General features: G+C 41.2%; 10 protein-coding genes across 10 annotated transcripts in view; 5 read left to right on the top strand and 5 right to left on the bottom strand.

Moving 5' to 3' along the window:
• The window catches only part of LOC135472186 (tubulin beta chain-like), a 2,636-nt gene extending 344 nt beyond the window's left edge, over positions 1–2,292 (bottom strand). Inside the window, exons 1-4 of the mRNA XM_064751564.1 lie at positions 2,236–2,292; positions 1,587–1,695; positions 1,036–1,391; positions 1–475 (exon numbers count right to left, since the gene is read on the bottom strand). The exon at positions 1–475 is cut by the window's left edge and continues 344 nt beyond it. Coding sequence (XP_064607634.1) covers positions 1–475; positions 1,036–1,391; positions 1,587–1,695; positions 2,236–2,292 — 997 coding nt within the window. The remainder of the gene's footprint in view (positions 476–1,035; positions 1,392–1,586; positions 1,696–2,235) is intronic.
• Positions 2,293–5,788: 3,496 nt separating this feature from the next.
• LOC135472296 (tubulin beta chain-like) lies at positions 5,789–8,782 on the bottom strand. Its single transcript, XM_064751740.1, has 4 exons — positions 8,726–8,782; positions 7,891–7,999; positions 7,336–7,691; positions 5,789–6,607 (listed from the first exon to the last, which is right to left on the bottom strand). The coding sequence occupies exons 1-4, from the start codon at positions 8,780–8,782 to the stop codon at positions 5,789–5,791; spliced, it is 1,341 nt and encodes a 446-aa protein (XP_064607810.1).
• A 3,779-nt stretch (positions 8,783–12,561) lies between these two features.
• On the bottom strand, positions 12,562–15,416 carry LOC135472153 (tubulin beta chain-like). Its single transcript, XM_064751515.1, has 4 exons — positions 15,360–15,416; positions 14,908–15,016; positions 13,972–14,327; positions 12,562–13,380 (listed from the first exon to the last, which is right to left on the bottom strand). Exons 1-4 carry the CDS (start codon positions 15,414–15,416, stop codon positions 12,562–12,564), a joined length of 1,341 nt encoding a protein of 446 aa, XP_064607585.1.
• A 4,506-nt stretch (positions 15,417–19,922) lies between these two features.
• On the bottom strand, positions 19,923–22,642 carry LOC135472904 (tubulin beta chain-like). Its single transcript, XM_064752632.1, has 4 exons — positions 22,586–22,642; positions 22,068–22,176; positions 21,249–21,604; positions 19,923–20,741 (listed from the first exon to the last, which is right to left on the bottom strand). The coding sequence occupies exons 1-4, from the start codon at positions 22,640–22,642 to the stop codon at positions 19,923–19,925; spliced, it is 1,341 nt and encodes a 446-aa protein (XP_064608702.1).
• Positions 22,094–26,699, top strand: LOC135472905 (tubulin beta chain-like). Its single transcript, XM_064752633.1, has 5 exons — positions 22,094–22,111; positions 24,490–24,552; positions 24,829–24,937; positions 25,183–25,538; positions 25,881–26,699. Exons 2-5 carry the CDS (start codon positions 24,496–24,498, stop codon positions 26,697–26,699), a joined length of 1,341 nt encoding a protein of 446 aa, XP_064608703.1. The 5' UTR covers positions 22,094–22,111; positions 24,490–24,495.
• A 4,102-nt stretch (positions 26,700–30,801) lies between these two features.
• LOC135472148 (tubulin beta chain-like) lies at positions 30,802–33,400 on the top strand. The gene is made up of 4 exons (XM_064751511.1): positions 30,802–30,858; positions 31,705–31,813; positions 31,993–32,348; positions 32,582–33,400. Exons 1-4 carry the CDS (start codon positions 30,802–30,804, stop codon positions 33,398–33,400), a joined length of 1,341 nt encoding a protein of 446 aa, XP_064607581.1.
• Positions 33,401–38,612: 5,212 nt separating this feature from the next.
• On the top strand, positions 38,613–42,265 carry LOC135472337 (tubulin beta-4B chain-like). Its single transcript, XM_064751800.1, has 5 exons — positions 38,613–38,669; positions 39,236–39,344; positions 40,096–40,098; positions 40,372–40,727; positions 41,447–42,265. The coding sequence occupies exons 1-5, from the start codon at positions 38,613–38,615 to the stop codon at positions 42,263–42,265; spliced, it is 1,344 nt and encodes a 447-aa protein (XP_064607870.1).
• Positions 42,266–45,918: 3,653 nt separating this feature from the next.
• Positions 45,919–48,818, top strand: LOC135472749 (tubulin beta chain-like). The gene is made up of 4 exons (XM_064752411.1): positions 45,919–45,975; positions 46,272–46,380; positions 47,029–47,384; positions 48,000–48,818. Exons 1-4 carry the CDS (start codon positions 45,919–45,921, stop codon positions 48,816–48,818), a joined length of 1,341 nt encoding a protein of 446 aa, XP_064608481.1.
• A 1,730-nt stretch (positions 48,819–50,548) lies between these two features.
• LOC135472748 (tubulin beta-4B chain-like) lies at positions 50,549–55,023 on the bottom strand. The gene is made up of 4 exons (XM_064752410.1): positions 54,939–55,023; positions 53,086–53,194; positions 52,541–52,896; positions 50,549–51,824 (listed from the first exon to the last, which is right to left on the bottom strand). Exons 1-4 carry the CDS (start codon positions 54,993–54,995, stop codon positions 50,994–50,996), a joined length of 1,353 nt encoding a protein of 450 aa, XP_064608480.1. The 5' UTR covers positions 54,996–55,023; the 3' UTR covers positions 50,549–50,993.
• Positions 55,024–66,642: 11,619 nt separating this feature from the next.
• LOC135472110 (tubulin beta-4B chain-like) lies at positions 66,643–69,880 on the top strand. Its single transcript, XM_064751464.1, has 4 exons — positions 66,643–66,788; positions 67,109–67,217; positions 67,828–68,183; positions 69,050–69,880. Exons 1-4 carry the CDS (start codon positions 66,732–66,734, stop codon positions 69,863–69,865), a joined length of 1,338 nt encoding a protein of 445 aa, XP_064607534.1. The 5' UTR covers positions 66,643–66,731; the 3' UTR covers positions 69,866–69,880.
• The last annotated feature ends 12 nt before the right edge of the window (positions 69,881–69,892 follow it).

The following is a 69,892-nucleotide window of genomic DNA, read 5'->3' as shown; positions in this document are numbered from 1 at the left end:
CATTCAACATCTGTTCATCGACTTCCTTCATGGACATACGGCCACGGAACATGGCGGCCACGGTAAGGTAACGACCGTGACGGGGATCGCAGGCGGCCATCATGTTTTTGGCGTCAAACATCTGTTGGGTGAGTTCTGGCACTGTCAGGGCTCTGTACTGCTGGCTACCCCTGGAGGTGAGAGGGGCAAATCCTGGCATGAAGAAGTGGAGACGAGGGAAGGGTACCATGTTGACAGCCAGTTTACGGAGGTCAGCGTTGAGTTGACCGGGGAATCGCAGACATGTGGTCACACCGGACATTGTGGCGGAGACCAGATGGTTCAAGTCTCCGTATGTTGGGGTGGTCAGCTTCAGTGTTCGGAAGCAAATGTCGTAGAGAGCCTCGTTATCGATACAGAAGGATTCGTCTGTGTTCTCGACCAGCTGATGGACAGACAGTGTGGCGTTGTAGGGTTCTACAACTGTGTCGGACACCTATGCAACAAAATGTTAAGATATATAGAGCAAACAAAGTATAAATTGTTACATAGTGTGCAATGTGTTTTTTTACCCACAGTCAATGGGAGCATCAAATTAGCCCATACTGAACCAACAACATACATACACCAATATCACATAAGATATATTTTTTGTCCTAGTGAGCAAACTGATCGAAAATTTTGACTCACTATATGCAAAGGTTGTACATGGTCCTTTCGGGTCGTTGTTGCATTATTTACACATACAACATATAGTTTAAGCGGTCAAAGGACTATTCCAACAGTAATTGCTCTTGAGAGAGAAAAAAAAATGTATTAGTGCCAATCTTATGGCCTCACAGGCCAAACTAGAAATTCAACGAAAGTTCAAATCCTGGACAAAAATGAAAATGGAAAAACTGCTTTTGATCTTGCTCACCGTGAACTTTATCTTTATCTCTTTTGTCGGTTTTCCGATATATATGTAAATGTGCATGACTGTTTGATGTTTGATACCATCAGTGACACAAACCAGGTCTTCGATTTACTGATGGTGTTTGCAAAGTTATCTCATACCTTTGGTGAAGGGACGACGGAGAAGGTGTTCATCACCCTATCGGGGTACTCCTCTCGGATCTTGCTGATGAGAAGGGTACCCATTCCAGATCCGGTACCCCCACCCAGAGAGTGGGTCAGCTGAAAGCCCTGCAAACAGTCACAGCTCTCAGCCTCTTTGCGGACTACATCGAGAACGGAGTCGACCAACTCGGCACCTTCCGTGTAGTGGCCCTTGGCCCAGTTGTTACCTGCACCGCTCTGACCGAAAACAAAGTTATCTGGTCTGAAGATCTGACCGAACGGACCGGATCGGACGGAATCCATGGTACCGGGCTCCAGATCGACCAGGACGGCACGGGGCACATACTTGCCACCTGATGAGCGGGGAATAAAAGATACCAGTTGTAAGTCATAAATATTTCATTAGTGTATATATTACCTTCTAAAATTGTACGCCTCTTAGCAAATTATGATTTACTTACTACATATTCGATTACAATTCGAGCAAGGTGAATTATGAAAATCTTAAGCTGTTTGATCAGTCAATACGAATAATGATGAGAATTTACCTGTAGCCTCATTGTAGTAGACGTTGATTCTCTCTAGCTGGAGATCGGAGTCGCCATGGTAGGTTCCTGTCGGGTCGATGCCGTGCTCGTCAGAGATCACCTCCCAGAACTGAAATATAAAGAAATCCGTTACATTTAGTGACTCTGAAGAAGGAAATGTCATAATGCTGTGTGTACTTTCTGTGTGTGCGAATAACACATTAACAGAAATGGTTTGAAATCTGAAGCCTACATGTATATGTGAAATATTTTTTTATATGGTACTGTCGCAAAGAGTCACCATCAACATTATTGTCTTCATTTTACAAGAGCGTATTTTTTTGTGGCACAGGTCAGTCTCAGTGCCGACATATTCCGAGTGCTGCCCCACTAGAATGCCATGCCGAAGATAATTGAACTGACACTGGGTCAGCTGTTATTTTGTATATATTTTCACTTGCACCGATCCTAAAACCTGGAAGTATGGACTTGGCCGATTTAAATTTTAGGCATGAACAAGCCCGAGTTCTTCAGTCTGCACACTTCGTCATGCTCCAACCCTAACCCTGGCCAACGAGATTTTATATGTATATGTTTCATATCATGCCATTCACTTCGAGACAGCTGGGGTCTTTATAGAAGCTTGAGAAGGGATAAATCTTATCCTCACCTTAGCACCGATCTGGTTTCCGCACTGGCCGGCCTGAAGGTGGACGATTTCTCTCATGGTGTAAAGTGGCCTTGTGAACCGTCTAGTCGAGGGTAAGACGAGGAAAATGTGCCGATGACTGTGAGAGGATTTCCCACTGTATTTATAGGCCTTGGCAGTAGAATTAATCATGGTAACACACCATAAGCCTGCGTTGTAAAATATAGTCCATGATCATGTAACAGTATGCGTGTGTGGTTAATCCATACACAACACAGTATGCTGGCGGAAGGATATCCCTATAGTCAGGGGATTAGGGAGCGTGTTTGCATGTGTGCATATTGGATTAGCGCGACACGACATATCGATTATGGGATATAGGTACAGTGTATTTGTTATAGTCGGAATTGTAGTTGCTAGCAATAACTAATGATCGGAAATAGGTCTGTGTGCGATCTAAGCGAAACGTAAAGTAACAGAAAATTTATTTTGCGCACTAGACATGGTGTGGTGCATTTCCATAAAATTTCACATAAAATATGCTTTAATTTGAAAAGATTAAGCTGAAGGAATATATATGACAGTACTTTAGTTTAGTGTACATTTCCTTCAAAGAAAACCATGTAGTGCCACTTCATTTATTTATTTTTATCTTTTTTTGTTTATTTCATTGATTTCCATTTATTTAACGCAGGACTCAAAAAGGTTAAAAGTATACTGCGACCATCAGCTTAACAAGAGGAAACTGGAATGTCCGAAGTAAAGCTTTGTTTCTTCACAAGAAGCCTGGCAAACATCAAAAGAAAAGACTCTTTTAAGCAGAAAATCTGCTGTCTGAGTAACGTTCGATATTATTGTGTTAGTGCAGATCATTATTCTGTTATGATTAACAAAATATTATGTTGAGCATGACAAAGTCTTGCGTTATAATAGCAAAAATACTTCTAGCATCACTTAACTTTCTGTTAACATTAACAAATTATTTTAGTGTACCTGAAGCCACAATCAGACAAACATGGGCTGGCTTCGAGTCTGTGAAATTATCGGTCAAATGACCAAGAATGCATCGAGAGCACTATTTTAGCTTTATTCTAACTTATCACGTCGAAAACACCAGACTTGACACCCACCCACTCACATTATACTGACACGGGGCCAAGCAATCATGTTTCCTTGATCTAACCCCTCAACGCTGAGCGCCAACCGAGGCAGCAATAAGTACCATTTTTAAAGTCTTTTTTACTACTCGATTTGATCCCAAGGCTCCCGATTGCCGGCACAGAAATGAATAAGTGAATAATATTTTGAAAAATAACATTTTTTTTCACATTTCGTTGATTCATTTATTTAATAAATTATTTATCTGATTGTAGTTTTATATAAGAATATCGCACTTATACGATACGATCTGGTCTAACAGAATGTATGTTGTTTGAGTGATACTACAATACATTCTACTGTTGCATCAGCATGTTCTGTTAAATATACCACAAATATTCTATTAAATCAACATATTGATTTCATTACACTAGCAGGATATTATGTTATAATAGCAGAATACATTCTAGTACCTCTCAGATAACAGATTTTTTTTAAAAATTGACCGGTTATGTTGTGGAGTGTAGATAAATAATTAGTTTCATGAACTGAGTAGATTACAAAAATGAAGTGGTTGTTTGAGTTATAGCAGATTGAATGACAAACACACAGTTTAGGCGACCTGCTGAATAAAGCTATTATACCGTTGCTAACTTAAATCTGTATAGGGCTTCTCTCTGTGCGCTAATTTAACCCGTCTTGTCAATTTTTGCGATTAATTTCATTGATTACTGTTTAATAATACAATAACAATACATCGATTGGTTTATAAGTGGAGGAAACATGAGTGTCCCGAATAAACCTCTGACCCCTGGTAAGTTAGAGATGAACTTTTTTTACATATACGAAACACAGGCATTTCCACTCGCTGGGCGAGTTGATTATGTATATCATACTGTTAGATACATGTATACCGCCTACAACAAACTATATCGATCGCCTGAACAGCTGTGTACGAGTGGATGGTGGCGGGTCGTCACTGGTGTCAAACCGCGCAAACATTAGATGCAGAGAAATCTAGCGGATTCCACATTCCAAAGGTATGATTGAACAAAGACCTTGGTTGATTCTCTTGGTTGATCCAAGCTATACATGTATATTGAAAGTCTTTTGCGATAATGGATCGATGCCTGAACAGTTACGTTTAAAGGCATGGCAGTATGGTCTTTTGTGTTTACTAAATGTCGATGTAGGACAAACAATGTCAGCTTTTAATCAGTAAAATATGGGTCAAGAATGTACGCGGATGCAACCTAACATATACATTTGCTAATTACATCGATTTGTTGGGTTTCGTATTAACAATTTAGGGGATAAGTGTTGCGCTTGATTACAGGTCTTTTGCCAGTCATACAGGTTGCTTGGCGTCAGGGGGTTATAATATAGCTGAAAGGTACAGTGGTTTCCCCGCGACTCTCGTTTTCTGTTATAATGTAAGTACAACACAACTGACTACACTTAAGCTGAGCTTTGGAAACCAAATTAATCATAAAGTCATTGCTCGCCTCCACACCAATATTAGTATATTTTATATGCAGATATATGCCGATATGCGGAACATCTACGGTTACGCCAACCTGTTGAAAGGCCCAGCCATCCCATGTTTCTCCACTATATTTAGCCTTTCAACGAGCGAATCGGGGGCCGGATTCACGAATCACAGAATCTACGAGCACGTTACTACCAGGCAAACCACCACTGCAGGTGTTGGTCGCCATGTTTACGCCGCCATGGCAGTTAAGTGCGGGTATCTAGCAAACACAGTGAGAGTTTACAGATATCATCCGTCATCTCAAATACTGTCGATGATCATGCTCAGCAGAAAAATGACTTTGAAAGGAACAAGAAGAAAGTGACACGATATAAAAAAACTGCTGATGGAAAAATTATTTTTTTATTCTGCCCTTCACATCAATGCTGGTAGTAAACAAATGAAGTGTAATAAAAAGCTTAGAACGCCTTTTATTTCAGCTACAACGCGTGTATGCAATGAAATATCTTTCATGTAAAAGTTGGAAAAGGGCAAAAAGTTGAAAGTGAAAATGATTGTTCCATGCAGATGTTATCGAAAAGTAATCTTTTACAAATTATTACCAAAAACATCATCTGTTAGAACCTCTGTTTAAAATACAATTTCAAGAGGTAAAATTTGTTCACAACTGAAATTGTTTAAATAATGGCGAATGATTCAACTGCATGGCTTTTTGCATCAACGAAATGTTCTAACTTTAAAATTTTAAAAATTATTACAAAAAAATCATTTGTTAGAACCTCTGTTTAAAATACAATTTCAAGAGGTGAAATTTGTTCACAACTGAAATTGTTTAAATAATGATGAATGATTCAACTACATGGCTATTTGCATCAACGAAATGTTCCAACTCAACACGTTTTCAGTTTTAGAACGTTTTGTTCACAGCATGTCCTTTAGCCGTTTTATGTCATTTCCAGGTCATTTCCGATTGGTCAATTCTGTTTAAGCGTCCTCTTCGCCTTCACCTTCCTCGTCAAACTCTCCCTCCTCCTCGGCCGTGGCGTCTTGGTATTGCTGGTACTCGGACACCAAGTCGTTCATGTTGGACTCGGCCTCAGTAAACTCCATCTCGTCCATACCCTCACCGGTGTACCAATGGAGGAAAGCCTTTCGACGGAACATGGCGGTGAACTGCTCGGAGATTCGCTTGAACAACTCTTGGATGGCTGTGCTGTTACCGATAAATGTGGCCGACATTTTGAGGCCTCGTGGAGGAATGTCGCAGACAGCGGTCTTGACGTTGTTGGGGATCCATTCGACAAAGTAACTGCTGTTCTTGTTCTGTACATTCAACATTTGTTCGTCGACTTCCTTCATGGACATACGACCACGGAACATGGCGGCCACGGTCAGGTAACGGCCGTGTCGGGGATCGCAGGCGGCCATCATGTTTTTGGCGTCAAACATCTGCTGGGTGAGTTCTGGCACGGTCAGTGCTCTGTACTGTTGGCTACCCCTGGAGGTGAGAGGGGCAAATCCTGGCATGAAGAAGTGGAGACGAGGGAAGGGTACCATGTTGACAGCCAGTTTACGGAGGTCAGCGTTGAGTTGACCGGGGAATCGCAGACAGGTGGTCACACCGGACATTGTGGCGGAGACCAGATGGTTCAAGTCTCCGTATGTTGGGGTGGTCAGCTTCAGAGTCCGGAAGCAAATGTCGTAGAGAGCCTCGTTATCGATACAGAAGGATTCGTCTGTGTTCTCAACCAGCTGATGGACAGACAGGGTGGCGTTGTACGGTTCCACGACAGTGTCAGATACCTAGAACATTAATGGAACATGTTAGCTGATACTGAACCAACAAACTGCATACATGTATGAGATTACATTTACTAATAATCACATCCAATATCTTTTTTTTTGTTACAGTGAGCAAATCGATCGATTGTTGTTGTTTTTATTTTTTGCACACTTTCCCCTTACAGCATTCTTTCATACTGTTCGAAAAGATATTCCGACAGAAATTATTCTACTTGGGTTCACAGAAAAATTGTGTTGGAGCCAATGCTATCGCCTCACAGGCCAACCTATAAATTTATCGAAAGTGATAATCCGGAACAAATATAAAATGGAGTGAATCGCTTTTTACAGTGCTTACGATTTACGTCATCTTTAACTGTTTTGTTTGTAAATCTTACATATTATCGTATGTTGAATGTCATGACAACACAACATTTTGAGTAATTCTAGACCAGTGACCAGTTAATAAGTTCCAATTAACATCCCAGCACTTTTTTTACGCAATTCTGCTAAAAGAAAGGTAATATGTGGGCATGTACCTTGCTTCTATTAAGCATTTGCATGAACAGTATATATTATATAACATTACATTACATTCTGTTCTATTCTATTCTATTCTATTATACTATACTATATTATATGATATTATATTTTATGTAAATGCGTTTAACTGTTTCATAATATGATCCCGTCAGACACACAAGACAGGTCTTTGACTTATTGATGGTGCTTACAAAGTTATCTCATACCTTTGGTGAAGGGACGACGGAGAAGGTGTTCATCACCCTATCGGGGTACTCCTCTCGGATCTTGCTGATAAGAAGGGTACCCATTCCAGATCCGGTACCCCCACCCAGAGAGTGGGTCAGTTGGAAGCCCTGCAGACAGTCACAGCTCTCCGCTTCTTTGCGAACCACATCGAGAACGGAGTCGACCAGCTCGGCCCCTTCTGTGTAGTGTCCCTTGGCCCAGTTGTTACCTGCACCGCTCTGACCGAAAACAAAGTTATCGGGTCTGAAGATCTGACCAAATGGACCGGATCGGACGGAATCCATGGTACCGGGCTCCAGATCGACCAGGACGGCACGAGGCACATATTTGCCACCTGGTGAGCGGGGAATGAAAGATACCAGTTGTAAGTGATATGTATTTTAGTACATACATTCTCTAGGAAAAGGTTAGGTCTCTTAGCAAGGTATCATTTCCGTAGTACATATTTGATTATAATTTCATCAAGGTAAAGCGTGAAAATCTAAAGTTATTTAGTCAGTCAATACCAATAATGATCGGAACGCCATACTTACCGGTGGCTTCATTATAGTAGACGTTGATTCTCTCTAGCTGGAGATCGGAGTCGCCATGGTAGGTTCCTGTCGGATCGATGCCGTGCTCATCCGAGATCACCTCCCAGAACTGAAGTATAATGAAATCATTCGCATATAATTGCAGTGGGGCAGAAATATGATAATGCTGTCTGAACTTAAGCGCATTACACATTGTGTGAAATATGAAGCCTATCTGATGTGCTTGTGTGTAGTGCGCCGTAGCTTCATTTCACGGCAACGTGCTCTTTGGTTTAGGTCAGTTTCAGTGCCGACATATTTAAAGTGCTGCCTCACTAGAACGCCATGCCGAAGGTAGCTGAAATAACACCTGGCCAGCTAGCACTTATATATCTTGATAACACTGAGTATCAAGAGGGAAATACAGACTTTGCCTATTTTTATCTTTGTCATGACTTGTCCAGTGGTAAACTCTGCGCACTTCTGTTCTGTAAGCACTGTTCGGACCGATGGAGTAAAAGCACCGAAGCCCGTCCTGATTTCAACGCAGTGTATTTCCCAGCCTTCTCAAATATGTCCCACTAGATCACTCTCCAAGCCCGGCCTTCCTTTCACGCGAGCCCCGTTCAGGGGAAACAACTCTATTCGGAATTCGACTTAAACACATGCACGCAGCTTAACACATACACAGGATAGAACACTTTGGATATCCTGTGTAAACCAATGAGTACGATGAGAACGAACATTGATAAACAGTATGTTTCTTATCACTTGCTCTGAAATCATACACTGTGCAGCTGAGGGAAATGGAGCTCGATTAGAGATTGTTTATAAGAGGTAAAGCCTATATCCTCACCTTAGCACCAATCTGGTTACCGCACTGGCCGGCCTGAAGGTGGACGATTTCTCTCATGTTGTAAGCTGGATGGGTGAACCTTCTAGTCGAGGGTGAGAGTGGAGTAAACTGTACTGATGACTGTTGGTGGATTCCGCGATGTATATATAGTCGAAGACAGCTGAATTACTCATGGTTACATACAATAAGCTTACGCTGAAAAATGTAGTCCGTGAAAATAAACATATGACCATGTAACAGCACGTGTACGTCGTTAATCCGTACACAACCCAGTATTCTGGCGGAAGCATATGCCTATGTACTTATGGGATTAGGGAGCGTGTTTGCACGTGTACATATTGGATCAGCGCGACGGGACTCACTGAACAGGGGATATGGGTATCTATTATAGTCCAAACCTTACACAGTTGTAATAACTAGCTGACAGGTCTTCGTGCGATTTAAGAAAAATGTAAAGTACCAAAAACTTTTGCGCACAAGATATGACGTGGTGCATTCCATAAAATTGACAGACCTTTGGATATTCATGGGTTTGAAAAGAATAATGTGAAGAAATGTAAATGACACCAATGTCCGTTAAGGGGTTAGTGGAACAACTGGTTGACCCGTATCAGTATAATGGCTTTGGCGGGATGACTTACTTACCTTCGGTAAGTCGTCTCAGTGAAGCAGCACTACATAAAAGAGCGGTGGAAATCCGTCCTGCCACAAGGAGGCACATTACATACACTCTAAGAACTCCTTCGTCGTCAAATGACGGAAAAAAATTACTTAAGTACGACGGTAAACCCCAAGCACTCACTTACTCACTCACCCACCAATGTGCTTCACTGTATATACGTATATAAAAAATGTATGCAAGCGACTTTGTTTTCTTTATTACTTTGGTAGTCGTGCCAAGTTAATGTTGACAGCTACACAAATGGTAGCTTGAGTCAAATTTTTATTTATTCATTTTGTTTATTTTATTTATTTATTTATTTCCATTGGTTTTACTCATTTGACATGGGGCGCAAACATATTTGACCAAAACTGCGGTAACCAGGTTTAAAGGAAGAAACTGGAAGGTCCGAAGAAAACGTTTCTTTGCTCACAAGAAAGCTGACGAATGAGTGCTTGGGGTTTAACGTCGTACTAAACAATTTTTCAGTCATAAGACGACGAAGGAATCCTTAAAGTGCATGTAATGTGCCTCCTTATTGCAGGACAGATTTCCACCGCTCTTTTATCTAGTGCTGCTTCACTGAGACGCCTTACAGAAGGCTAGTAAGCTGCCCCGCCAGAGCCATTATACTGATACGGGTCAACCAGTCGCTGCACTATCCCCTCTATGCTGAAGGCCAAACGAGGAAGTTACAACTTCCTCTTTTAAAGTCTTAGGTGTGACTCGATCCAGGATTGACCCAGGATCTACCGCTCCCGAATCGAACGCTCTACCAACTGTGCTATCGGAGCCGGTTGGGAAGCTGACCAATCTTCTTAATTGAGGCCTTGCACAATCAAGAGCTGGATTCGAACCTGCGACATTACGGGTCAAAAGGCCAAGAATGCGACGAGAAATGTGGTTTACATCTTACTCTGGTTGTTCATGACAATACACAGAACAAGTATTGATCACGGATCTGGTATAGTCTATTTAAAATTAATATGTGTTGTGGTGCAATCGTAGAAGAGGAGAAGATATTATGGGATGGTACAGGAAAATCATCAACTTATATCAGTGAAAAAATATGATTATTTCAAACCGAACATATGAGTACACTGGAAAACAGGATTAAGTTAACACGCAAAAAGCGTAAGCCTAAAGGTCAGCTCAGCGAGGGGGTTCTGATGTACATGCCCCTGGGTTAGAAATCGCGTATCATTCAGTCATGTGGCATATTTGTGAGTCTCTGATTGGTTGAAACAACGTACATCATAAATGCTCATCATGAAAAGCATAAATAAGTGCTTATATTTGGGGATTTTCAAACAAGGTGCAAAGTATCTATCACGGTGAGACAAAACTCAGTCTACTTCGAATAAAATATTGTTTCTCTGTTTTCATGAAAGGGTATATGGTGGATAGCGCAAGGGATAGCGTAATATGGCTTGTGCTATGGTGTCAACAAACAAATGATGGCCCACACACAAACTGCGGATTCATTACCGGCCATGTGCAGACAATTTCGAGATTCTACTTCACTTGTTCCATGGACCTTGGTTACAATAAGGGCTTAAGTTTCACAGTTTTACGTTTCACGAATATGACATGCTAATCTTTTTGTTACTCGTCAGAAACTTGTCATTTATCGAAGGTTTTACCCATGGCACGTCATTTTCCTCTACTTGTGAAACTGACAACTTGAGTGTGGCGTTAAACAATTATACAAAAAAATGAAATACACACTGTAATTAAAACGCACAGATTACAAGTTAGCTTAATCATAAAACCTATTTATTTATTTAATTAAATTATTTAATTGTTTTCTCTTGACTAAATTTCGAAGTATAACAAAATATGTCGACGTTTATATAATTAGCATAATGTGGAGCAAGGAGAGACATTCGTACATGGGTGCGGCCTAACATATATTGTTTCTTACACCGGTTGTTGTGTTGACAGTTTTAAGGAAGCCACGTTGCACGTGACTGCTTGCCTGTCATGTAGAATGCCTGCAGATTTACGTAAGGAGGTTTTCATACAGCTGAACGGTATGGTGGTTTCCTTTCGACTCTCGCTTTCTGTTCTTATAACTACAACAAAACTGACCACACTTAAGCTGAACTAGAGAAGAAATCAAGCCGTAGAAGCCTTCTTGATAACTTAATCATATCGATTTTGAAAACAATTTCTCGCCTCCACGCAGAAAGGTAGTATGCTGTCCATGTACTTGCAAATATACGGAACATCTTCCAGTTACGTCAAAAAGTTGAAAGGCTGAGAGATCTTATGTACACCCTCCATATTTAGACCTTCAACAAGCAAATTGAAGGCTGGACTCATGAAGCACTAGATTTGCGAGCACGTGACCACCATGGCAGCCACCACTGCGGGTGTTGAGCGTAATGCTTACGCCGCCATGACAGTTACGTGCGGGTATCCAGCAAACACAGCGCGTTTTCAGTTGTCTTTCCGTTGTCTCAAATATGTCTTGGATGATCACACTTGGCACAAACATGGCGTTGTAAAGAACAACTAAAACCTGATATAATCAAATAAATTATTTTTTATTGATGCTCCTAGCAAGCAAATAAAGCTACAAGGTTTATATACTATGAAATATCTTTAATGTATAATTTAGAAAATGGCGAAAGTTGAAAGTGAAATTGAATGTTCCAGGTGCTTTCGTCAGGCGAAAATGATCTAACAAAAGTAACAGGGGCCGGTTTAATAAAGCCATTCCTGACTTAAGTCAAAATTTGAAATATGATCTGAAAGCTTATTTTTGGGTTTTAGAAATAAAAATTTTATACCCCACATCAGAGTTATCTTAAGACAAATGTGTTCAAATTTCCTCTTCCAGCACCAAAAGCTGAGCATCGTACAGAGGTTTCAAATTTTGACTAAGTCAGATTATTACCGGTACAAAAAATAACATTTTTTTCTCAGAAATGTAGTTAAAATGCCATTCCTGGAGGTAAGTGAGCTATTACTTCAAAAAACATTTGTTCACAACTGAACCAACTGTATAAAAATGATAAATAATGACAAATGATTCAACTGCCAATTATGTTAAACGAAATGTTCTAACATAATACAAACAGTTTCAATGTTAAAACGTTTTGTTCAAATCATGTTCATTAGTCGTTTCCTGTAGGTCATTTCCACGTCATTTCCGATTGGTCAGTTTTGTTTAAGCGTCCTCTTCGGCTTCACCTTCCTCGTCAAACTCTCCCTCCTCCTCAGCCGTGGCGTCTTGGTACTGCTGGTACTCGGACACCAAGTCGTTCATGTTGGACTCGGCCTCAGTAAACTCCATCTCGTCCATACCCTCGCCTGTGTACCAATGGAGGAAAGCCTTTCGACGGAACATGGCCGTGAACTGTTCGGAGATTCGCTTGAACAACTCTTGGATGGCCGTGCTGTTACCGATAAATGTGGCGGACATCTTGAGACCTCTGGGAGGAATGTCACAGACAGCAGTCTTGACGTTGTTGGGGATCCATTCGACAAAGTAGCTGCTGTTCTTGTTCTGTACATTCAACATCTGTTCGTCGACTTCCTTCATGGACATACGACCACGGAACATGGCGGCCACGGTCAGGTAACGACCGTGACGGGGATCGCAGGCGGCCATCATGTTTTTGGCATCAAACATCTGCTGGGTGAGTTCTGGCACGGTCAGTGCTCTGTACTGTTGACTACCCCGGGAAGTGAGAGGGGCAAATCCTGGCATGAAGAAGTGGAGACGCGGGAAGGGTACCATGTTGACAGCCAGTTTACGAAGGTCAGCGTTGAGTTGACCGGGGAATCGCAGACAGGTGGTCACACCGGACATTGTGGCGGAGACCAGATGGTTCAAGTCCCCGTATGTTGGGGTGGTCAGCTTCAGTGTTCGGAAGCAGATGTCGTAGAGAGCCTCGTTATCGATACAGAAGGATTCGTCTGTGTTCTCCACCAGCTGATGGACAGACAAGGTGGCGTTGTAGGGTTCTACAACTGTGTCTGATACCTACGAAAGAATTAGGACGCATTAAGAGGAAGAGCATCGTAACCAATTAAACAACCAGGAAAGCGATATACATGTTATACAAAATGCAAAAACAAACTTGCAGAGCGTAATGTTTAATTGTGCAGATGTGTTGATCTACTTTGATATATCTATCTTTTCTCTTTTTACAGTGCACTTTATATGAACCATGGATAGCCATTCCTGTTCATAAATACGAATGAAAAATGTCTTGTGGTGAATGTGTTTTAACACAAAAACCTGTCAAAATTATGTAAATTCGCTGTAGGCCTATATATACTTGGTGTTTTCAGTGATCGTTCGGAAGATGCATACTTTAATACCTGTTTTTGTTTTACTTTACTTTTGCATGTGATACCTGCAATCCATATCAGTGCTTACTGTGGGATAATGATCAAACTAAGGTTGTACTTGCTGGAAATGTATTACCGTTGATCTAATGCTATGTTGTTTTCATCCAATCTACTTAACGATGCGACATTATGTCATTATCCAATGTCCGTGGCATGAACATCTTAATATTGATTTAGCTGCAAGCAGTGGCAAAATATTATTTTGTGACATTATACAAACCTTTGGCGAAGGAACGACGGAGAAGGTGTTCATCACCCTATCGGGGTATTCCTCTCGGATCTTGCTGATAAGAAGGGTACCCATTCCAGATCCGGTACCCCCACCCAGAGAGTGGGTCAGTTGGAAGCCCTGCAGACAGTCACAGCTCTCAGCCTCTTTTCGGACCACATCGAGAACGGAGTCGACCAGCTCGGCCCCTTCCGTGTAGTGGCCCTTGGCCCAGTTGTTACCTGCACCGCTCTGACCGAAAACAAAGTTATCGGGTCTGAAGATCTGACCGAATGGACCGGATCGAACAGAATCCATGGTACCGGGCTCCAGATCGACCAGGACGGCACGAGGCACATATTTACCTCCTGTGAGAAATAATAAAGCATTGTTTAAATGCATTTAGGTTTAGGTTGTATTTTATGTAAACGAATCTTATTTATTTTCTACAACGCGTTAAATGAATTGTATTTAGCGAAGGAGTTAAAGATAGTTATTTCTTGTTGTAAAACAAGATTTTTTAAAATGCTTCATGACACTAACCTTTGTTTGAAGTCTACCAGAATGGACAATAACTTATTCTAACGCGTGTTGTGGCATTTAAATTCTACACGTAATACTTCAGGCATGAGAAATTATTAAACCAGTTGAATAAATTTCAGTAAAAATCGTGGGACACTATTGTCTGATTTGTTATCGCCCCCATTTATTGATTTACACAACATGTCCCACCTACTTCACTAATAAGCTAGTTTTACTTTCCGAATCACTGATTCATTGATCTCAGTTAACAGAAAATATAAGTTTTGAATAATTTTTAATCTATAGCGTTTTGGGATCTGTTTTTCCATGGAAAGTTACATATTGGTTGCATTACTCAACACGAGAAAAGCTAGCAGTGTAGTGATTTTTGTGAAGGGCGTAACAAATGGAGGAGAATACACAAACCTGTGGCCTCATTGTAATAGACGTTGATTCTCTCTAGCTGGAGATCGGAGTCGCCATGGTAGGTTCCTGTCGGGTCAATGCCGTGCTCGTCAGAGATAACCTCCCAGAACTGAAAAGGAAATCATAAAATAAAATAAATATTCTTACACCTCCAGCAGACTTGGCATTATAAAGGCAACGTCTCATCTGTTGTGTGAAAGACACAATCTTACTCGAGCTTCTTCAGGTGTCGACGGTCAGTTTTCTCAATCCATCAACATCACTCCCGTTAAAAGACAGTATATATCATATACTTATATCAAAAGTAAGGATGACAAACGACATACATATACCGTAGTTCTGGCATTAAACCACGTTCGATGTACGGGACAGAATTACACACAAACTCTTCATCTTGTAAGAATTGGGCATGAAAGCAAGATGTTTTTAAATTTCTGGTTAGCAATTCTCACCTTAGCACCGATCTGGTTTCCGCACTGGCCGGCCTGTAAGTGGACAATTTCTCTCATGGTGATTGGCAGGAATGAACTCAAACGGTGCGGTTGATTGCTTTGGAGAGACTGGCCCGAAGTAATGTTTTGACATGGGTTTGCTGTATTTATACGTATGCACCCCTATGAGAAATACACAGAAACCTGTGGGCGTAGCAACGCCCTGTTAGGGAAAAGTCCTTACTTGCCATTGCCAACCCGGTGTAGCTAATCTTCTGTATAGCTCGATGGGGTGGTGTTAGGCGGGGCTGTAGGTGAGGAGAGGGTGGGGTTAAGACGGAAGAGTAATGTATAACAAGTAATTATATCAAACTATAATCCGCTAAGTCACAGCTTGGAGCTGCTAGAGTGTTGACATGTTATTAATATTGCATAAGCACGTAAGCTTAAACATGTCATGCCGTTTGTTGGTAGCGCATTGTCATGAGCCACAATAACGATATGACGTAAATACTCGGAATCACTTTTATAAAATGCAGTATGAGTACACTGGAGGACAGGGTTACGTTATCAACAACAACACACGAGCTGTAAGGGTCAAGGTCTGCTCAGCGAAGTGGTTCTGATGTACATACATCTCGGTTAGAATTCCCCTATCATGTAGTCGTCAGGTGTATTTTGGAGGGTCTGGGTTGATTGAAACAGCGTACATTGTAAATACTTGTCGTGAAAAGCGTACATAAGTGTTTTCATTTTGAGATTTTCAAACAAGATGCAAAGTATCAAACACGGTGAGACAAAACTCGAATCTACTTCGAATAAAATGTTGTTTCTTTGTGTTGATTAAAGGATATCTCCAGATGTACTAAAAGGTTATTGCATTACATGGATTCTGAGTGCAAATGTCAAAAAGCCCAATATAATGGTATTTAGAAAAGGAAGAAGATTACCTAAAAATTTGAGCTTCTGTTATGATAATGGGATGTTAGAAATAGTGGACAAATTTAGTTTTCTTGGAATTGCATTTTCGCTCGGGGAATCCTTTACAAATGTCCAAGACTCGTTAGCGGATCAATAGAGAAAGGCTATTTTTAGCCTTAACTAATATCTATACAAATGTAATGCTTTACGGGGACTGTGGCTCAGTTGGTTAGCGCGCTAATGACACAGGAGCCTCTCACCAATGCGGTCGCTGTGAGTTCAGTCCAGCTCATGCTGGCTTTCCAGCCGTAAGTTGGAAGGCTTGGCAGGAACCTGCGGATGATCGTGGGTTTCCCCTTGGCTCCGCCCGGTTTCCTTCCACCATAATGCTGGCCGCCGTCGTATATGCGAAATATTCTTGAGTACGGCGTAAAACACCAGTCAAATAAATAAGTTACTGCTAACTATGCTACATCACATGTTTATAGACAGTTGTCTGTACATGTTTTCCTCTCCGTGATATTTTACATGTTTTTATGCTCATGAGCCTTGGCTCGATGCAATAATAAACTATATAAATGCTGGATAGGACACAGACAGGTAGGCTAAAATGAAAGGGATTGCGTGACATTGCTTATGCTGTGTTGCTCAACTAACAAATGCTTGCACACACACGAGCTGCCCCATCATTCCTAGCCATGTGTACTGAATTTCGAGATTTCGTCTCTTGTTCTACGGTCCGTTGTGACAATAAGGTCTCGAATTGCAAATTGTCTTATGTCCTCTGAAGGCCACTTGTCTTTCACGTATATGACATGCTAACCTTTACTTCATACATTAGAAACTTGCGTGAACAACTTGGCATACGTTAGAGGTTTTACCCATGACACGTCATTTTCCACCACTGACCACATAAGTATGGCGTTAAACAGTAATAGAAAAAAAAATGAAATAATTAAAACGCGCAAACTGAAAGTAACTTTAACCAAATTACTTATATATTTATTTGATCTGTGTTTTACACCAAACTCAAGAATAACGATGGGTGAAAAAAGAGTCTGAGGGAAAACCACGAGACCTTTACACGTATAGCCGTAGAGAAAGCCAGCAAAGACAAGATTGTATTTATTTATTTATTCTATCAGATTGGAGTTTTACGCCTACTCAAAAATATCGCACTCATACGACGGCGGTCAGCATTATGATATGAGCAAACTGGACAGAGTTCATGGGGGGAGCGCGACTATCTGCAAGTTGCTGGCAAACCTTACCACGAACGACCGGGGAGGAAGCCAGCAACACGAAGACATTTATTTATTTATTTATTTTGTCTGATTAGAGTTTTACGCCGTACTTAAGAATATTTCACTCATATGACGGCGGCCAGCATTATGGTGGGAGAAAACCGGGCAGAGCCCAGAGGGAAATGACTATCCGCAGGTTTCTGACAGACCTTAACAAGTACGACCGGAGAGAATTAGCCACGATATAGATAAATCAATTGTTTAAATGTGTTGGTGTGTGAGGTAAGTAGATTACAGCAATTAAACAGTCAAAAGTTTTCAATGATGTTGGAAAGCCGCAAGGTACCGTGCTAGAATATCAGTTTATCATGATTACATATATACATGTATAGGGTACATGTATATTGTCCACAAATAACTCCAATGATTGCCCGGGCAACTAAGTACGCTTACTGACATCAAACTCCGAAAACATTGGGTGCATGAAGAAGAATGTCATTGATTTCTCTGTTCGAAGTTGAGATCATAGCAAGACCTTGTATCTGTGCGTTGAAACAGACATTTGTATACCGGCCTCCGCAGGCGTCAACCAATCCGGACGTTCAAGGTCTATAATCGCAAGGCCTATTCCCAACACGACGTAAAACACAAACCACCAAAGAACTAAGAAAGTATATAAAGTACGAAAAAAAAGCAATCACGCAAAGAGAGGCAGTCATCAGTTTGCAACGATGTTGGAAAGACCGAGGTATGTTCTAGGCAACTCAGTATTCAAATCGTGTACCTCATACTAGAACATCGGTTGTTGGTGACAAAATATGTATTTCACTTGCGCTTTGATTACAACTGTTCATATATCCAACGCAGCGAGCTAATTCAAATCGATGAATATACATCGCCTAGTCCGGGTTCAGCGGAATTAGACACAGTTATGAAGCAGAACGCCAGAGATTCTGGACGCTCTGTCCATATTTACTTATAAGAGAATTATACTCATTGTAAAACTTAGGAAACTTGGAGTGACGGCGTTTGATGGAATAAGCTTGACACACTAGTTTTTGCAGTAACAGCTTATGACGTGGATTGAAATCGTCACACATCACGCGGGAACTAAGCCAGATGTTGAAAGACTTTGCCATTACCGGTCGATATTTGATCGCACTTCCCGAATAGCAGCGTTATATTTTCTGTTGACTAAATTTCGATGTAGAACAAACTATGTCGGCATTTATATAGTCAGTAAAATATAAAGATATTTGTACATGGGTGCGAAAAAACATATATATTTGCTCCTTACACCGATTTTTCGGTTTTGTGCTTACAGTTTCAGGGAAACCATGTTGCACGTGAGTACAGGCGTTTTGCCAGCCATATAGTTTGTCTGGCTGCAGCTTTACGTCAGTAGGTTTATCATATAGTTAAAAGTGCGATGGGTTTTTTTCTCGATTCTCGTTTTCTGTTTTAATGTAAGTACAACACAACTCACCACATTCAAGCTAAGATGGGGAAGAAATCAAACCATACAAGTTCTCTTGATAATTTAATCATATCGATCTTGAAAGCCATTTGCCGCCGAAACGTCCAGTTACAGGCAAATATACCGAATATCTCCCAGTTACGTCAAAAAGTTGAAAGGCTGATCGGTCCTACGCACTGCCCCCCCTCCCCCCCCCCCCACACACACCAAATTTAACATTCAAGAGGAAAATCGGAGGCAAGATTCACGAAGCACGAGATTTACGTTACTACCATTGGCAACCAGCACGACAGGTGTTGGACGCAATGTTTACGCCACCTTGACGTACGGGCATCAAGCAAACGCAGCGCGTGTTGTCATTTGCTATCTGGTCGTCTCAAATATGTCCTGAATGGTCATGCTCAGTATGAAAATGGCGTTGTAAAGAAAAAAATAAAATGTGAAACGATAAAACACCAGATATAATCGAATAAAATATTTTTTATTCTGCCGTTCAAATTAATGCTTTTAGAAACAAATGAAGTTACAATGTTTATATGCTTTGAGATATCTTTGATGTAAAAGTTAGAAAATGGCGAAAATTGAAAGCAAAAATAATTGTTCCAGATGCTTTTTTTTAAACGAAAATGATCTAAAAATGCAACAGATTCTTACCGGTACCAAAAATAACATTTTTTCTCAGAAATGCAGTTTAACTTATAATACTATTTCTGGAGGTAGCGAACTATTATAAACATTTGTTCACTAGCTGAACCCACTGTATAAAATTGATAAATAATGACAAATGATTCAACTGCCAATTATGCTCATGTATTCTTGCATTAACGAAATATTCTAACATATAACAAATCAGTTTCTTTGTTAAAACGTTTCGTTCAAGTCATGTCCTTTAGTCGTTGCCAGTAGATCGTTTCCAGGTAATTTCCCATTGGTTAGTTTTGTTTAAGGCATCCTCTTCGGCTTCACCTTCCTCGTCAAACTCTCCATCCTCCTCGGCCGTGGCGTCTTGGTATTGCTGGTACTCGACACCAAGTCGTTCATGTTGGACTCGGCCTCAGTAAACTCCATCTCGTCCATACCCTCACCGGTATACCAATGGAGGAAAGCCTTACGACGGAACATGGCCGTGAACTGTTCGGAGATTCGCTTGAACAGCTCTTGGATAGCCGTGCTGTTACCGATAAATGTGGCGGACATCTTGAGACCTCTGGGAGGAATGTCACAGACAGCGGTCTTGACGTTGTTGGGGATCCATTCGACAAAGTAGCTGCTGTTCTTGTTCTGTACATTCAACATCTGTTCGTCCACTTCCTTCATGGACATACGACCGCGGAACATGGCGGCCACGGTCAGGTAACGACCGTGACGGGGATCGCAGGCGGCCATCATGTTCTTGGCATCAAACATCTGCTGGGTGAGTTCTGGCACTGTCAGAGCTCTGTATTGTTGGCTACCCCGGGAAGTGAGAGGGGCAAATCCTGGCATGAAGAAGTGGAGACGCGGGAAGGGTACCATGTTGACAGCCAGTTTACGGAGGTCAGCGTTGAGTTGACCGGGGAATCGCAGACAGGTGGTCACACCGGACATCGTGGCGGAGACCAGATGGTTCAAGTCTCCGTATGTTGGGGTGGTCAGCTTCAGGGTCCGGAAACAAATGTCGTAGAGAGCCTCGTTATCGATACAGAAGGATTCGTCTGTGTTCTCGACCAGCTGATGGACAGACAAGGTAGCGTTGTATGGTTCCACGACTGTATCTGATACCTACAAAAGAATTAACAAACACTGAGAGCAAGAACATCTCCAACCATTAAACAAGCATAAAAGCGATGTACATGTTATCCAAATTTAAAAACCAACTTGCAGAGCGTAATATTTAACTGCAGTTGTTTTTGATCTACTTTGATCTAAAATGAATAAAAAATGTCTTGTGGTGAATGTGCTTTAACACGAAAACATTTCAAAATTAAATCCATCTGCTTTACATACGCTCGGGGATTTCAGTGATCATTTCGATGGCGCACGCTTTATTATCTATTATTGTTTTACTTTACTCTGCTTTACTCCTGTGTGTGACACCTCCAGTCGATGCAATTATCGTCAAACTTAGGTTCTACTTTCTTGAACTTTCTTCTCCCAATGCTGTTGTTTTCATACACTTTCATACACTCTGCGACATTAGGTCATTATCCAATATCTGTGGCCTGAACATCTCAATATTGATTTATCTACAAGTAGTGGCAAGATATTATTTTGTGATATTGTACAAACCTTTGGTGAAGGAACGACGGAGAAGGTGTTCATCACCCTATCGGGATATTCTTCTCGGATCTTGCTGATAAGAAGGGTACCCATTCCAGATCCGGTACCCCCACCCAGAGAGTGAGTCAGTTGGAAGCCCTGCAAACAGTCACAGCTCTCTGCCTCTTTTCGGACCACATCGAGAACGGAGTCGACCAGCTCGGCCCCTTCCGTGTAGTGGCCCTTGGCCCAGTTGTTACCGGCACCGCTCTGACCGAAAACGAAGTTATCCGGTCTGAAGATCTGACCGAATGGACCGGATCGGACAGAATCCATGGTACCGGGCTCCAGATCGACCAGGACGGCACGAGGCACATATTTACCTCCTGTGAAAAATAACAAAGTATTATTTAAAATGGATTTGAATTTAGGTTGTACTTTCATGTAAATTATTCTTTATTTAAATCCTACATCGCCTTAGATGAAATGTACTCAGCAAAGGATTAAAAGATTATTATTTCTGCTGTGTAAAACAGGATTCTTTAAAAAGCGTCATAATATGACACTAAACTTAATTAAAGACTACGAGAATGAGCTATGACTCATTCTTAAACTCTACACGTAATGGTTCGGGCATGGAAAATTATTAAATACTTGTATTACCCAATTCACTGATAAGCCGTTTTTACGTATGAGTCGCTGATTCATTGATCTCAGTTAACAGAAAATATACGTTTTGAATAATTTTTAATCTATAGCATTTGGGGATCTGAATATACTCAAAATGAGAAAAAGGGTGTAAGGATTTTTGTGAAGCGCCGCGTACCGAATGTAGGAGAATACACAAACCTGTGGCCTCATTGTAGTAGACGTTGATTCTTTCTAGCTGGAGATCGGAATCGCCATGGTAGGTTCCTGTCGGGTCGATGCCGTGCTCGTCAGAGATAACCTCCCAGAACTGAAAAGTAGATCATTACTGAGATTAATATCCCTATATACTTTCAGCAAGTATGTTAATAATAATAAGGAAAAAATAACATAGCGTCTCTTCGATTATTTCTGTATAACACCCAAGGTTACTTGCTAGGCTTGTTTAGGTGTCCTCACCCAGTTTTCTCAACTCATAAACCCGATCCCCTTTACTATTATCTATTCCATTTTTACAACTACATATCATTATAGACTGATATCATTAGGCGAAAAAATTAGACAACGGAAGGTAACGGAAGACAAACATGAACGAAGCGATGTGAAACTTAATTGGTGTTTGACTCCTTTTTCATTGCACAGGAAAACACTTAAACACAAACTCTTCACTTGGTCCAGGAAAGCAGGAAATTTTGAAATGTCTGGGTAACATATCTCACCTTAGCACCGATCTGGTTCCCGCACTGGCCGGCCTGGAGGTGAACAATTTCTCTCATGGTGATTGGAAGAAATGAACTCAAACGGTGCGGTTGATTGCTTTGGAGACACTGGCTCGAAGTGATACTTTCACATGGGTTTGTTGGCTGTATTTATACGTATGCACCCACGTGAGAAATACATAGAAACTTGTGGCCGTAGCAACACTGTGTTAGGGAGAAGCCCCAACTTACCATCGCCAACCCAGTGTAACTAATCTACTGTATAACTCCATGGGGGTAGCGGGGTGTTAGGCTGGGTGGTATAGGAGAGGTAATGTATAACAAGTAATTACATTAAACCCTAATCCGTTAAGTCACAGCATGGAGCTGCTGGAGTGCTGGCATATTATTCATATTACATAAGCATATTGGGCAATACACGGCATACCGTTTGTTGGTGGCGCATTTTGAATGGTCCGCAGTAACGATGTAGCTGTAATATTTCCGATATGGTGTAACGCCATGAGTAGCTTTTATTCCATGTACATATCTAAATACACAAAACATATTTACTGGGAATGTAACTGACGCACCTTCCTGAAAGTAAAATTACTTTTTTTTCCTTTACGGTACTTTAAAGTTTTGTGGAACAGACACGAAATAACGTTTTTAAATGATTTTAATAAATGTGGGAGTTTCAAATGACATTTTGTACAGATCATTTCGGTGAAAAGTATGGCTTTGGTGATAGCATAAGTAAAAAAATAAAATAAATAAAAGCTATAATTTTACCCACAGAGTTTTTGCTATTAACTTACATCAAATAGGATTCAGTTTATGGAGACGATCCCTCTATTCTCTCGATGTTGGGTTGGGGAGAGAGGTCTTTAACTTATAAGGTGTGGGGTTAAAGGAAATGAGTGGATGGTGACCATGTGAACTCTCCAGGATTTATTCTCTTTTGGGTTAAAGTTCGACCCTCATACATATTTCATTTCTGTTTAAATTATCCCAACAAATCCCGAATATGTTTCCACCTCATTTGGGGTTGAATTTAGAAATACATGTAGCCATGGGAGTATTTGTTGAACTTGTTATGAATATAGCACCATGTTCAAATTATAATTTATTCGTGAACCCAAACCGAGCAAAACAGTATGTAAATATATTTGGCTAATTTAAGACAAATAAATACTCTAACACACATGGTGGGTTATCTTGATAACAATAAAGTTTGTTCTATATTCTTTGTACAGAAATTTTATCATTTATAAATCGAATATAAAATATATTCAGTGGAAAATAAAGCGGTTAAAATTACACTTTTCACATACATCTATAGCTTATACCCACTCGAGTGCGGATTTACCAGTGTTAATAGAGTATTGGTCGATAATCGGGTTATATTCCTGATTTGAATGGAAAAATTCATGCTGGGAAGAGAGATCAATACGTTATTCAAACGCCGCAGGCTATTTGCTTTTAATGCCGACTGATTGCAGAAAACTATGGGGCAAATTCAGTTTGTTTGTTTGTTTATTATAAATTCCATGTTTTACTCGCTGGTGCTTCAAAGATGGAGCCTGATGGTAATACAAACAGCGCTAGTCTATGATGTTATTCAGCTTTTCTCGAACGCCCGTTGACGTCATTTGATAATACATTGATTACAGCAGGTTTTGACAAGCTCTGTTAAGGGCGAACGTTGTTTTATGGGGGTATTACTCCGCAAAGAAGTATTCCGGCACCAATAACTGTGTCATTGGTTTATGCAGACCCTGTGGACTACTTTTCGTCGCGGCATTCGTTCGTTGCTAAGAGTAGTTCAACAGTAATGTGGTATAAAAGGGTAGCCAGTATAGCTGAAGTTATCAAACAATTTCCTTTCCTTTTCACCCTTAACCAGCCGGTTCAACAAACCACCTATCACCATGAGAGAAATCGTCCACCTTCAGGCCGGCCAGTGCGGAAACCAGATCGGTGCCAAGGTAAGTATTTTATATAAACCATCTAAAATTGAAAAACATTTTATTCAGCAACAGTTGTTTCGAAAGAAAACAAAACAGTCCACAGAATGCAAAACAAGTAATCGATATACAAAAACATTGGACAGAAGTTCTGTTTTTAATGCACGTTTTCACGTATAAAAGTATGATTTTATAGTTTATTCATTTTCAAAGGTATAATTACTGTAAGCAATAAAAATTGTTCATCAGGAGATAACGGAATAACTATGAGCTATAAGCTGCTTGCACTCTTTTTAGTTCTGGGAAGTTATTTCGGACGAGCACGGCATCGACCCGACGGGAACCTACCATGGCGATTCCGATCTGCAGCTAGAGAGAATCAACGTCTACTACAATGAGGCCACAGGTATGAAAACACTTTTAGTCTGTCTTGAGTCAGGTTTCAAAACCCACAGTGGACCCAGCGCCCTAACCTGTGCTTTGCTAAAAAAGATACATCCCAAATAACAATAACAGTTACTCGTTACTTGAACCACTTTGTATATAATATAATTTCTCAAATCTCCTCTGTAATGTTTTATAAATTCTTCATTTAACTGACTAATTCGTCTCTTCCCTAAGAAAATTTGTTTCGACATCTTTTACTTGCAGGAGGCAAATATGTGCCTCGTGCCGTCCTGGTTGATCTGGAGCCCGGTACCATGGATTCCGTTCGCTCTGGTCCATTCGGTCAGATCTTCAGACCGGATAACTTTGTTTTCGGTCAGAGCGGTGCCGGTAACAACTGGGCCAAGGGCCACTACACGGAAGGGGCCGAGCTGGTCGACTCCGTTCTCGACGTGGTCCGAAAAGAGGCGGAGAGCTGTGACTGTCTGCAGGGCTTCCAACTGACCCACTCTCTGGGTGGGGGTACCGGATCTGGAATGGGTACCCTTCTTATCAGTAAGATCCGAGAGGAGTACCCCGATAGGGTGATGAACACCTTCTCCGTCGTCCCTTCGCCAAAGGTAAGATAATATTTTACGCGCTACCGAAAAATCAAAGAGAACATTAATATTTCCCATAAGGTATAATGTTCTTATGTAATTCAGCCGCTACGCCTCTTCCTACATGTAAAGGTATATAACGTGGCGAACAAAACAAATAATGATTGTAATATTTGCCACTGGAAAAAATATCTACCTTTGGACTGTGACAATATACAGTGGATTTGGTCTACATGCAAAAAAAAACAAAAAATATAAATATTTTCTTTCCAGCCTGTAAACTTTGGGGAAACGTGTAACCTGTAATTTGTAATTATATATTTCGTTTTCTCTGTGTATTCAAGTGTCCTATTCTTGTTTTAGGTATCAGATACAGTTGTAGAACCATACAACGCCACCTTGTCTGTCCATCAGCTGGTCGAGAACACCGACGAATCATTCTGCATCGACAACGAGGCTCTCTACGACATCTGTTTCCGAACACTGAAGCTGACCACCCCAACATACGGAGACTTGAACCATCTGGTCTCCGCCACAATGTCCGGTGTGACCACCTGTCTACGATTCCCAGGTCAACTCAACGCTGACCTCCGTAAACTGGCTGTCAACATGGTACCCTTTCCCCGTCTCCACTTCTTCATGCCAGGATTTGCCCCTCTTACCTCCCGTGGTAGCCAACAGTACAGAGCACTGACTGTCCCAGAACTCACCCAGCAGATGTTTGACGCCAAAAACATGATGGCCGCCTGCGATCCCCGTCACGGTCGTTACCTGACCGTCGCCGCCATGTTCCGTGGTCGTATGTCCATGAAGGAAGTGGACGAACAAATGTTGAATGTACAGAACAAGAACAGCAGTTACTTTGTCGAATGGATCCCCAACAACGTCAAGACCGCTGTCTGCGACATTCCTCCCAGAGGTCTCAAGATGTCCGCCACATTTATTGGCAACAGCACGGCCATCCAAGAGCTGTTCAAGCGAATCTCCGAACAGTTCACCGCCATGTTTCGTCGTAAGGCTTTCCTCCATTGGTACACAGGTGAGGGTATGGACGAGATGGAGTTTACTGAGGCCGAGTCCAACATGAACGACTTGGTGTCCGAGTACCAGCAGTACCAAGACGCCACGGCCGAGGAGGAGGGAGAGTTTGACGAGGAAGGTGAAGCCGAAGAGGACGCTTAAACAGAATTGACCAATCGGAAAAGACTACCTGGAAGCGACTAATGGACATGAATTTAACAAAGCGTTTTAAAATGGGGACTTTTTAAGTTAAAAAGATTTGCTAATGAATCCTTCGTTATTTAATTTAATTTTTCATATAGATGGTGTTCATCCTTAAACTTACTTTCGGCCATTTGCCAGTAGGTCATTACTGAGTTATAAAAAATTATGATACCCCCAGAAATTGCCCTTCATACAACGGTTTTAAAAGTAACGTTACTTCTTGGTATTATTTATTAAAAGAAACCCCAGCATTTTTGGCCTATGAAAACAACTGGAAACATTATTTCCCTTTTTCGGTTTTGAAATATCCTTCTCTGTAACTTTGACACAAACATAATTTGACGTCATTACTGAGTTATAGACTTGATGCCTCTAGAAATTGCCATTTACACTAAGGTTCTAATAATGACATTACTTTTAGGTATTATTTATTTAAAAAACCCTCAGCATATTAGGGCTTTGAAAAAACTGGAGCCATTGGTTCCTTTTTGAGTTTTGCAATATCCTCTTCTACAATCTGAACCAAAAATTTGACTGTGCATACTTTGTATCTGAAACAATAAACATGTTACATTTTTCATGATACTTATTTTTTCGAATTAAACATCAGAATAACGAATTATTTTAGCCAATCATCATGTGTTTTTTTCCTCCTGCCAAATTGCATTTAGCCCATCAAGTCATGTCCTACTGACTCAGTTTATTTATTTATTTGATTGGTATTTTATGCCGTACTCAAGAATATTTCACTTATACGTAGGCGGCCAGCATTATGGTGGGTGGAAACCGGGCAGAGCCCGGGGCAAATCCAAGACCATCCGCAGGTTGCTGGAAGACATTCCCACGTACGGCCGGAGAGGAAGCCAGCATGAGCTGGACTTGAACTCACTGCGGCCGCATTGGTGGGAGACTACTGAGTCATTACGCTGCGCTAGCGCGCTGACCAACTGAGCCACGGAGGCCCCTTACTGACTTAGTACTTATAATCGTTCTCGTGCCCGTATGCTCCCCAGCAGGAACATCTCATATACCTTTATGACTCGAGTCCGTCGAAAGATTTTGCATACTTGGAGTTTGGAATCCACAAGCTATTCGAGTTTAAAAGATGGTAAAACTTCCACCGGTGAGCTAACTATCATCCAGGCGTTGAAAACAAAAAACAAATAAATTCTCAACGAAATGTCCCGTTGGAAGAAAAGACCTGGTATGGTAAAGCGAGGATACGGTCCCAGTACAAGACACTGTTCATCTCAAGAAGCGAAGCTGACTATGGTTGAGAATGACAGCTGTTGACACGCTCGTGAGGCTACTTCTACTTTCATTCCTGTTTTGCTCTTCCTTTCCTGTTGTATGACAAGCATGCGACTTATACGGCTCCAAACATACACTGAGACAACGTATAGGTCATAAAATCAAAGAATGGTTGCCTGCTCCAGTTGCACAGAAATATCTGTTTTGCATTAGACACTGTAGCTTCCTGAAAATTTTTTTCAGCACGCAGTTATGCATCAATCAATAAAATACATATCTAACAAATGTTCACCCTTATACTTCCACCACGCAGATCACGTTAATGTTAAGGATAGCTAGAGGACAACACGCGCTCTCAACCAGGATTCACGTATGATTTCGCTATAGTTTCCACACTTTACGTTATAACATAGCTTAACAACTATCCATTCTAATTCACGGTAACACCTATTTAATGCAAGACAGCCAATATCTAACATACAAAAAGTTTGTTGCCAAAGCATTTGTCGGCTTTTGGACAAGTCATGGCTTGCATATCCTCTGGTTTTGAACACAGCTGAGGTAGTTTCACACACAGTACATAGATAGCCCTTTTTACACAGCGATTTTCAGTTTTACAGCTGTAACAGTTTTCTGCCATGAGGGTAATTGCGCTTTTTTTGCTATTTGATGGCAATTTGCGACAAAAGTATACATCGCAGGGAAAAAAAGAAAGGATTCGTGCTCAGGGGCCGATTCCACGAGGCCATTTCTACGAGGCCATTTCTGACATGTCAAAATTTGAAATAAAATTTTAAAACTTATTTTTGGGCTTTGAGAATTGAAATTATCCCCCTAATCAATGTTATCTTAGGACCAAGGGGTCTGTTATGTGTTTGTTTACTTGTATGTTAATCGGATGGTCAATTATGACAGCTCGATACGAGGGATTACACAGCACCATAACATCAGGTTTAACATGCATATGTTCTGTCTTGAGCATGCCAGACACCACTGATGCGCATGTGTATCACTACCACATTGGTATGACTTAACTCGTACATTGTACACATGCGTATGACAGTGTCTAAATTTCAACTTCCAGTATCAAAAGCTATGCATCGTAAACAGTTTCTAAATTTTGACTTCATGTGGAGAAATGTAGAAATTATTAGCAAAAAAAGGGAATATTTTTGTCACGAGACATTTTCACCCAATAGTAAGCTTATACAATTTTCTACCGAGAAACATCCTCATGAACAAATTGAACATGCCTAGGCTTTGTGCAACGGCAGTTTCAACTTCGGCTCATTCGCATCACTCGTTCTGAAGACTAGATTTTGGGGGTTTCTAACAAAATCCGATATGCCCCCCCCTACCAAGCCACGCGACCAAATATTTCCAAAACTTAAAAAGCACAGCTTTAGATCCTTTCCTAAAACATACTAAAGTTTCTAGAATGTACCATTTGTCATTTTCTCAGAAAATGTAGCACAAAATTGCTGATAATAATAATAGTCCTATCGATGTTAATAGGGAGTTAAGCCTGATAGGTTTGAACCCCTAATTAGAACTAAAAATACACGGTTTTAAGTATTTATGGGAGCAACAATATGTCGAAAATGTCGATCACTCTCACTACAACTGTTTAGTCAATCGGCTAAAGATCACAATATACAAGAGGTTCACAGTGATTTATAAGGTATGTCCAAAAGTCTACTGTATAGGCATTTACTTGACAGTTACGCACTTTAATTCTACCTGTGTAAAAATATTCCATTTAAATTTAGACATCTTATGGCAAAAATTAAAAAATTCCTTCCATATATTACAAATAGAAAGAGGAACATTTGAAAATGTACCACTCAGAGAAGCAAGGCGTGTTAAAGTAGAAGAGTGTGGGATCAATTTTGTTTTGATTCGTCCTGCTTATAAGGAACTAAGGACTCTATATGTTAAGAAATTGCATCATCGTAGACCAAGTGTATTTAAATTGATTCTATTATACTTGTAACACAAAATGTGAGAAAGCCTCATCAATTACGATTATATTTATGTCTCTAGTTAAAAAGGGGACAGTGTCTCCTCCTCCGCTAATATAAAAAAATACGTATTTTAGCAAATATTTGTGTATTATATTACGTTCACATGCTAAATTTCGGCATTGTACGTGGTATGGTTTAGCCTGGTCCACCACCCCATCCATATTTAGATTTTATTGTTTTGTCTTTCTCAGTAAGTGTGTACTTACAAGAATAAATTGTTACTTGGATTGTATTCACTTAGACAGAGTGCAGACTGACCGTTCTTAATAGAGTATTGGAGTATATCAGATTTTTTATCCTGATTTGAATAGAAAATATTCATGCTGGGAAGATTGAGGTCAACTTCATTCAAACCCTTGAAGGTATATGTTTTTTAATACCCATAAAAAGAACAAAACTTCGAATTATGGTGTGACTTGAGATTGTGTGTTTTTTGTACTTACTGGTGCTACAAACAGCACTAATCTAATCTGTTATTCAACTGTTCTAGACCGCCCATTGACAGCATTTGTTAATACATTGATTATAGCACGTTATGACAAGCTCTGGCAAGAGCGGACGTTCTCTATGTACCTATTACTCCGCAAAGTAGTCCCCTAGCTGTAATAATCGTATCATTGGTTAAAACAGACCTGTGGACTACGTTTCGCCGCGCTATTAGATCGTTACCAAGAGTTGTTCGACAGTAATGGGGTATAAAAGAGAGGCAAGCATGGCTAAAGGCATCAAACGATTTCCTTTCCCTTTCATCCTTAACCAACCGGTTCAACCAACCACCTGTCACCATGAGAGAAATCGTCCACCTTCAGGCCGGCCAGTGCGGAAACCAGATCGGCGCCAAGGTAAGCATTTTATATGGATTTATCTGATTGGTGTTTTACACCGTACTCAAGAATATTTCACTTATACGACGGCGGCCAGCATTATGGTGGGTGGAAACCGGGCAGAACCCGTGGAAATCCACGACGATCCGCAGGCTGCTGCCAGACTTTCCCACGTACGGCCGGAGAGGAAGCCAGCATGAGCTGGACTTGAACTCACAGCAAGCGCATTGGTGAGAGGCTCCTGAGTCATTACGCTTACAACCATTTTATATAAACTGTATAAAATTGGCAAACATTTCATTCACCAATAGCGGTTTCTGAAGAAAATAAAACAGTTCAAAGGATGCAAAATATGTACTATGAACAAATGACAGAATGTGGTATACATTTTCACACATAATTACATGATGAATTATTTTTCCTATTTATCATGGAAAAATGTGCTGAATGCCTAAATCTATTCAGAATTCCATGAACATAGGCAGTCATAAAACACACGAGTTCGAATCCTCAAATGTCGTTTTGTGTCCTTCTAATTACAAGAATTTCACGACCTTTAAATGCACGTGTACACCCATGTACAGACACAGAGCACAGTAATTCATTTCCTAATGGGTATTCCTTTGTATACTCTTAATTCTACCAGTACAATTGATCGTTGTCCCCAAACTACGAATGTATACAGCTTCTTGTCAGACACCATTTACAATAATACTTACCAAAGAGAAGTAACAAAAATGGACATTATATGGTGAACAAGTTATAAGTGTTCTTCATCATAATCCAAAAAAACAAACAAACAAAAAAAAAAAAACAGTTTTTACTCCACACAGCAATTGAATAAGCTATTTACCCTCATTTCAGTTCTGGGAGGTTATCTCTGACGAGCACGGCATCGACCCGACAGGAACCTACCATGGCGATTCCGATCTCCAGCTGGAGAGAATCAACGTGTACTACAATGAGGCCACAGGTATGAAAACACTTTCTTTCTGACCTGAGAAAAAGGGTTCGAAGCGCATCGTGGCCCTAGCCCTAAAATCTGTCCTATACTAAAAACAGATATCCCAAATAACGATAACGATTCCTCAACTGATTAGTTGTTCTCTTATCTACAGTCTTTTAATTTATTTCGATATCTTTTACTTGCAGGAGGCAAATATGTGCCTCGTGCCGTCCTGGTCGATCTGGAGCCCGGTACCATGGATTCCGTCCGATCCGGCCCATTCGGTCAGATCTTCAGACCGGATAACTTTGTTTTCGGTCAGAGCGGTGCCGGTAACAACTGGGCCAAGGGCCACTACACGGAAGGGGCCGAACTGGTCGACTCCGTTCTCGATGTGGTTCGCAAAGAAGCTGAGAGCTGTGACTGTCTGCAGGGCTTCCAACTGACCCACTCTCTGGGTGGGGGAACCGGATCTGGAATGGGTACCCTTCTTATCAGCAAGATCCGAGAGGAGTACCCTGATAGGGTGATGAATACCTTCTCCGTCGTCCCTTCACCAAAGGTTTGTACATTGTATAATACTAGCATTTAAATTGTTTTTTTTGATTTAACCAATTAAAACATCATGCGATATAAGTTGGTGAAGACTATGAGACCACTAGTTCGCATTATTGTTTGAAATTTTATTTATAAGGCAACGATAAAGCCTATCGGAAAAATATCAAGCCATGTATTAGAACAGGCTAAATCTCTGGACTCTCCCAGCACATATTGAAGTGTTCATATTTGTTCCAGGTATCGGACACAGTCGTGGAACCATACAACGCCACCTTGTCTGTCCATCAGCTGGTCGAGAACACAGACGAATCCTTCTGTATCGACAACGAGGCTCTCTACGACATTTGCTTCCGGACCCTGAAGCTGACCACCCCAACATACGGGGACTTGAACCATCTGGTCTCCGCCACAATGTCCGGTGTGACCACCTGTCTGCGATTCCCCGGTCAACTCAACGCTGACCTCCGCAAACTGGCTGTCAACATGGTACCCTTCCCGCGTCTCCACTTCTTCATGCCAGGATTTGCCCCTCTCACTTCCCGGGGTAGTCAACAGTACAGAGCCCTGACCGTGCCAGAACTCACCCAGCAGATGTTTGACGCCAAAAACATGATGGCCGCCTGCGATCCCCGTCACGGCCGTTACCTTACTGTGGCCGCCATGTTCCGTGGTCGTATGTCCATGAAGGAAGTCGATGAACAGATGCTGAATGTACAGAACAAGAACAGCAGTTACTTTGTCGAATGGATCCCCAACAACGTCAAGACCGCTGTTTGTGACATTCCTCCACGAGGCCTCAAAATGTCGGCCACATTTATTGGCAACAGCACGGCCATCCAAGAGTTGTTCAAGCGAATCTCCGAGCAGTTCACGGCCATGTTCCGTCGTAAGGCTTTCCTCCACTGGTACACCGGTGAGGGTATGGACGAGATGGAGTTTACTGAGGCCGAGTCCAACATGAACGACTTGGTGTCCGAGTACCAGCAGTACCAAGACGCCACGGCCGAGGAGGAGGGAGAGTTTGACGAGGAAGGTGAAGCCGAAGAGGACGCTTAAACAGAATTGACCAATCGGAAACGACCACCTGCAAACGACTGATGGACATGAATTTAACTAAAAGTTTTTAAAATGGGAATTTTTTTAGGTTAGAAGGGTTTGCTAATGAATCCTTCGTTATTGAATTAAAAAATGATATAAATAGTGTTCATCCTTCACCTTATTTTCGGTCATTTACCAATACGTCTTTACTGAGTTATAAGACTTGATGTCTCCAGAAATTGCCATTTACACTAAGGTTCTAATAATGACATTAGTTTTAGGTATTATTTATTTAAAAAACCCTCAGCATTTTCGGGCTATGAAAAAAAACTTGAGCCAGTGTTTCCCTTTTTCAGTTTTGCAATATCCTCTTTTACAATCTGAAAAAAAAAAATAATTTGACTGTATGCATACTTTGTATCTAAAACAATAAGTATGCTACGTTCTTTATGATACTTATGTTTTCGATTTATACAGGAGAATAAAGAATTATTTTAGACAATCATCATGTGTTTTTCTTCCTGCCACATTGCATTTAGCCCATCAGGCCATGTCATACTTAGAACAGTCCTTCTCGTGCCCCTATGTTGCCCAGCAGGAACATTTCACATACCTTTATAACTCGAGTCCATCCTGAGGTTTGATATACTTTGACCCCACAATAGATTAAAATATGATAAAATTTCCACCGGCAAACCCTCTTCTATCGTCCAGGCGTTGGAATTATTGACTTGAGATGGCAATCTGACGTCCGCCATTAAAGAAGAGAAATCAGCACGAGAATAGTCTCGATGGAAGAAATTTTTTAGCCAGTACGTCCATAGTCTAGATTTATTTGGGAGTAAGAATTTCAAGAAAGTGTTTTTTCGGCGACCAATATTTACCACAATATTCAGTATTCGTTTTTCTATAAGAAACGATATTTCCCTCCATAATGCTTGCCGCCGTCGTATAAGTGAAATATTCTTGAGTACGATGTAAATCACCAATCAAATAAATAAATAAATATAAGAACTAAATATCGTGCTAGAAGCACATCTCGCTCTTGGGGTCTCTAATAACGTGCTGGCAAAAAGGAAGATAAAATTACATTTGATATTCGAATACTGAATATCGTGCTAGCATCACACTCGGTATTCAGATCTCAAATAACTTTTCATATTGGGCGTAAGCTTCTCAGATAACAAGCTTACTCAGATGTCATTCTAACATGTTTATTTCTTTATTCGGACTTCAGATGAGTGGTCTATTCGAATACGCATGGTGTCAGTACGTTTTTGTTCTTTTACGTCAAATGAGTTGTATACTCGAATATCCATGGCGCTCTATGGCGTTATTCTTTATTCATATTGAAATAAAAAGTTCACTTGAATATGATATTAGCGCTTTATTCGGATCTCAAAAGAGAATCTTACTCGAATATGGGCTGGCACATTTTGTGATATAGATCTTTTCAATATAATGGTGCTACCACGTTATTCATTATACGAACCTAATACGAAGTGACATTTTGATAAATATTAGCTATTTAAAAGAGCATATTCTTGCTGAGAAAATGGTTTTGGGTGCGAGTACACAAAGCCATTTTTTTTTTACTTAAGTCAGTCCTATAGCATATTTCTTTTATCCAGTCGCCCATGTTCAGCTCTCTGTGAAATCAGTCATATTCGCTACCAAAATTGCCTTTAGTCAGTGACACGTAACAACACAAGCTCTACACATGGATATGCTGAAAGTTTATGTTCTTTCAAGGAAAATAAAGTTAGAACATTTTTCTAGTTCATAAAGTTAAACTGCAAAGGTCGATTTCGACGGCAAGAACCCATTGCCTCGGGTGACCTCATAATTATTACAGAAACAGTGGTTTGCTGGATACTGAGCGGAGTTCAACATGTTTTGACAGAGGACGACACCACTTACCTAAACTGCTATCGGTTTAACTGTAAGCCCTGTTACTGACACTATCATGTTTGAAATTTTTTTACACGTTTAAGTATAATATAATCGTAATAAATGAATTTTATTCTGTCTCTTGTAGTACAGGATCTCACGGCAGTATGGATATAGATGGGTGTAAGGAAATTAAAGCGATATCGTCTATTCGCAGAGACAGGGGTGTAGGCTGTGTTGCTCTCAAACAAATTACTCTCCAAGCCCATTGTTCACCCTGCAGCCTGCTTTTGAATAATTATGTTATCACCCGAGGCAATGAGTTCTTTGTGTCGAAACTAAGCTTTTAGGATTAAACATATTACTTCAGAAAAAGTATTCTAACTGCATTTTCATTGTAATGATATGGACGCTCAGCATGTGAGCTTAAGTTGTTACGTGTCACTGGCTAAAGGCAATTTTGGTAGCGAGCAGGACTAATTTTACAGACAGCTGAATATGGGCGAATGGCTAAAAGAAATAGACTAGACCTTAAAATGCACAGTGGTCTGCAGCAATCTGCGGATGGTCGTGGGTCCCCCGGTTCTGTTCGGTTTCCTCCCACAATAGTGCTGGCCACCGTCGTATAAGTGAAATATTCTTGAGTACGGCGCAAAAACACCAATCAAATAAATAAATAAATAAATACATAAATAAATAAAATGCACAGTTCACGGCCCGAGTGATTCCAATTTTGATATGTTTGTTTTAACATAACACTTTTTAATTATAACTCATACAGTAGAATATAAGCACTTAAATCACATTTCAAACTTTGATTGAAGTAAAAAGTGGCCCAGTGGAATCTGCTCTCGGAACCAGTATTTTCACCAGTCAGTTGGATCATTTTACTTCCTTAAAATTTAATTAATTAATTTATTTATTTGATTGGTGTTTATTTGATCGCCGTACTTAAAAATATTTCACTTTTACGGCGGTGACCAGCATTATGATGCGTAGAAACCGGGCACAGCTCTGGGGAAATCCACGACCATCCACAGGTTGCTGGAAGACCTTCCCACGTACGGCGGAGAGGAAGCGACCGCATTGGTGAGAGACTCCTGGGTCATTACGCTGTGCTAGCGCGCTAACCCAGCCATGGAGGCCCCACTTCCTTAAAGTGGCTGAGATATTTAAAGACATTGAATAAATGCAGAAACAATACGCATATGCATTTTTGTGGTTCTTCATTATTTTGTTAAATATATTTTGTAACTTAAAATAAGAGTTAAAACATTAAAAATAGCTGATTGTCAAGTGCTGTTCATTTTGTCACTTGGCAGAGCCCTATAAGAAACGGTAATGGTTATATTGAGTGTGTTCATCAAAAATAATTATTCATTTATACGATTGGCGTTTTACGCCTCACTCAAGAATATTTTACTTATAAAACAGCGTCAGATATTATGGGTGGCGATCCAAAACAATTGAGATGATGGATGATAGTAACTGTGCCATATATAAATATAGTTTGCCAGATATCCGATTCTCTTGTCAGTTTGGTGAGGTTGGATGGCTAAACCCATAATTCAGATAAAGTTGTTGATAGATATAATACACCCAATATACTGACTTTTGTGTACAGACGACCAATTGTGGTTCTTTGAAAACCGATTACCTTCTAAAAAGAAGACATATGTATATCTAGCTCACTCTGTGAATGAAAATTGGTACGTGACAGGAGTGAAAATTTCTCAGTTCCTTGCCAAAGGCAGGAGGTTCACTCCTGCATGCCACTCACTTTCCACTACCTGTAAACCAATTATATATGTTATATATATATTATATATGAGTGAAATACTCTTGAGTATGTTAAACAATGGTGATAGTCACAAAATGTACACGGCATACAGGCTTAATTATCGTTTACAAAGAGAATCCCTACACAGTTGTCCAGTGACTGAGTGTAATTAAGTAATTATAAGCTAAATGAACCAGGTCAACCAAGCTGTGATAATCATTAAAACTGATAAACACTCTATCAGTCATGCACCAACTTAGTAAGACAAAATCTATCCCAGTGCTGTGGCTAACATTGCTGTTTATCTGTCAGTTTTAATTGTTAATTTGTTTGATTAAAGCTTATTATAATGCCATGCTAAAAAATCATTTCAACGACCACGGTCAGATTAATGGACGGAAAAAATGTCAATGACAACGGTAAACCACCAGCCCTTGATTTACGTTGTTTGATGTTTTCTGCTGGTTTCTCGGCTAATCGGAATCCATGTGTATACACGTTCTTACTGTGTGGGTGGATTTTAACTTAGACGTACCTGCATCAGAACCAGCCCTTGCGGATCTTCATGATTTATGTGTGTTGTGCTTTCAGTCCTTCCTTTGTTACAGGTATCAGGCAAAGGTAAGCTAACTTTTTGTGTTCTTTTGGAACAGCTTACTAAATTGGTTAAGGCAAACATTAACTATAATACGAAGTAAACATATCAACCATGTAGTTTGTCACGTCACCAGTTATTCCCCTTATGCAGAGGACCGTAGCCGTAAGTCTACCGGTAGGGTAGGACGGTCTGGTTTAGAGAGAAGAGGATAACATATTAAGAGCTTCGTGTACGACCACATGAATACAGCGGCTAGAAATAGTTCATCTCTATAGCTTCAAAGAAATACACACCAATGCATTCACTTTATACGGTATCAATGTTTTATCACATTGCTTTCCGTACCTTCTCCGGCTTTTCAAAACTAGTGAAATATGTTGTTTTACGATCCATACGCATAAAATGTCACATATGCATTGATTAATGTGTTTTTTAATATTTAGAAAACTTCTTCCAACTTAGATTCTTGCCAAATAGCGAAACCATGGTGTAAGTCAATTACCGCGTTTGGTTTCGGTGTCCAAGTTACATGATCAACAAGTCTTGGCCGTCTTTTGTCACACCGGTCGCTTCGCGAACTCTGTGACAAAAGACGATCCCGACTGGGTAATCATGTAGCTTGAACACCTCAGCCGCAGGTGGTAACTTTTATATATCCGCTAAATGCGCTCACCATGTGAGGGCAATCTGATATGTACAGGTGCCAACTTGCTCTCTAATCCAATCTCTATAGCAATATCCTTCCGCCAGCATACAGAGTTATGTATGAATTAAAGGCTTCAACACATGCCGCAGAAGCCACGCTATCACGGACTATATTTTATGGCGCAGGCATATTGGATGTTACCATGAGTAAATGGACTGACGGCACGTAAATACAGTGGAGAAACCAGTCTCAGACAACAGCACACTTTCCTCCATTCTCACCCTCGACTAGACGGTTCACCTGACCAGCTTACGCCATGAGAGAAATCGTCCACCTTCAGGCCGGCCAGTGCGGAAACCAGATCGGTGCTAAGGTGGGGATAGGAAGACATTCCTAACTTCAATGGTTTTTAGTTTCGCTAATACCACAGACAGCAGATTTGTAAGAAATAATAGACCACCGACCTTCGCCTGTAGCCTCACAAAGCCACTTACTGAAGATCGCATTTTTTTATGTTACTCAATATAACTTCACAGCTAAATTCATGTGTACAATATCCTCTCAAGCTACTTTAAATATTTATCTCAAAAGTGTGATAGGAAAGTGAGAGGCCGGAATTCAGTCCCGAGTCTGATTATGGGTAAGACTGAAAAAAACCCAGAAATCCTTAAGACTTTTTATAACATTTTATGCTTAATGTAACGAGTTCTGATTGGCCCCATATCTGCATAAATTTCGGAAAGGTATTCCAGCGAAGTAGGACGTGGTCGGCACTGGGTGTGGCTTGCTGCAAAAATAGGCCGTAGTGACATGAACGCAGCAATGTAAAGGAGACGTTAGATCCTGAACAAGCAAACAATCAATTCATCCAAATTTATATCCTGCATTATAATATTCCTGCTTTGTGACTAAAAAGTGCACGATTTCCTTACACTTCAGTTCTGGGAGGTGATCTCGGATGAGCACGGCATCGACCCGACAGGAACCTACCATGGCGACTCCGATCTCCAGCTAGAGAGAATCAACGTTTACTACAATGAGGCAACAGGTTAGTATTGCATTCCTATCAGTATTCGTAGTGGGCCCAGCTGTCTCAGATATTTGAAACGCAATGATGTCACGTGTTCGAATCCAATCATCGCTTTGTCGGCTGCATCTTTAACGTATGATTACATATTAAATGCAATGACAACACAGCATTTTGAGTAATTCTAGACCAGTGACGTGTAATAAATTGCAATTAACATCGCTGCAATTTTTAATGTAAATTGCTACTTTTCATGCATTTACAGGGACAGTTAGAATAAAACACTGAATGAAGTAAACTGACAAGAGACCCTATTTCATCGGTTATGTGTGACCATTTGCAAGCCATCACGCTGATCTCGTTATGCTGTACGTCTTAAATTCTATTCAAGTCGACTGCCTGGCGAGGGTTGGTCGTTTACTCCTGGCACTTCGGTTTCCTCCATCGATGTACTTAACGTCATAGGTGTAAACTTCAGTACGGCGCCAAACCCTCTTGAATAAGTCAATATTCATATTAAGTGACTGACCGGCTCCGATAGCTCAGCTGGCAGAGCGTCCGCTTCGGTAGATCCAGGTTCAATCCTGGCTCTAGTCACACCTAAGGCCTTACAACTTCCACGCTTGGTGCTCAGGATTAAGTGGGTAGTGCAACGACTAGTAGACCCATATCCGTATAATGGCTCGGGCGGGGAGGCTTACTTGCCTTCGGTAAGGCGTCTCGGTGAGGCAGCACTAAATAAAAGAGTGGTGAAAATCCGTCCTGCAACAAGGAGGTACATTACATGCACTCTAAGGATTCCTTCGTCGTCATATGACTGAAAAGTTAAGTACGACGTTAAACCCCAAGCACTCACTCACTCACTCTCTCACTCACATTATTGATTAAACAGGATACGTTTTTCACGGTCTACCTTTTTAAAAATATAAATGAAAATGTTGCTTACTTTGTTTACTTTGTTATATGGCCATAAATTATCACGTTGAATATACATGTTGGCTATAGAACTCACACCTCACGGATGATATCCTCTATTCCTTCTGTGTAGGAGGCAAATATGTGCCCCGCGCCGTCCTGGTCGATCTGGAGCCCGGTACCATGGATTCCGTCCGATCCGGCCCATTCGGTCAGATCTTCAGACCGGATAACTTTGTTTTCGGTCAGAGCGGTGCCGGTAACAACTGGGCCAAGGGCCACTACACGGAAGGGGCCGAGCTGGTCGACTCCGTTCTCGATGTGGTTCGCAAAGAAGCTGAGAGTTGTGACTGTTTGCAGGGCTTCCAGCTAACCCACTCTCTGGGTGGGGGTACCGGATCTGGAATGGGTACCCTTCTTATCAGTAAGATCCGAGAGGAGTACCCCGACAGGGTGATGAACACCTTCTCCGTCGTCCCTTCACCAAAGGTTAGATAATTTTTTGAGCACCGTCAGTAAATCGAAAGCTTAATTTCAATTTCAGATCGGGCTATATTATCAAGCAGTTTAACTTCTTAAATGTCAAAAATAAACGGGTTACTAGTAGAATCCTGATCATTTAAAATGCAATATCCAAAGTAAATATAATCCTTTTAATGCTTTCAGTGTTACCACATTACATACATTTCTAGCGTGTCCTGTAAGAGCATGACCAAATTTCTCTGAAACAAATTATTTGTGATTCTAAGTAGAATAATTTGGTACATACATTGCTTGACTACAAGTTGTATAGAGACAATTTACGGGAAATGAAAACATCAGGTCAGCTGAAACATACGGTCCTTAGAAATGAATAACATTTTTTAATTGTTGAATGAGATGAAAACGTATCATTTTGAGTAATTCTACAACATTGACATATAAGAAACTGCAATTAAAACCACTGCATTTCTTTATTTCACTAACTGAGGTAAACTGAAAAAGGCTTTATTTTACTGGTTATGTGTGACGATTTGCCAGCTATCTCACTGTCATCGATGCTCTGGTTTCTCTCTCTATGCTGTACCTATTTAATTGTATTATAGGACGGAGCGTCAGTATTTTCTGTCGATGGAAAAACAAATCAAAATATTAATCACGAGCATGTAATGTTAAAAAATTCCGTGTGATTATATACTCGCTAACTCGGTGTCCTATTAATACTGCAGGTATCGGACACCGTTGTAGAACCCTACAACGCCACACTGTCTGTCCATCAGCTGGTCGAGAACACAGACGAATCCTTTTGCATCGACAACGAGGCTCTCTACGACATCTGTTTCCGAACACTGAAGCTGACCACCCCAACATACGGGGACTTGAACCATCTGGTCTCCGCCACGATGTCCGGTGTGACCACCTGTCTGCGATTCCCCGGTCAACTCAACGCTGACCTCCGTAAACTGGCTGTCAACATGGTACCCTTTCCCCGTCTCCACTTCTTCATGCCAGGATTTGCCCCTCTCACTTCCCGGGGTAGTCAACAGTACAGAGCTCTGACGGTGCCAGAACTCACCCAGCAGATGTTTGACGCCAAGAACATGATGGCCGCCTGCGATCCCCGACATGGTCGTTACCTGACCGTGGCTGCTATGTTCCGTGGTCGTATGTCCATGAAGGAAGTCGACGAACAAATGCTGAATGTACAGAACAAGAACAGCAGCTACTTTGTCGAATGGATCCCCAACAACGTCAAGACTGCTGTCTGCGACATTCCTCCACGCGGTCTCAAGATGTCCGCCACATTTATCGGCAACAGCACGGCTATCCAAGAGCTGTTCAAGCGAATCTCCGAGCAGTTCACGGCCATGTTCCGTCGTAAGGCTTTCCTCCATTGGTACACTGGTGAGGGTATGGACGAGATGGAGTTTACTGAGGCCGAGTCCAACATGAACGACTTGGTGTCCGAGTACCAGCAGTACCAAGACGCCACGGCCGAGGAGGAGGGAGAGTTTGACGAGGAAGGTGAAGCCGAAGAGGACGCTTAAACAAAACTGACCAATCGAAAATGACCTGGAAATGACCTGGAAATGACCTAGAAATGACCTAGAAAGAGTACTGAACAGGAGTTGGACAAAACGTCCGAACGAATAAACTCTTGAGGTTAGAAAATTATGTTGGTAGAAAACTGTTGGTAATTGATGATGCGGCCGTTCGTCATTGGGGTTTATCTTGTTGCCACATGTTTATTCTATCTACCTAATGGCTGATATTAATCACGAGCATGTAATTATACCTGTTATGCTGAAGCACTAGTTTATACTAATTATAAACAGGTTTTCTGGAAGAAAAGCGTAGGTCTAAAAGTTATATGGAATTATACTTTCGTTTTTGTCAGTTTTGTTATTTTCTTTCCTTAAAAATTGCTGAGATAACTTTTGAATAACTTTTGGACATAAAACATTTGAATGGATGTATGCGTTGTACACAGACCCCGAACAACAATCCTTCATGATACATTGTACTTAAGTTTGTTTGCTAAAAACTGAGCTTTATACTGCAAAATAAAACATTTTTATGACCGATCATTCATTGCTTTTCGTCTTGTTACTGTGTGGTCATATATTTGCAAATAACGGTATATGACCAATCAAAATATCCGAGCTAACGTCTGATCATAAAGTGCTGGGGTAGCAGAATACCAAGCGTTAGTTTCACAAAACCACCCTGGATAAAGTCCACAACTTAAACCTTCTTCACAAAACGAAGGCAAATGTTTTAAGGCTGATGCTTAAAGGCGAGAAAACACTAACTTGAAGAATATATCCGATGAAAGACCATTAAACACTGTCAGAATAGTTGGATTTGTATTTTTTACAATTTTATCGCCATTGTAAAAAACAAATGCAATCAAATGTTTGAATCTACCGTGGCATTTTCTCACCATACTGGGGGCCTCCGTGGCTCAGTTGGTTAGCGCATTAGCGCAGCGTAATGACCCAGGAGCCTCTCACCAATGTTCAAGTCCAGCTCATGCTGGTTTCCTCTCCGGCCGTACGTGGGAAGGTTTTCCAGAAACCTACGGATGGTCGTGGGTTTCCCCCTGGCGCTGCCCGGTTTCCTCCTACCATAATGCTGGCCGCCGTCGTATAAGTGAAATATTCTTGAGTACGGCGTAAAACACCAATCAAATAAATAAATAAATAAATGAATTTCTCACCATACTGGGACCAATAACGTCAGGTATTTGCCACCTAACACACATAGACTAGCAGATATCTTCTTTCCAGATGTGTTTACATACAGATTATTTACATCCAGTCTCTGAACTTTATCCAAATATCCATGTGACATCACTGATACCCTCTGAGTCACTAGAGACCACCACAGAATATGATGTTTTAAAACCATTTTACTCTCTTGGGAAAATTCTAAAAAATGTATCAAGCCATTTTCCTGGACAGTGTTTATTGGTCTTTAATCTGATACATACTTCATTTAGTGTTTTTGGCCTAGACCAGATGGTTAAACGTGGCTGCAATATGGGAGTTTCGAGTTCAAATTCTTTTGTCGTCAAAAGTAAAAACTGTCCTACCGTGTCAAGTGACTTACCTAAAATGCTAGGTAACATTTGTGTACATTATTTTACCAATTACTTGTGTTACCCTTTTCCCAGCGTATTCTGTTTCACCATTTAGCTTGACTATATCCCAGTTATCACACTGTCGTCGCTGCTCTGGTTCTACTCTCTATGTTGTAAGTTTTTTATTATCTGGCATCAGGGATCTAGCATATGTTTCGACCAATGCAAAAGAGCTGCTGTGACCAATGAGACTATTTCTCTCAAGTGTGCACCGCAGACTTGTTTGTACACGGTGAAAGCGACGGAATTTCGATATTTACTGATCCGAAGGTGGGAATGAATCAGCTGACGATTAAGTCTTGTTTGGCGCCATCCATTCTCCAGAAGTTTATTTATTTATTTATTTGATTGGTGTTTTACGCCGTACTCAAGAATATTTCACTTATATGGCGGCGGTAAGCATCATGGTGGGGAAACCCACGACCTTCCGCAGGTTGTTGGCAGACATTCTCACTTACGGCCGGAGAGGAAGACAACATGAGCTAGACTTGAACTCACAGCGACCGCATTGGTGAGAGGCTCCTGGGTCTTTACGCTGCGCTAACGCACTAACAAACTGAGCCACGGAGGCCCCTCCAAAAGTTTCCTATGATATATATCTTATCAGTCAGTTTTATTTGTACTGTGTACCGACGAGCTTCGTAAAGGGCATACGACGTACAGATTTACTGATAAAAGACAAATGGAAGATAAATGGTCTTCAACGAACGTTAAACTGTTCAAACGGCCCCACGAACCCTGTTAAGTACCCGTCAGAAGCCACTGACCCTTGGCAAGTTAGCGACGAACTTTTCTACGAGAGTCCTTCAAATATTTACGCCATATTGTTGGAAGACAAGTGGTCGAGGGGAATATATTTTAACGCCACAGAAGATAAACTTTGTTACACATATTTCCTTATTCATCTTGGACGGAATTTCCTGTGAAAAATAAGGCGCTATTTTTCCTCTCCATATCACTTAATTCATCTAAAGAGACGGTACTGAAAAACATGCTCTCGAAACTACGATTGTGCAAAACATATGTATCTATTTGGGTTGGTGTTTAATGATGTGTTATGGAATTTTGAACGTTCATACGAACGGGGTCAGGTTTAATGGTGGAAAATAAACCTTCTGCGGCAAGTCGTTAATCTCCGTCAGGTGCTAAGCAAATCCTCTTATTTACAGCCTTGTGTAAGGGTGGGGAGAGCGGCGTGGCGGGTGGGGACTCCGTGGTGGAGTCTATGGTCACCAATTCGCTGTGAGTCCAAATCGGCGATTGTCCTACACAAACATACAAAAACATGACTACCGTATAAATGTCAACTGTTTTTTTTATCCACAACTTATGCTTGATGCCAGCTGTCACATGTGCAAATTGAAAAACGGTTTTTCTTATTTACCCTTTGAGATACAAATGTCTACATAAATAATGAAATCAAAAGCGCCCGCTACAAACATTTGCATGGTTTACATGACGCTTTCTGAACTTGGAGGCATTAAAAAAATATTTCATTTCAATGATTTTGTAAAACAGGTTATCGTATTACAATTTGACCTCTAGAAAGTGAAAAGTACAAATTATATGAATTTGTGAAACACAGCCTCATGTAGATCCCTTAAACCCAGAATCTTTGAGATCACACAGCAACTTGACTTCCATTTGCGCAATAAAGTTGTCCATTTTCAACTGGGTCATCCCTATAGCGGTTCACGGTCACAAGTCAATTGCAACTGAGCCTTATTCGCTACTATGATAATATAGTCGTACTGCACAATCACAACAACTAGCAAAGCTGCTTCTTAATCCAACAGGCACAGGCACAAACACGCTTCCTCAGTCCTTCACTATAGTGATATTCTTCCGCCAGCAGGCTGCGGTATACAGGGATTAACAACTACGTTTGCATACATTGTTTTCACGGACTATATATTGCAGCGTAGGCGTACTGCATGTTACTATGAGTAATTCAACCGTCACCGACCATAAATACAATGGAGAATGCACTAAAAATCATTAGCACAATTTCCTCCATTCTCACCCTCGACTAGGCGGCTCATTCGACTAGCTTACACCATGAGAGAAATCGTCCACCTTCAGGCCGGCCAGTGCGGAAACCAGATCGGTGCTAAGGTGAGGATAGGAAATACCTGTCGCTAACACGTTCCGTGTCTCATACAAATGGCTGGGTCGACAATGCTCAACACTTTATGATTAGTAGTCCACAAAAAGGAAACATCAAAATGAAATTGTTTACATTCAATTTGGTTTCGATATTATCAGTTAGACCATATGTCTGATTGACTAACTCGTATGCTCAAAGAATTCCCATTTTTTTGACGTTTGTATTATTTATTTGTTTTAGGAAAATTTTAATATCTCTATACTCCACTGAGTCACTATATGTGAATGATTTCTTTATACTTTAGTTCTGGGAGGTTATCTCTGACGAGCATGGCATCGACCCGACAGGAACCTACCATGGCGACTCCGATCTCCAGCTAGAGAGAATCAACGTCTACTACAATGAGGCAACAGGTATGGAAACACTTTGTACTGCGACGTTATTGTCTCCCGTAATTCCACAGGATAAACTTCGAGTACTTTATTTAGATTGACAGTTTCCGCCCATTGAACCGAATATGTATTTTCCGGCTTCTGCTGCCGCACGTGGGAAGGTCCGACAGGAACGTGCAGATAGTTGTGGGTTTCCCCTGGGCTCTTTCCGGTTTCCTCCCACCATAATGCTGGCCGCCGTCCTATAAGTGAAATATTCTTGAGTACGGCGTAAAACACCAATCAAATAAAGAAATAAATATTTTCCGGCTTTAGCATACCATAGTAACTGTATATACAGTGTGTCCTTGGATCCAGTTGTTCTCTATAATACTGGTAAATCAGGATTGGCAACTAACTGATCACCGACCGATATCCAGCTAAGTGATTACGAAAGCTGAGAAATCCAGATATCCCATCCCGCATCATCCATATGTTAAATTTTAGGAACGAAAAACAGCGTAACTGCCCAGTTGGTACTATAAATTTGAATTTTGTATGTCGATAACGAGCTATCTGTAATCAGAACTTTAAGAGAAAGTTATATCCCTACGTTATAGTTTATTAAAAGATTTTGGACATAAACGTGGAATTTATCACCACTGGTGCCTTTTATTCCCCGATCATTAGGTGGAAAATATGTACCGCGTGCTGTCCTCGTCGATCTGGAGCCCGGTACCATGGACTCTGTCCGATCCGGTCCATTCGGTCAGATCTTCAGACCGGATAACTTTGTTTTCGGACAGAGCGGAGCTGGTAACAACTGGGCCAAGGGCCACTACACGGAAGGGGCCGAGCTAGTTGACTCTGTTCTCGATGTGGTCCGCAAAGAGTCGGAGAGCTGTGACTGTCTGCAGGGCTTCCAACTGACCCACTCTCTGGGTGGGGGTACCGGATCTGGAATGGGTACCCTTCTTATCAGCAAGATCCGAGAGGAATATCCCGATAGGGTGATGAACACCTTCTCAGTCGTCCCTTCACCAAAGGTTAGTATATCGTCAAAAATGAAATAAAGTTTCGTCATTGCTGCTAAAGTAACATTAAAATCATTTGGCCAGAGTAATCATACTGAATAATGAAATTGTTAAACTGTGCTAGGACATATCTTGAAAAATATAATCTAAGTTTAAAACAAAGCTTTAGGTCAAGCATAATCATAGAAGATTTGCTCATTCTCATGGTTTGTGTTAAAACATAATGACCAAAAGAGGCTTTTCACTTAATTTTCAAATGAATTTTTAGGTGTACCGGTAAAAGCATCATTAAACAAGTGTGAATACTGATGATATTGATCTAATGCATTATAAATGAATAAGACTATCTTTGTCTATACCCTACACTCACAAAACTGACCGCCTTCGTAGAGGAGAATCCCATAAGTATGAGGTTAAGCAATAATCAAATAAATTATCTACATCTAGAATAAACAATGTCAGCACACCGATTTTACTTAGAAGTTTTGTCTAAGAATGTAAATATTGATTGTTTTACACGGAAAGGACCTGTGCTTGCAATTTGTAAAGTATGTTCATCACTTATATTGTATATGCTGTTTAGACTTTTAATCTGTGTTAACTGAACGTCATCTATCCTTGTCTCAGGTATCCGACACCGTTGTAGAGCCCTACAACGCCACCTTGTCTGTCCATCAGCTGGTCGAGAACACCGACGAATCCTTCTGCATCGACAACGAGGCTCTCTACGACATCTGTTTCCGAACACTGAAGCTGACCACCCCAACATACGGGGACTTGAACCATCTGGTCTCGGCCACAATGTCCGGTGTGACAACCTGTTTGCGATTCCCCGGTCAGCTCAACGCTGACCTCCGTAAACTGGCTGTCAACATGGTACCCTTCCCCCGTCTCCACTTCTTCATGCCCGGATTTGCCCCTCTCACCTCCAGGGGTAGTCAACAGTACAGAGCCCTGACCGTGCCGGAACTCACCCAGCAGATGTTTGATGCCAAGAACATGATGGCCGCCTGCGATCCCCGTCACGGCCGTTACCTGACCGTGGCCGCCATGTTCCGTGGTCGTATGTCCATGAAGGAAGTCGATGAACAGATGTTGAATGTACAGAACAAGAACAGCAGCTACTTTGTCGAATGGATTCCCAACAACGTCAAGACAGCTGTCTGTGACATTCCTCCACGCGGTCTCAAGATGTCGGCCACATTTATCGGCAACAGTACAGCCATCCAAGAGCTGTTCAAGCGAATCTCCGAGCAGTTCACGGCCATGTTCCGTCGTAAGGCTTTCCTCCACTGGTACACAGGTGAGGGTATGGACGAGATGGAGTTTACTGAGGCCGAGTCCAACATGAATGACTTGGTGTCCGAGTACCAGCAATACCAAGACGCCACGGCCGAGGAAGAGGGAGAGTTTGACGAGGAAGGTGAAGCCGAAGAGGACGCTTAAACAAAATTGACCAGTGGGAAATCAACAAACGACTAATGGACATGATTTTTAAGAAAACGTTTAGCCCAGGAACTTTTTTTGAGTTAAACCATTTTGTTGATGGACAATAAAAATACTTTGTGCCTGCGACACTGACAAGTTTTCGGCTGGTGTAATATATGAAAGTGTATACATCCAAAATTACAGTTCTATTTAATACATGTTGAATGATTTTTTCTATTTGAACTGATATTAATATTCGAATTAATGAAGTAATATTATGGAATTCCTTTATCAGTTAATTTTAATGGTCAATTCAAACAACCAATGCACAAGAAATAAAATCTGACTAAATTACATTGCTTTTTGCGACGTCTCCGTCTACAAGCTGTATAACGACATCCTAACCGATTACAGGCTTCACCGGCTTCGCCGAGCTTTTTCCAGGCACCAGTAAACTAGATCGCAGTTGTACAAGTGAGAAATTTTTAAAAATGGCGTGAAACACCGATCAAATTTCTAAAGGTTTTGTGTTCCTCCAGTGACTCCTTCATCGATTTGATTAATGAGCAATTAACGCCGTCCCCAACTGAGACTTTTCACTTATATGACGGTGGCCAGGTTTATGGATGGGGGAAGCCAGAGTGCCCCAAGCAAACCACTCAACTTTGCCAGGTACTTCACCGTTTGACTAAAAACCGCTCATGCAATCATCGAAGGTGTTGATCCCAGTGTAGATCGTCATACTCTAAACTTTTTCACTAGTACGATCGAAGGCGATCGGTGTTGTGGGTGGAGGAAGCCAGAGTCCATGGCGTAAACCAGCAATCTTTATAGGCAACTTATTAACGATCTTTAACAGGTGCAGTGTACAGACATAGGCCATATTGGTGTTCAACTATTTTACAAGAAACTTTGAATAAAACAGTTAGGGATGTATGTAGAAGCTGGATTTAAAAAAAAAAAAATGACGCGCATACGCGCACTAGATACATTATTCAGTTATGACAAGTATTGTCATCTGATTTGTGAAATGTATAATAACTGCAGAATTTTGCTCAAAATCAATAAAGTCTTGCAAAAGATCCCTCGTCTGACTCGCTATGCACCCACTGCCCTTGTTAAGTTGAGATAAGTCCCTCAAGTGTTTACACCATATCGTTTTTAAGAAGTCGGTGCCAACGGACGCCACGCATATAATTATTTTTTGAAAGGCCGGTATCATAGAGACATAAATATAATAAAATTTGGAATCATTCAGATCTGTTTCTTATATGCTGCTGTTATGTTAAGCAGTTATCTAAATCAACCAAGTAAAGCAAGCGTGTAAAGCTGATCTAGGGACGTAAGTTATATCTGTTGACATTTCAGCGTCAAAAGTTTTCGACTGATCTAGATATATGGTAAAAAACAGAGAAGCGCTATCGAGTAAGTGGGAGGTATTTGGGTACAGAAACTGGAGAACGTACGCGTAGCACAGAAACGACATCGAAGAAAAGATTAGAGCTATGAAATTATTATTTTATTCCAAATGTCCACGAAGAGAGCCTTTGTCACTTTGTAAATGATCTTAGACTGAAGTCAAAATTTCAGATTAATTTAAATTTGTTATTTCTGATGTAACAAGGTCAAATTTTCCTTCACAATGTAAATGCTGGACAAGTTACTGTGCAACAAATTTTAGCTAAAATAACGGAAAGGAACACACCAAAGTTATTGATTAAAATTTTGATGAAGTCTAAGATACCTTCCTGATCTTGGAGCCTGAAAAAACATTAGGGATAAGGAACCATTATTTTATAATAAATGCCACGAAAGGGAGTTCCACTACATATAGGAGAGGTTTTCTACATATATATATTTGTCAGGTGAAATTGGTTTATTGCAACTGTCAACAACATCCCAGAGAAGAGGATTTTTCCATTTATTGCAAAAATGTCCAGAAAGCTCACTCTCTAGTATTCATGCATTAAGATTAGAGGTTTGAGGGAGATTGACATTAAGTTTATTCCCAGTGTCCAGAAAGCCGGACAGCTTCTGCCACTTTCTAGTGGTGAAGTTAAATAAGAGCCATGAGATTGTCACATTATTCCCAATGCACGGTCTCTGTGACTTCCTAGTGATGAGGTGAAAAAAGAGCCATGTTATATTATTGCCCATGCATAGTCTCTGTCGCTCTCTAATGTTGACGTGAGATTAATATTCTCCTTCTCCTTCACCGTCACCACCCTCTTCCTCCTCAAACTCTCCCTCCTCCTCGGCCGTGGCGTCTTGGTACTGCTGGTACTCGGACACCAAGTCGTTCATGTTGGACTCGGCCTCAGTAAACTCCATCTCGTCCATACCCTCACCGGTGTACCAATGGAGGAAAGCCTTACGACGAAACATGGCCGTGAACTGCTCGGAGATTCGCTTGAACAGCTCTTGGATGGCTGTGCTGTTGCCGATAAATGTGGCTGACATCTTGAGACCGCGTGGAGGAATGTCGCAGACAGCTGTCTTGACGTTGTTGGGGATCCATTCGACAAAGTAGCTGCTGTTCTTGTTCTGTACATTCAGCATCTGTTCGTCGACTTCCTTCATGGACATACGACCACGGAACATGGCAGCCACGGTCAGGTAACGGCCGTGACGTGGATCGCAGGCGGCCATCATGTTTTTGGCGTCAAACATCTGCTGGGTGAGTTCTGGGACCGTCAGAGCTCTGTACTGTTGACTACCCCTGGAGGTGAGAGGGGCAAATCCGGGCATGAAGAAATGGAGACGAGGGAAGGGTACCATGTTGACAGCCAGTTTGCGGAGGTCAGCGTTGAGTTGACCGGGGAATCGCAGACAGGTGGTCACACCAGACATTGTGGCGGAGACCAGATGGTTCAAATCCCCGTATGTTGGGGTGGTCAGCTTCAGTGTTCGGAAGCAAATGTCGTAGAGAGCTTCGTTGTCGATACAGAAGGATTCGTCTGTGTTCTCGACCAGCTGATGGACAGACAGGGTGGCGTTGTAGGGTTCAACAACTGTGTCCGATACCTATAAATAAAACCGGGATTGTTTTGTAAAATAAATTTCTGTATAAAATATATATGTACCGGAACATGTTTTTGTATGTGTATATTAATTTGTATGTTTGCCCCTCCCGTTTTTACAAATTAAATCACTTTCTCTCAGCAAACCTAATTATTGTATTATAGTGCATTTTTTCTATTCTCCACTGAAAAATGCTTATCAGGTCGTATGTTACACCTTAGCGTCCTGTGTAGTAAAATGTGGTTTGAATAACCCAGTGCTTTTTTTTCTTTAGATACTTATAATGGCGCGATATTCTTTTGTGGATGGGACTTATCGGCTCTTTACTAATGTAAGCCAATATTATGACTGATGCGCCAAGGATAGATATTATAATCAGGGGTCTACAACGTTGAAGCACCTTCGAACACCTTTTTTTACGATTGTCATTGTTCGTTCATTTCAAGGAAATAAAAAGTTTCAAGATTTCGGCAGGCGAGGAAAAGAAAAGAAAATCTTACTGATTCTTAAAGTTTTTTTGTTCTTCTTCTTTTTCTATTACCATGCACACAATATATGCACCAGGCCACCAGAAATGGTGACGCACTATTTGCGTACACTCTGGCATAGCTTTCATTTAATTTGTTAATATCCATTGTTCTTAATGGGATACATATGGACACTAACAACATTATAGAGATCTAACCATTTAATCATTCCAGATTATTGTACTGACTGACCTTTGGTGAAGGGACGACTGAGAAGGTGTTCATTATCCTGTCGGGGTACTCCTCTCGGATCTTGCTGATAAGAAGGGTACCCATTCCAGATCCGGTACCCCCACCCAGAGAGTGGGTCAACTGAAAGCCCTGGAGACAGTCACAACTCTCCGACTCTTTGCGGACCACATCGAGAACAGAGTCAACCAGCTCGGCACCTTCCGTGTAGTGGCCCTTGGCCCAGTTGTTACCGGCTCCGCTCTGACCGAAAACAAAGTTATCGGGTCTGAAGATCTGACCGAATGGACCGGATCGTACGGAATCCATGGTACCGGGCTCCAGATCGACGAGGACAGCACGGGGCACATACTTACCTCCTGAAATGTAAAAAGACATATACATTTATTGATCAGGAGGGCAGACTTAACATGAAGTTTCCATAAGTACGAGCATTTCAGAGGAGATTTTCATATAGCGTTTATTGTTTCTTTAGGCATGTTGGCGTATCAGTGGCCTCATTATCCTGTGGAATTACGACAGACAATAACGTCGCAGTGTTTCCATACCAGTTGCCTCATTGTAGTAGACGTTGATTCTCTCTAGCTGGAGATCGGAGTCGCCATGGTAGGTTCCTGTTGGGTCGATGCCGTGCTCGTCAGAGATTACCTCCCAGAACTGAAATATGAAATATATGAAAAGAATATAATTTCGGCTGTATGCAAATACATAGTTATTCTGTGAACAGAAACACACACACACACACACACACACACACACACACACACACACACACACACACATATATATATATATATATATATATATATATATATATATATATATATATATATATATATATATATATATATATATACTGATATAAAAAAACATAAGTATGTATGTATGGTTGGGGATTTACGTCGTATTTAACAATGTTTCAGTCATGTGACGATGGGGAGTCATTAAGTGTAAAGATAAATCATTTATACAGCGAGCTGTGACTGGGTAGGACGTCATGGATAGTGTTTTTGACTTAGCTTTTTATACTTAGCTTTTGACTTAGCTTTTCAGCGAGGCAAACACAAGGAGACACCGTTGTAGTGTGACTGAAACAACGCTAAGAGCCGCGTATAAAATCAAAAGAAAGGAAAGCAAAAAAAAAAAAAAATGTCCACGCACTCCCCAATCTGATCTGAAAGGGATTCGCCAGCCGCCTCGGTTCCATCGCCTATGTAATGTGACTTTTTGGGCAACATAGATAGTGTCTTCAGCATAGCGCCCAAATGAAACAGTACCGAGACGTCCCGTATTTCTACAGACTTTGTCGTGACATGATCGAAATGATATCTAAATAACTACCGGTAAGGTAAATTCTCATGCAGGCATACAGAAAAGGAAAAATAAGCTCTTCTTTTACAATGCCATCTGTAAGCCAATCACTTAATACATCATTTTTTCCCTGATTTTTGAAAACACGGTTTATCTGTTATCTGTCATTCCATGACATCGGACCCGTAAAAGTGACATGGTAAAAAAATGGCTTGTGCCTAATCGTTTAAAACTTATCACAGCCGTCCTAAGACATGTATGTGACCTGAAGTTGTACATGTACATGAAATGGAAATGACCTGCGACCTGTCCTTGATTTAAAGTACATGTTATTTGTCTCATGCTAATTTTGGTCAAAACATGTAGTTATCAGTGAGAGATGCGGGTCTGTGGCTGTCATGTTGGCTGTACGATGGCAAACGACCTTTTCTCTTCCCCCCAAATTTCTTATCACTGTGTCATTTTTCTTCTCATTGTCTTCATAAGCTTTTTTTCTCTTTCAAAAATTTTGCTTTCACCATGTCACTTTTATGGCTCCGTAGTTGACATGGTAATTTCGACATTTGTCCTGATATATTTGTTAGAAATGTTCACGCATGTACAGTTTAGACACTCAGCAAGTTTTATAACAAACGTAACCAATCTGAAGACAGCTTTTCACTGGTAGGCCCAGTCATCATTCAAGATGGCTGCTTGCTCTAATCTGGTTCTAAGCGCCCTAGTCTCCCCACGATAAACCTCTCTGATGAGGAGAGTACAGATCCGCTCAGATTCAAAATTCAATATTTCAGTGCTACAAGTCGTGCGGACCATCCATACAGCTTGAGGATGGGCGAGACAAATTCAAATTCAACAGCCTTAAAACTGGAACACATATTATCATCAATCTACAGAGGCTGAATGCACGCGCCCAAATTTAAATTCAGCAGTTCACAATCCGAACATCGCCATTGTTATCTGGAGCTACTCTGCCTCTTTCCGACGTTGCTTGATTGTGAAATATATATGCTACTTTATTGATTATATCCACTGACGAATCAATTATTTAAAACAGATTAGGATTAATTCTGGGTTTTGTCAGTTTGCTCACCTTGGCACCTATCTGGTTTCCGCACTGGCCAGCTTGAAGGTGGACGATTTCTCTCATCGTGATACGTGGTTGGATTGAGCGTGTGGTCCGATGTACAGGCCTAACAGACTTGTGTGTAGAGCTATAACCTTATGATCAGCCAGTATATATATATGTGTTTGTGTATGTACTGTACGGGATAGGCTGTCGATATAGCAACGCTCGGTTAAATTGACAATAAGCTATTTTAACCGTGGGAAGCTAAATGTCCTCAGGGCAGACGTACGTATTCTTAATTATTTGTGTTATTTCACCCATGACGTGGCCCGTTACACCTCAGTGGTTTTACTCAAACGGTCAGTTCGCCGTAACTACAACAGCGCCACAATAAAGATTACTTCGAAATGCACTTGATTCAAAATTAAACAACCTGGTAGTAAACATCTATTGTCTCTTTTTATAGTTGATGGGGTGTTAAAAATGCATTATAATCGACCGATTTAATCTAGTCGCATTGAAATAGAACCAACGAAGAAAGGATCATTTGAAATTATTGTGTGTGTGTGTGTGGGTGAGGGTCTGTTGGGTAAGGGTGAGAATGATTTCAAAATTCCCTACCCGAGGCTGGATTTGAGCCCGTACCGAGTCATGTGGCCAAGCTGATGAGGACAAATCCTTTAACCACTCTGCCCATCCTGCTCCGTCATATTTCAAGTACAAAGATCCAGAGAGTGCGCCCCGAAAATAATGCTGTTGTATACCAGATCTATTTGCCGAATGACATGTTGTAGTCTTTTCTATTCTTGAGTACGACGTAAAACACCAGTCAAACAAATAAATAAATAAATAAATATATGACAGGCCATACATGAACATAACAGACCTTGCTAATATTTGGTGAAGGAAATACGCATAATTAACATTTCCTATAGTCAGAGTTTTAATGAGTCACATTATCATTCATGGTTAAATCATTATAAAACATATCTAAATAGACTTCTGTTTAGGTAGCTATCTATCCTGGCAATATAGCTAGACCTATATTTTATAGAAAAGGAATCAGATGGTAAAAGATAACTTAATTCAGACATGGTAAAAACATCCCTTTTAAGGTGGAAAAGTATGTAAAAAAAGTGACAAAATTTGCTAAGTCCATTATGATTCGACAGAAAAAAAAACATGATTTGAGGTAAAAATGTAAAATATTTTGACAACAACTGCTGAAATATTCCGCCGAAGTTAACTCATTCTTTTCAGTTTAATCATGAACTAACTCATTCAACATGACGAGAAGGCCTGGCGTGGTTTCTTCACCTTGAATCTGTAAAAGAAAGAGATATATTTCTTTCTCACAAATTATCTCCCCTGAACTGTGCGCACGCGCCGCTGAAATGATTCGAAACTAGCTTTTAACCAACGAGCTGGTTCATTCGAATTTAGATTACAAAGATACGTCTGAAAAACAACAGAAAAGTACCCTTAAAATATACTACGCATAATTCATAGGACTGTAGCACTGGACTGCGGAGTAGTGGATTAGAAAGGTTCAATTAAAATACCGAGAGGGAGTTACGCTGTGTACAAGAAAATGTCATTCCATTACATTATACCTTGAATTCTACAGTTTTAATAAAGAAATCATATTACTAATGGGTGAAGAAATAGACGTCACAATGTTTGTCAAGTAGATTATCAGGTGTGCATTGCTTCGGCCCGGACATGTTTCCTCGTGATAAAACCTGAGGATAATGCACGGTTCCCTCGTGACCAGGCTTTATCCTCTCAGCCGTCCAGCGGTCGTGAAGAGAAATATTATTGGACAGGACAAAAAATTACCAAGCGACCATGTAAGCATGCATCTCGGATATCAGTTTTTGCATGTACTGTAACTTGGAGTAGCGATGTGTCATCCAGTATTCTGAATGCTTTAATAATCTACATCAATTCGGTGTTCCCTAATTACGGCGCCCTCTCCTCCCTTTGCCACTATGGTTGGGATTTTATAAAAATATTTTATTTCAAACCACGAGATCTATATTTATAGAGAGAACATCCATACGTCGTTAGGCAAACAGTATGTGCACTGAGAAATCAATGTATGTTTACGGCTGCGCCATATTAGTTGTACAAATATTCAGGCCATCTGTCTTGCAAAGCAGTCATGGGCAATGCATCCGACTGTATCAGATTGGTGAAGCATTAACAGCAGTTTCAAGTATAACCTAAAAAAACGTACACCGCTTGGGGGCTGTTTTACAAAGCATGCGCAGATGTACAAAAGCGTTACTGCCATGGTAAGACATGCATATCGAAGAGACGTTGCCATGACATTTGCGCCTGTCACAAAATTACGCACACCTTGTAGAACGGACCCCAGTCCTAAGCATTTGTAAGCAAACATTATACATTAAAATAAAAGATCACTTGGTTCAGAATAATTAAACACAAAAGTATAACGGCAAAGTCTGATTTTAGAAAATGTGTGTTTTTTTTTTTGTTTAAAAGGAAACACACTTTGGTCAAAAGTGCATACAAATAAAATAACCGGTTGGTGTATGGCTCCAAGGACAGTGATTGGGGTAGGTATATGTATATACATGTATATTACAAGGTAGCGAACTCTGTAAAGAGGCAACTACGTCAGCTACACATCTAATGGCATATGATGTATGCACTGTTCCACCATGGTTGGGTGACATAGCAACGGCACACGGGAATATCAACAAACAATGCTAACCATTGGATACCAGAGGTCAAGTATACAAGCGAATCTGGTGTTGGCCATTTTCCGTTAATTGACTGTGCGAATTGACCCATGGCGCGGCTGGCATAAACTCCGTTATCTGGACGAGTTCATTTATTAATCTGTATTCACAACAGCCACACCATGTCTATTGGTCAAAAGTGCATTAGGCTCGACGTCGGATTCTTGAACAATCTGCTCTTCTTATGACTGGCCTATAGAAAGCCGGGTTGAGTAAAAAAACCTGGGCCTTTGGGTTGGTTGGGGAGGAGGTGGGGGGGGGGGGTGCAGTCTGGTAAGAGTAGGCCTATTAGCAACGCTCCAAACTTGAATTTAACACATGCCTGACAGTATAAAAAATATAATGTACACTGATGTAAAGTAATCATCATAAAGCTCATCCCCCCCCCCCCCCCCAAAAAAAAAAAAATCGATTGACATTTTAATTCGCCACATCACTGAATTTGACGTGCCAATGAAACTCCTTTCTACGTTTATACATAAACTAGTATAAATTGTAGTATAAATTGGCAGGATACTAGTTTTTTGGTTGTAATTATACGAAACAGTCTCGCGGTGACAGAAAACCCCTAGTCTTGCTTAATACTGCATAAAAATATTGCTCTGGACTGTTACACGTAATGTGCCTTAAAATGCGCCTAAGTTAAAGACATGTTTTCTTAGCACACAAATTGACTTAATAAAATTAAAAATGAAGCACTATGTAAAATGAACCTAACACTCAACTCTTACAACCCATGCGCCGCACTTTACATTCGCTTTACATAACTGCCACAATTAACTTTTGTGCACAAATCTTGAACAATGCCAAGGTCACTGAGGTCACGTTGATGAGACAGGAAGTGATGTCAGAAAACACAAACACACTGTCTCAGCCTTGGTTTTTCTATTTATACTCTATACTCATGGACTATCTTGATGCACAAGTATGCACAACATGATTCTGTCGGACGCCTGGAACAATTTTATTCATGAATGATGATTATCGGTCTGAGCAAGGACATCAATGCGGAGGCTAAACCGAAACAAGCATTCGTGCGGCGCACAGGATCCAAATGTCAAGCTTGTCTAGTGGTGGCAGTGATGAAAAGCGGGCGTAGAGAGCGGTGCACGCACTGTGAGGAGTACGCACTGTGAGGAGTATACCAAATGTTATACACTACTAACATATATCGTGGGAGATTCTTGTGAGATTGGTCATACGGACACACTGTGCAGAATGAAAATACGCTTATAAAAACTAGCCAAATGTTGCAGAGGACACCTTAGCAAATTTATGTACAAATGTCTGGGAACAGAATGACAAGACGTAGGCCCCCTATAGAAGCGTAACACTGTTTTGTTGATTTATTTGAGGTTTGTCAACAACCTACGGATGATCACGGGCTTCTTTATAGAATATAGTGAACCACACTGCGATTTAAGAACTCGACATCGATTTTTGTGCCATCAATTTGCAGTTGTCATGATAGTGCATTTTCTATGCTACAGGCGCAGATATCTATGGAGTCTACTTAGCTGCTGTTGAAAAAAATAGCTTAAACACAACAGGTTGTTTCTTGATTAAATCTAGGTCCCGTTGACTCGGCTGAGGCTTTAAATCAGGAAGTGTGTTAATTTATTTAGTTATATGATTGATGTTTTACGCCATACTCAAGAGTAGTTCGCTTATACGACGACGGCCAACATTATGGTGGGAGGACACCGGCCAGAGCCCGGGGGAGGAAATCCACGACCATCCGCTGGCTGCTGACAGATCTTCCCACGCAGAAGAAGTCAGAGTTGCGGGAGGCACCTGGAGTCATTGCGTCGCGCTGCCACGCTATGAACCTCGGTCGCGGAGGCCCTTAAGTTTGTTAATTATCTCGAAAGTTACGGTGGTGTCCTCCAGGTTCCCATCACCTTGTGAAACATTTATGGTAAGATGTGAAGCATAAATTACCACAAAACAAAAATCTAATCTATGCTTTATTGTCAAGTTGGGTTGTCAGGCACCTTTAAGCTTATATATATAAACTTATTGAAAAAATTAGCAGAACTTCAAATTTCTTTCCCAAAAAAAAAGATGTCCGCTAAGCACATGTACTGCACTCATGTCTAAAAGTAAAAAAAAAACACAAAAAACTTTCGAGTGTAATCATACATATATACAAGTAGAGTTTGGATTTCAGTTTCAGTGACCATTAGGGTGTACATCTGGTCCAGATGTTACCGGCAGTAGAGAACCCCTACATCGACAATGAGCCTGATATAAATTTTGCCCTGCACCCACCCCCGCTATAGACGGTCACACCCATATATACATGTGCCCCACCCTCTTTTAGGCCTGCCGCCCACTGTCATTTCCAACGTATAGATATGACCGTAATAATGAATAAGTGAGCAGCAATGTCGACCGTACCACATGTTACCATCGGAAATACAACGATACACGTGTGCAGAAAAATCAGCACGTAACACTCATTTGATATGGACCCAACTGTCAATACAGGTTAGTACGTGTACGCCGAATTACACTTTTTTGATATACTAGAATGTATGATTGTTGTTTAGTGCCATATGAACAAAAAATGATTGAATTTAAATTTCGTGGTTTCCTTTGACGCCACGCGCATTCTTAAATTGGCATTTTACTCAGTTGTTTATGGATAGCCACAGAAACAGATAAATGGTTCCTGTAAGTCGCGCCGTGTGTCTTCTGTCTGTTAGTTGGTCGGAGTGCATCATTCTGTCCGTGGGTCAATTTCTTAACATAATATATCCTTTAACGTATGAGCTATCCGCTTAAAGAGGGTGGGTGAAAGACAACATTTCAGACCATTATTTAGAGGTAACGACTACGAGCCCAGCCCGAGGCTACCAGCTCGCTGTGGCCTTACGTGTTGCAATTGTTAGGTACTGTTCAGTTTGCCGTGGCTTTCCAAAGGTGTCCGATTTCAGTAATCCACAAAAGTTGTCCGACGTCATGTAAGGGAAATATTCCTTAATACCTATTAAATTTAACAAGAGTAATATTATACAATAAAACTCCATGCGGGAGTTTATGGTCCTGTCTTTCTTTGTCGTTGACCGGGTCATTTATATTCAGCTGTTCATTGTGAAAATTAGTCCGAAATAAAGATGGTGACACATTTTTTGCCGCATGGCGAAACTATAGCTTATTTGAACTCCTTTCTTTACTCTTAATTTTCAAATGTTTCATTTCCCCGTATAGAAATTTGAAGCTGTTGCGCATCATAATATTCAAAGATTCAGTCTTCGGAAATGTTTGCCTGTGTCTTCAGTATATTTATACAATATACAGTCAAGCTTTGTTATTACCGCCCCTCCCAACATAACACTGGTCGCTTTGTTATTACCGCTCTACCCACCATAACGCTGGTCGGTTTGTTATCACCGCTCCTCCCAGCATGACCCTGGCCGGCTTGTTATTACAGCTCCTCCCACCATAACGCTGGCTGGTTTGTTAATACCGCTCTACCCACCATAACTGGCCGGTTTGTTCTTACCGCTGCTTCTACCATAACGCTGGTCGCTTTGTTATTATCGCTCTACCCACCATAACGTTGGCCGGTTTGTTAACACCGCTGCTCCTACCATAACGCTGGTCGCTTTGTTATTACCGCTCTACCCACCATAACGTTGGCCGGTTTGTTAACACCGCTCCCCCCCCCCCACCAGCATGACGCTGGCCGTCTTGTTATTACCGCTCTACCCACCATACCGCTGGCCGGTTTGTTATTACCGCTTTTCCCACCATAAGGCTGGCCGGTTTGTTCTTACCGCTGCTCCCACCATAACGCTGGTCGCTTTGTTATTACCGCTCTACCCACCACAACGTTGGCCGGTTAGTTATCACCCCTCCTCCCATCATAATGCTGGTCGATTTGCTATTACCGTTCCTTTCACCATAATGAGGGGCCGGTTTGTCATCACCGCCCCTCCCACCATAATACTGCCCGCAGCCGTTTAAGGGACGTATTCCTGAGTACGGTGTAAAACGCCAATAAAATAAATAAATGAATTATTCTAAATGTATGTGGGTACAGAGTAAAAGGTGCACAACGTTTCAATCCGTTGTTTTCAAGGAGTGAAACAATCATATATTACGCACCCCATATTAATTACAGTTCTGTTTATAATGGTGTAGGCTTCTCCTTTTCAGACTATTAGGCCGTGACAAATGAGGTCGCAAGTTCGAATCCAACCCACGTTAGCCGCTATCTTCATCCACAATTTTGGAAGCCGTAAGGTTATGTAAATATAAATATGTTAATTTATTAGTCAAAAAATATATAGTTATATTGCTTGGCAGCCTTTCCAGAAATTAAAAATAGTTAAACATTTATAAAGGTATCAGCCACATGTTAGTGAAAAGTTTGTTAACTTTAGTATTCGCACAAATCTCGAAGTATGTAAATATGGTTTTTGTGGTTTTAGACCCCAAAACTTAGAGTGCACAACATGGTTACAGTTACCAGCCAGGGATAACTTGTGGTTCAGTCCCTTGCTGTGGTACTGATCAACCTGGTGTCAGCACACCTTGACTGGTACGGTGTCATGTTTGGTCTGCTTGATTTGAAACTTTTATACCAACATTGACATCACTAGCTCAAACAGCCCTCTATTCTGACTTGCCTACCCTACACAGAATTGATCCTTTTGCCTTCTTCATACCATAAGATTTCCTTCTGCCGACCATAGGATTTCCGATTGCCGACCGTAAGATTTCTTACTGCCCAACATACGATTTTCTAAAGCCGACCGTAAGATTTCTTACAGCCCACCGTACAATTTCCTAAAACCGACCATAAGATTTCTTCCTGCCGACCATACAGTTTCAAACAGCTGACCATATTGAAGTTTTCCTCACCTGCCGACCTTAAGATTTTACCCATATAAGTCACCCAGGAGTTACGTCATATGCTTAATGACTTGAGCTTTTCAACTCTTCTCATTATTATACTTGGTTGTTATTTTATTTATTTTATTTACGCCGTACTCAAGAATATTTCACTTACACGACGGCGGCCAGCATTATGGTGGGAGAAAACCGGGCAGAGCCCGGCGGAAACCAACGACCATCCGCAGGTTGCTGCAAGACCTTCCCACGTACGGCCGGAGAGGAAGCCAGCATGAGCTGGCCTTGAACTCACAGCGACCGCATTGGTGAGAGGCTTCTGGGTCATTACGCTGCGCTATCGCGCTAACCAACTGAGCCACGGAGGTCCCTGCTTGCTTGCCTGGGTATCATAGCCACAGTGGCAACCTATAGTAAAGCTGAAATAACAACCTGGGCTTAGCAGGGGGGTCATAAATGTGCCTTGCCTTGAGTCACCGAGTCCGTCATTAAAGCATATATAAATCTGGTTTGTTTGTTTATTTTATTTATTTCATTAGTGTTTTACGCCATACTCAAGAATATCAAATCGTGAAGTTAATCCACAATCCACGTGTATATTTTTCAGTGTTACCTCAATTGTTGTCCGCTGTGATGGGTTTGGCCGCGTGTTTTCTAGCAGCAGGTGGCTGTCTGCTCTGCTATAGAGGGTCCTCAAAGGAACGAAAGAAGCTTCTTGATAAATCCAGTTCGGGGGTTCCGTTGGAGAATGTTAAGACCGCTCCAACCTATGTGGTTGAAAAAGGAAATACTTCAGTTAACGAGACTGACAAAGACAATAGCAGTCATGGATTTGTTGTTTTGAACATGGAAGATGAAAGAAGTAGTGACTCCAATGAAAGTCGGAACGTGGATTCTCCATTCCCAGAATCCACCACGAGTGGCACGCCATCTCCAGGCCATTCTGCGTCGGAAAGTGGCTTTTCCGAGACGCAATACTCAAGTCACGTGGACATGAACCAACCAGACCAGGTCCCAGACAAAAGCGAGGTATCATTAAGCGCAATATGCTCAGCGAAATTTGTAACTCCCCCTGTTCAAAGACCTTCAGCAAAACTTTACTTGTGTTACTCCAGAGTTATGTCCCTTTTGTCGGTCAGACTAGTCAACGTTTCGCACCTTCCTGTGAAAGACACATGGCACCAATGTTATGTGTCCGCAAAAGTTCTACCAGACTGGAAGACAAGCAAAACCACCAAGCTGGTTAAAGTTAAAGGCACGGAGGCCACCATCGAAGAAAGTATAAACTTTAAGCCCGTGTTAGAAAAAGACCTGGAGCAGGCTACGATACGAATCGCTGCTTACCTAGTGGCGAATAATCTCAAGACGTTCGTGGGAGAGAAGTACATCCGGTGTGATAAGGTACCCCTGCGATCCGGAAAGTCCTATTACATGGAAGAGCCACTAAGGAGTCGGAGGCTGGTCAGGCGGGTGAGTGTAAAAACTCAATAATATAATAGAAGATTTACAGCATAGAGAGTAAAACCAGAGAAGCGGCGACAGTGTGATAATTGACAGTTGGTCACACGTAACTGGTGAAACAGTCTCTGGTCAATTTACCTCAGTTAGGGTTTCATTCTTACTGTTCATGTAAATTCAAGATACATGAAGCACTTAGTTTTTATCAAAACAACTTCGTTTGAGGGAGATCCCGAATAGGGGGACGCTAAGCTGGTCTTGCGTTCCCAATATGCTCATGGATAACGTCATTTTCCCGAATATTCCCGACCATTGACGGAAAATATACGTATAAAAATATATATATACAATATGCATCAAGAAATTTTCCATAAAATTTTTTTTTCTTTGACATATCTGTCTTTACTTTCTTTAAAACCATACTCTTCTTTTCAATGTACCTTTTCATCTATCCTTTAAATAGTAGCAAATTACACGCCCCCTAGCACCATGGCTTTCTTCAGCGTTTAACACTTTCTCAGTATTAAACGGCTGGAACAAACACTAAATCTAATACCTTATACTAATATCTGAGGTACATTGTAAGAAAATGAACGCTTCGGTGGCCTAATGGCTAGAGCTGCCAAAAGAAGACACACTAATGACTCCTCGTCGTCATATCACTGGAAATCGTTATGTTCGACGTTAAACCCGAAGCATTCAATCATTCACTCATTATAAAAAATGCAGTTACGGGTATATTATCAACAGTTAAGCAGGCCTACATTAACAGTTGTGAATAAATCCAAGGCTTACAACATGATCCAGTTCAGCTTGTATGGTATCGCTAAAAGACTGTAATTCAAACACGCAGTGAAATGAAGGTAGCATTGACGCACAAGACCGTCATGATTCCCTCAGTTCAGGAAGTAGCGCGTTTGAACCTGGCCCAAAGCCACCAGCTCCCTGCGACCTTACGTCCCGAGATTTGTCAATCTACCACATTAAAATTGATACTTTACTTTACAAATACATGTCCACTCTTATACTGTACATTTTTTTAGATTTGTAAAAATGAAAAAAGAACGTAAGAAAATATTATTTTTGGACGGACATAATGGATCAGCTTGAGGGCCAAATCCTTACCCCCACACCCCCTTTGGAGACATCTGACGCGATACCCACCACCTTAGCAGCGGGGGGTACAGTAAACAGCAACAACAGACACGAACAGTATCGACAACTGTATAGCTTCTGTAAGTGTTTTCATATTCCATAAGCAGGGTTATTAGCTTAAGCTCGAATGAACATCACCTTGAGACATATCTTTTAGCGTAGTGTATATTTCAACGTGGATCATTCACTTAACAATGGGTCTGAGCGCAAGACAACACGAAAATCCAGTACGGGGGATATCGAAGATATCGCTACAAGTAATTAATGCTTGATTTGCTTCGTGGCTTGAACCACCGTCCTTCGAAACGCATGCCTGACAAGCGTGTGTTGGATTCGAACCTGCGACCCGACAGATGTGCCCTCAAAAAATTAATCTGTTAATTTTAACAAAAGTCTTGTTTGTCTGAGTGATACTAGAATTTATTATATATAACAACATAACAAACAAACTGTGTTATATTCAATAATATTTATATAAACTGTGTTATATTCAATAATATTTATATAAACTGTGTTATATTCAATAATATTTATATAAACTGTGTTATATTCAACGTAATATCCTGTTAGTTTAATAGAACCTTAATGTTGAATTAATATAATATATTCATTATATTTAACAGAATAATCTGCTACAATAGCAGAATACATTCTATCTTGCTGTTAAAATTAACAGACTCATTTTGTTTAGTATAACTACACCACACGGTGTCATCACTAACATATATAACCAGTCATATAGATGTAACTCGATCTTTGAATAATTGCAACTCTGTTACATATAAACAGATGCCCAGCTATCCCTGGGTCGGCTGCGGCTGTAAGTCATGTGGCTGGGGACGGTCGGCGGTTTTCTCCGGGCACTCTTTTTATGTGGATTTCTGTCAGTCATTCTGAGCAGGGTGTCAAAGACCGATGACCAAATAAATAAATAAATAAATAAATAAAGGAAAAGTCAAGCAGACGGTGTAAAACACCACTCAAACAAATAAATACAAATATGGCCTATGATTTTATTTCATTCAACCTGCTTTAGTCCTTAGTGTCGATTGGCGTTGACATGTTGCTAAGAAGCATTCCATTTATTGCGAACAGATTTACCCGGATTTATTGTAATTAGTTAGTTGCTTATGCATGTAGAGTATAAATAAAACATGCACGTTGTGTTGTATGATTACCCTGGGTATGGCCGTCATTCACGGGGGGCAGATGTTGTGTGTTAATTATGCAGATCGCCAAGGCTTGCTTGAATGCGGATCCGTCTGTTGTCCTTGGATACGCACAGACTGGCTCGCTCAGCGAGCAAAGCGTGATAAAGTATTAGTCACCCTCGCGCCGATGACGTAATGCCGATTATGAATGTATCACGCCGCCAGTGACACAGCCGAGAACATGAAAGCACATGCAGGCACACAATTGACTGTCTGAGAACTACTTTTCCCATCGGAGAGTGACGCCCGTCATGCGGCTGTGCCATGAATATAGAGCGGTGCATTGCAGACATCAGCATACCACTCATTTTCAAAACCATTGTGACGATACCAACTGACAGCTGTAGGCATTTTCAACGGACAAAATGAGAGAAATTGTACACCTTCAAGCCGGTCAGTGTGGAAACCAGATTGGGGCTAAGGTAAGATAACCAGCTTTTTTTGTTTTAGATCTATAAACCGTCATTATGTACATATGTAAACCTTTTAGATATGACATACGCTGTACAATATACAGGATGAGATACCGGCATCGGGGACATTCTCAAAACCATTCGAGCCACATTAATATTATCGGCATGTAGACCAGCATATCTATATTTCCTTGTGCACACTTTCCCGTTTTATACCCATCAACACATTTGCCTCCATTTTCTTCATCACGCTCCATCCTGCATAATGTAGGCCCTAAACGTTCACAAATGCCAGACCTATTATTGATTTTCTTGTTCCCGGTTTTCAGTTCTGGGAGGTTATCTCTGACGAGCACGGCATCGACCCGACGGGAACCTACCATGGCGACTCCGATCTCCAGCTAGAGAGAATCAACGTCTACTACAATGAGGCTACAGGTTTGTAACGTTCTGTACTGGGGCATCATTGTGTGTTATACTACAGGATAATCGAGTATGAGATATTTATTTATTGAGGCAATTTCGGAGCATCCGGTTCGCAGAGCTAAATACCATGCAGGGTGTAACGCTTAATCATATGCTTTCCGGCTTTAGCGTGCACTGGTAAATATACACAGTGAATCGTCTAACACGGGTAAAACAAAAACCGTTCAACCATAAAACATTGACGTGAGGTCGGAGTTGGGCATACTGAAAAGGAGGTAGATATATATTATTATAAATTATAGTTCATATATAAAGTAAAAATAAGTATACATGGTATACGTTGCAAATGCAGCTTTGAACATTTCCCTATTCTGTACGGCCATGACAGATTTTGCCTACAGTTTGGTGTGTACAGTGGTCTTGTACATCTCATTTCTGGCAAAACAGATGCCATGCATAAATCCATATACAAAGACATTAATACAAAATTATAGATAAACCAAGTATATCAATTTATCATAGGCTTTAGAAAGATACCATACGTAGTAAGGGTAAATCATTGATTGTGATCGTTTTTTAAAGACGAAAGTCACTTTAACAGTTTTTAAATTCAATCTTTTAGGTGGCAAATATGTACCTCGTGCCGTCCTGGTCGATCTGGAGCCCGGCACCATGGATTCCGTACGATCCGGCCCATTCGGTCAGATCTTCAGACCCGATAACTTTGTTTTCGGTCAGAGCGGAGCCGGTAACAACTGGGCCAAGGGCCATTACACGGAAGGGGCCGAGCTGGTCGACTCCGTTCTCGATGTGGTCCGCAAAGAGGCAGAGAGCTGTGACTGTCTGCAGGGCTTTCAGCTGACCCACTCTCTGGGTGGGGGTACCGGATCTGGAATGGGTACCCTTCTTATCAGCAAGATCCGTGAAGAGTACCCCGATAGGGTCATGAACACCTTCTCAGTTGTCCCTTCACCAAAGGTAAGATATTGACAATTGGAGCTGAAGCGAGTTTATTCTGAATTGGCGGGGGTTGGGGGGTGGGGGGGTGGGGTGCGGGGGTGGCGGGGGCGGGGGGGGGGGGTAATAAGCTGATCACCAGTAGATCGTCCGAAAAGCTGTTGCATTAATGTCAGTAACAGAACTTTGGCTCGGTTGCAGCCTGCTTGGGCAGACTAATGATCTAGCCTAGCTTTTGATTAACTTTTTAAACGTTTATAATCATCATGCGCGGCATGTTCCAGCAATTAAATTGTCTGATCCTTCCAAATGGTTGGTTGCCTTTTTTAGAAAATGAAATCTAATTTGATGTATTTATGCCATTCATTAATTGGCAGGATTCATGACATGTTTTTCCCCTGTCTTGTGTGTTTGTGGCTTCTGCATTTATTAAGCCTTAACTTTCCTCCGACATCCAAGAAGTGACATTAGTTTAAGAAGGATAAAATAGATGCTTTCAATTTTTTTTTCACAACCGAAGATCCTTTTTGAATGTTAATAATTTGACGGAGAAATGACCTAATTAAGCACCCGGTCTCTGTCCACGCTCTCGGTATAGACTCACCTGCATTCCATCGCATTGTCTACTTTTTCTTAATTGATACACCGAATAGCCAATTAATCTGCAAAACTGGTGATATCTTTTTCCTTGGAATTCTAAACAGACCATTTGTGGATGCCATCAAAAGCAGTTTGATTTATTCTTTCATTGAGATGGCTAGTAAGTAATGGGTATTTTATCGCGTGTTCCTTCTGAAATGTTTCACGTTATAACCTCCTAAAGCGATTAGATTTGATGTACAAAGATTCTGAATACTAAAAACTTTTAATGTTAATTATTTTTCCAGGTATCGGACACAGTCGTGGAACCGTACAACGCCACCCTGTCTGTCCATCAGCTGGTCGAGAACACAGACGAATCCTTCTGTATAGACAACGAGGCTCTCTACGACATTTGCTTCCGAACCCTGAAGCTGACCACCCCAACATACGGGGACTTGAACCATCTGGTCTCCGCCACAATGTCCGGTGTGACCACCTGTTTGCGATTCCCCGGTCAACTCAACGCTGACCTCCGTAAACTGGCTGTCAACATGGTACCCTTCCCGCGTCTCCACTTCTTCATGCCCGGATTTGCCCCACTTACTTCCCGGGGTAGTCAACAGTACAGAGCCCTGACCGTGCCAGAACTCACCCAACAGATGTTTGATGCCAAGAACATGATGGCCGCCTGCGATCCCCGTCACGGCCGTTACCTGACCGTGGCTGCTATGTTCCGTGGTCGTATGTCTATGAAAGAAGTGGACGAGCAGATGTTGAATGTACAGAACAAGAACAGCAGCTACTTTGTCGAATGGATCCCCAACAACGTCAAAACAGCTGTCTGTGACATTCCTCCACGAGGCCTCAAGATGTCCGCCACATTTATTGGCAACAGCACGGCTATCCAAGAGCTGTTCAAGCGAATCTCCGAGCAGTTCACGGCCATGTTCCGTCGTAAGGCTTTCCTCCATTGGTACACCGGCGAGGGTATGGACGAGATGGAGTTTACTGAGGCCGAGTCGAACATGAACGACTTGGTGTCCGAGTACCAGCAATACCAAGACGCCACGGCCGAGGAAGAGGGAGAGTTTGACGAGGAAGAAGCCGAAGAGGATGCTTAATTCGAACTCTTGTCTATATATATATAT

The sequence above is a fragment of the Liolophura sinensis genome, chromosome 8, assembly GCF_032854445.1.
Source record: "Liolophura sinensis isolate JHLJ2023 chromosome 8, CUHK_Ljap_v2, whole genome shotgun sequence".
Taxonomy (NCBI): Eukaryota; Metazoa; Mollusca; class Polyplacophora; order Chitonida; family Chitonidae; genus Liolophura; species Liolophura sinensis.
The sequence above is the reverse complement of the archived record's forward strand: the minus strand, read 5'-3'. Positions and strand labels throughout refer to the sequence as shown.

Coding starts and splice junctions, on each gene's coding strand:
- LOC135472337 (XM_064751800.1), top strand. CDS start 38,613: ATGAGAGAAATCGTCCACCTTCAGGCCGGCCAGTGCGGAAACCAGATC. Junction 38,670..39,235: donor GAAACCAGATCGGTGCTAAG/GTGGGGATAGGA, acceptor CTTACACTTCAG/TTCTGGGAGGTGATCTCGGA. Junction 40,728..41,446: donor CCGTCGTCCCTTCACCAAAG/GTTAGATAATTT, acceptor TTAATACTGCAG/GTATCGGACACCGTTGTAGA.
- LOC135472110 (XM_064751464.1), top strand. CDS start 66,732: ATGAGAGAAATTGTACACCTTCAAGCCGGTCAGTGTGGAAACCAGATT. Junction 66,789..67,108: donor GAAACCAGATTGGGGCTAAG/GTAAGATAACCA, acceptor CCCGGTTTTCAG/TTCTGGGAGGTTATCTCTGA. Junction 67,218..67,827: donor CTACTACAATGAGGCTACAG/GTTTGTAACGTT, acceptor TCAATCTTTTAG/GTGGCAAATATGTACCTCGT.
- LOC135472153 (XM_064751515.1), bottom strand. CDS start 15,416: ATGAGAGAAATTGTCCACTTACAGGCCGGCCAGTGCGGAAACCAGATC. Junction 15,017..15,359: donor GAAACCAGATCGGTGCTAAG/GTGAGAATTGCT, acceptor TTTCCTTTTCAG/TTCTGGGAGGTTATCTCTGA. Junction 14,328..14,907: donor CTATTACAATGAGGCCACAG/GTTTGTGTATTC, acceptor TATTTCTCACAG/GAGGTAAATATGTGCCTCGT.
- LOC135472296 (XM_064751740.1), bottom strand. CDS start 8,782: ATGAGAGAAATCGTCCACCTTCAGGCCGGCCAGTGCGGTAACCAGATT. Junction 8,000..8,725: donor GTAACCAGATTGGTGCTAAG/GTGAGGATATAG, acceptor ATTATACTTCAG/TTCTGGGAGGTGATCTCGGA. Junction 7,692..7,890: donor CTACTATAATGAAGCCACCG/GTAAGTATGGCG, acceptor CCCGCTCACCAG/GTGGCAAATATGTGCCTCGT.
- LOC135472748 (XM_064752410.1), bottom strand. CDS start 54,995: ATGAGAGAAATCGTCCACCTTCAAGCTGGCCAGTGCGGAAACCAGATA. Junction 53,195..54,938: donor GAAACCAGATAGGTGCCAAG/GTGAGCAAACTG, acceptor TTCATATTTCAG/TTCTGGGAGGTAATCTCTGA. Junction 51,825..52,540: donor CAGTCGTCCCTTCACCAAAG/GTCAGTCAGTAC, acceptor TTTTATTTATAG/GTATCGGACACAGTTGTTGA.
- LOC135472904 (XM_064752632.1), bottom strand. CDS start 22,642: ATGAGAGAAATTGTTCACCTCCAGGCCGGCCAGTGCGGGAACCAGATC. Junction 22,177..22,585: donor GGAACCAGATCGGTGCTAAG/GTGAGATATGTT, acceptor TCTACTTTTCAG/TTCTGGGAGGTTATCTCTGA. Junction 21,605..22,067: donor CTACTACAATGAGGCCACAG/GTTTGTGTATTC, acceptor TATTTTTCACAG/GAGGTAAATATGTGCCTCGT.
- LOC135472749 (XM_064752411.1), top strand. CDS start 45,919: ATGAGAGAAATCGTCCACCTTCAGGCCGGCCAGTGCGGAAACCAGATC. Junction 45,976..46,271: donor GAAACCAGATCGGTGCTAAG/GTGAGGATAGGA, acceptor TTTATACTTTAG/TTCTGGGAGGTTATCTCTGA. Junction 47,385..47,999: donor CAGTCGTCCCTTCACCAAAG/GTTAGTATATCG, acceptor TCCTTGTCTCAG/GTATCCGACACCGTTGTAGA.
- LOC135472905 (XM_064752633.1), top strand. CDS start 24,496: ATGAGAGAAATCGTCCACCTTCAGGCCGGCCAGTGCGGAAACCAGATC. Junction 24,553..24,828: donor GAAACCAGATCGGTGCCAAG/GTAAGTATTTTA, acceptor CACTCTTTTTAG/TTCTGGGAAGTTATTTCGGA. Junction 25,539..25,880: donor CCGTCGTCCCTTCGCCAAAG/GTAAGATAATAT, acceptor TTCTTGTTTTAG/GTATCAGATACAGTTGTAGA.
- LOC135472148 (XM_064751511.1), top strand. CDS start 30,802: ATGAGAGAAATCGTCCACCTTCAGGCCGGCCAGTGCGGAAACCAGATC. Junction 30,859..31,704: donor GAAACCAGATCGGCGCCAAG/GTAAGCATTTTA, acceptor CCCTCATTTCAG/TTCTGGGAGGTTATCTCTGA. Junction 31,814..31,992: donor GTACTACAATGAGGCCACAG/GTATGAAAACAC, acceptor TTTTACTTGCAG/GAGGCAAATATGTGCCTCGT.